At 38.1% G+C, this 71,673-nt stretch overlaps 5 protein-coding genes and 1 pseudogene across 8 annotated transcripts; 2 read left to right on the top strand and 4 right to left on the bottom strand.

Moving 5' to 3' along the window:
- The first annotated feature begins 3,670 nt into the window (after positions 1–3,670).
- On the top strand, positions 3,671–13,408 carry LOC104417913 (annotated as a pseudogene).
- A 7,343-nt stretch (positions 13,409–20,751) lies between these two features.
- LOC104415970 (CBS domain-containing protein CBSCBSPB3) lies at positions 20,752–28,273 on the bottom strand. Its single transcript, XM_010027413.3, has 14 exons — positions 27,830–28,273; positions 27,342–27,510; positions 27,098–27,230; positions 26,317–26,487; positions 25,820–25,898; positions 25,603–25,716; positions 25,423–25,489; positions 24,536–24,641; positions 24,408–24,466; positions 22,916–23,022; positions 22,677–22,807; positions 22,155–22,237; positions 21,951–22,040; positions 20,752–21,390 (listed from the first exon to the last, which is right to left on the bottom strand). Exons 1-14 carry the CDS (start codon positions 27,994–27,996, stop codon positions 21,211–21,213), a joined length of 1,656 nt encoding a protein of 551 aa, XP_010025715.2. The 5' UTR covers positions 27,997–28,273; the 3' UTR covers positions 20,752–21,210.
- A 6,157-nt stretch (positions 28,274–34,430) lies between these two features.
- Positions 34,431–38,891, top strand: LOC104415971 (filament-like plant protein 3). Of its 4 annotated transcripts, none has more exons than XM_039300479.1 (4): positions 34,431–34,728; positions 35,208–35,567; positions 36,012–36,192; positions 36,792–38,891. In XM_039300479.1, the coding sequence occupies exons 2-4, from the start codon at positions 35,457–35,459 to the stop codon at positions 38,207–38,209; spliced, it is 1,710 nt and encodes a 569-aa protein (XP_039156413.1). In that variant the 5' UTR covers positions 34,431–34,728; positions 35,208–35,456; the 3' UTR covers positions 38,210–38,891. The 4 variants fall into 4 exon arrangements, with proteins under 4 accessions (XP_039156413.1, XP_039156416.1, XP_039156415.1 ...); XM_039300482.1 differs by lacking the exon at positions 34,431–34,728 and adding an exon at positions 34,789–34,913; XM_039300481.1 differs by lacking the exon at positions 34,431–34,728 and adding an exon at positions 34,945–35,079.
- Positions 38,892–40,531: 1,640 nt separating this feature from the next.
- On the bottom strand, positions 40,532–41,477 carry LOC120287595 (alternative NAD(P)H-ubiquinone oxidoreductase C1, chloroplastic/mitochondrial-like). The gene is made up of 3 exons (XM_039300483.1): positions 41,229–41,477; positions 41,023–41,126; positions 40,532–40,946 (listed from the first exon to the last, which is right to left on the bottom strand). The coding sequence occupies exons 1-3, from the start codon at positions 41,300–41,302 to the stop codon at positions 40,810–40,812; spliced, it is 315 nt and encodes a 104-aa protein (XP_039156417.1). The 5' UTR covers positions 41,303–41,477; the 3' UTR covers positions 40,532–40,809.
- A 16,018-nt stretch (positions 41,478–57,495) lies between these two features.
- On the bottom strand, positions 57,496–60,640 carry LOC120287533 (disease resistance protein RPV1-like). The gene is made up of 3 exons (XM_039300350.1): positions 59,948–60,640; positions 59,188–59,460; positions 57,496–59,064 (listed from the first exon to the last, which is right to left on the bottom strand). Exons 1-3 carry the CDS (start codon positions 60,638–60,640, stop codon positions 57,496–57,498), a joined length of 2,535 nt encoding a protein of 844 aa, XP_039156284.1.
- Positions 60,641–65,246: 4,606 nt separating this feature from the next.
- Positions 65,247–68,944, bottom strand: LOC120286577 (toll/interleukin-1 receptor-like protein). The gene is made up of 3 exons (XM_039298863.1): positions 68,786–68,944; positions 68,045–68,541; positions 65,247–65,608 (listed from the first exon to the last, which is right to left on the bottom strand). The coding sequence occupies exons 2-3, from the start codon at positions 68,494–68,496 to the stop codon at positions 65,452–65,454; spliced, it is 609 nt and encodes a 202-aa protein (XP_039154797.1). The 5' UTR covers positions 68,497–68,541; positions 68,786–68,944; the 3' UTR covers positions 65,247–65,451.
- Positions 68,945–71,673: the final 2,729 nt, after the last annotated feature.

Here is a 71,673-nt window from a genome sequence, read left to right as displayed (position 1 = left end):
TAATTATAATGTCACATACATCAAGTTATAAGTGTGCCCATTGAATCAATTTATACTTCCATGCCTACCTAAGAGAAAAGAGCTCAATTTGTAAAATTCAACACGACTTGACAAATTAAACTTGGGTCGCCTTTTTCCTACATGCACTTGTTATCATCTATCCCTGATCAAGAGAAACTTTCTCGCATCAGTCTTCTGATTCGTGACTTATAAACATGGATATTATGCAGGTTTGAATTTAGCTAAATCTATATCTTCGTGATCTGTAACCTATGAATCACAGCTTGAGCCATGGATGGAAGAAAATATGACTCTTTCCTAAGAACAATTCATACTAATCCTCCCACTTTAAGCCTTTGACGATCCGATTAATTTATCTTTATTTAGTGGAGATACACTTTTCTTTGCATATTAATGGAAGAAAATGTGACTCTATCCTAAGATAAATCATAATACTCCACCTATGTTTAGTGTTTGATGATTCGACTCTTTTATCTATCTTTAGATGCAGGTCAAAAAGTTAGAGCTGAGTAGGTATAGAGACATGCTACGCATTGACACGGAAAGTTAGCCTTTTGATGAAGGTAAAGTATGATTCCACTAAGATAAAGTGTGTTATGCATTGATTATAGTTCTCCTTAGGTGGTCATGCGGCATAAAATTAGGGGAATTGTCTACACATATATAGGAACAGATCTTCCCAATAGAAAAGCTCTATCTCCCGCTCCATCTCTTTTAATTGAAATGCACTTTTGAACCTCAATTTTTTAATCAAAAGAAACGATTAAACTCTGGTTCATCACTAAAAAGTAACTCGGAAGGTATTCTCTTGTGGAATGGACCTGTATATGAATGTGTCGTGCATTGTCGATTGCAATTTAAAATTTCACCGGGAAAGTAAGCTTCAAGATTGGAAGGGCGAGAAGATAAATTGTTATAAGCAATGATGAAGAAAAGACTAGTTTTATTTTCTAAATAAATAAATTTAAAAGTAGATAAAAAAATCATAAATGGGAAGAAACTAAGTTAAGGGAAAAAACTAAGGCTTGTTTTTTTAAGTAAGGAATCTATTATACTCTGAAAACTATAGGGATGGGGTGACACGGTGGTCCTTCCACCAAAGGACACAGCCTCTAATTATAGCCAAAGTCCACTTCCAAAAATCCTTATTGATAGCGGTCTCACTCTACTAGCTGCTAACCAAAAAACCTGAGAATGTTGGGAAATAGTGGGGTGAGCAACCACAAAGTTAATAAGTAATATATATATTTCTTTTAAATAGATCGAGCAACCACTATGCATATATATAAGTATAGAGCACTATCAAAAATCCATAATCCAACTTATTAAATATACATATCAAATCAAGTACAAGTCATTCATTTCAACAAAACTTTGTACAGGTCAAAAATACACATTTAAATCCACCATCACAATTCAAATATCAATAGTCAAGTCCATTGATTAATCTCTATTAAAAACTATATCAATATTCTATCTATTAATCCGTATCATATCAAAACGCACAACGATGGTCCATCTATCAATTAATCTTTTGTTTAATACATAACAATGGTCATGACACAACGCCTTGTGACAAGGCCACAAAGATTCTCCACCTGGCAAGGTCTCCACCACAATGCCAGAGGCTCGACCTAGAAGAACATGCTAAACCCGATGTGCATACCTACCAACCCCTTCATGGGGTCACAACAATATTGAGCACCAAACTCACACCCTCCAATATCTAGAAATTCAATCCATAATCATTCTCATAATTCACAATGCATTTCATAAACCGACCATGTAACCTTTTGTAACTCAGTTCATCCAATAAAAATACTTTTTCATAAAGCATTTCTCATATCATTTCATAAACCAAATTCACAAATTGATATTTATACATACATATATATATATATATATATATATATATATAATTTTTGTAACATTTTTCATAAAATGTTTATCAAATTATCTTAGAACTCATTCCATAAACCAATCCGCGAAGCGATATATCATTTCACAATACCTTTCGTAAAACAATTCTCAAATATTAAAATGTAATAATTGCCTAATTTAGACTTTTATGCAACAAACATGCTTCAATTACTTGTATGACACTTAAATTTTTATCTCTTTCAAGACATTAGTTTATAAATCCATAAAAGAGATAGCACCACTCACCTGGATATACCCCAAATCAAATCACAAGGCTCATTCGAATCAACGAACTCGCATTCCTAATATATAAGCAAAAATAGCATCAAAACTAAGTAAATGCTATCTCAACTATGGCTTGGCTAAACTAAACTTAAACGCTAACAAAATAACTCATATGCACTAATAAAGTGCATACCCAAAGCAATTATTTAAAATGTTCTCAACAAGGAGCTTGAGCACAAAATTTGGTCACGCCATAACTCTTTTCACGGAACTCCATTTCAAATGTACTTATAGTCAATAGAAAGTAATTTCAATTTCCTACAAGAACCCCAAGTTAGCCAATCCAAAATCAAGCCAAAAACTGACAAAATACGGCATCAAAGTTGCTGGACGCGCACTGTTCATCACGGCTCTGCAACATCCTAAACTATCAATTTCATCACGGCTCTGCAACATCCTAAACTATCATTTATATATATATTGAAATGGGTATTATATATAGGGATGGTGTGGCTGTGATATGGTACAAATGCAAATGTTGCCTGATTGCTTCACTCGCCACCCCCAAAAAGGAGGCAAACAAAGAGAAAAATGTGAGAAGGGCAATCTACCTCTCTTTGAAAAGAAAACTAACAAATGCGCACACGGGCGCACGCATGCACATACACATATATATTGAAATGGGTATTATATATGTAGGGGTGGTGTGGCTGTGGCATAGTACAAATATTACCTAATTGCTTCATTCACCACCACACAAAGGAGGCAAACGAAGAAAAAAATGGGAGAGAAAGGCAATCTGCCTCTCTTTAAAACGGAGTCTATATATAAAATGGGTATTATATACAAATGAGTGGTGTGGCTATGATATGGTACAAATGTTGCCTAATTACTTCACTCACCACCACAGAAAAGAGGCAAACAAAGAGAAAAATGAGAGAATGTTGCGTAATTGCTTCACTCATAATGGGCATTATATACAAATGAGTGGTGTAGCTATGATATAGTACAAATTTTGCCTAATTGCTTCACTCACCACCACAGAAAGGAGGCAACCAAAGAGAAAAATGAGAGAATGTTGCCTAATTGTTTCACTCACCATCATAGAAAGGAGGCAAACAAAGAGAAAAATGAGACAGAAGGGCAATCTATCTCCTTTTGAAACGAAGTCTTATATATATATATGGGTGGTATATATATATATATATATACACATATCGAAATGGGTATTATATACATAAGGGTGGTGTGGCTGTAATATAGTGGAAATGTTGCCTAATTGCTTCACTCACCACCACAGAAAGGAGGCAAACAAAGAGAAAAATGGGAGAGGATGGCAATCTACCTCTCATTGAAACGAAGTCTAATTTATATATATGTATACGTACGTATGTATGTATCTATATATAGAGAGAGAGAGAGGGGGGTGTGGCTGTGATATAATATAAATGTTGCCTTAATTGCTTCACTTGCCACCATAGAAAGGAGGCAAACAAAGAGAAAAATGGAAGAGAAGAGCAATCCATCTCTCTTTGAAAGGAAGTCAGCCAAGAACCGCTTCGTCTTCAGAGTATACACGTTCTCCATTTTCATCAGCATCTTCTTCATCTTCTACTTTAGATTCCATCACTGGCCCGAGTCCACAACAGCCGAGAATTTGGCTTGGCTTGGAGCTTTCTTGTCTGAGCTTTGGTTCGCGTTTTACTGGTTCCTTACCATCGTCATGAGATGGAACCCTTCGTATCACCATACCTTCAAGGACAGGCTTTCTCAGAGGTGGGCTCTCTCTCTCTCTCTCTCTCTCTCTCACTAAAATGTCCGTTGGCTTGATGGAAGAAGCTTACACTTTTCAAGCTTAAAAAGTCTCGAACAGCTTGTTGTGATATTTTGTGCTAATCACGAATAACTTGATAATTTTTTCTAAGGATACAGTCTTCGAAAATGTTGAAATTTTTGGTATGGTTAAGTTTTGGCCTTGATCTCATAATACCATCATGGCACGCAAAAACTGATCCTAGACACTATTTATCCTTGAAAAGGGGAGAAGAATAGAAAGTCTTCTTTTGAAGTCATTGCATAAGATTTGAATTTGATCGCTCTTGTAAGATTGTTTGCATGAACTCTTTTAGGTACGGCAAGGTTTTTCCGGGAGTAGACATGTTTGTGTGTACGGCAGATCCCATGATAGAGCCACCGACCATGGTAGTCAACACTATCTTATCACTCATGGCATACAATTATCCATCGGAGAAGATGAGTATTTATCTCTCTGATGACGGTGGTTCGGACCTTACATTCTACACATTACTCGAGGCATCTCGATTCTCCAAGATATGGCTTCCCTTCTGCCGGAAGTTTAAAGTCGAACCGATCACCAAAGGCCTATTTTAGAAAGGCTGTTGAGCCTCCGAATGATTCTCTCCAGTCCAAGGAGTGGCACTCCATGAAAGTAAGCACATCTCTCTCTCTCTCTCATTATTGTACCCATTTTTCAGAATAATATTTATGACTATCATCTATATGTGATTTTAGCTAGGATAGCAATTAAAAAGCCGATTCACTTGACATGTACAAGTAGACTTAAGGTTCGACAAGAAATAAGTGCCACCTACTTGATGACAAATTAATTCCTATGTCAGCATTGAAGGGTATATCTTGGATGGGATTGTAGTGTTGTGGACTCAAATACTAAGATTCCATGAAAATGCCATCACTTTTGTCTTGTCAAAAATCAGGATTTTTTATTCAAATAAGAAGTAGAGAAAAAAAGAGACTTCAATCTGGCCAGCGATCATGTTGTAACTGATCAAAACAGCAAACAAGAAAATAGAAAACCAGAAGTTATATTTTTCAGATGAGGAAGAGAAGCGCAGAAAAACAGAACACAAACTTGCATACGTCTGTTCTAAAGGAAACTGTCAAGTACAGAACAACTTAAACAAAGCAAAAACTGCTCACGTATGTGCAACACATAACTGCACACAAACATGCTATTAACTTCCTAAAAAATAGCAAAAACACTAAATAAATAACTAAATTGAACTTGGCTATTTTTTAATAAAAAAACAAAGTAAAACAGAGCATAAAACATAACAGAAAACAGAGTAAAAAAAAAAAATAGAAAACAACAACCGAGACATTATAATCCAACAAACTCCTCCTTGGATCGCTTCTGCTACATACTCCAATTTTCTTTCTTAATACTTCAAATCTTCCAGCTTGAAGTGGTTTTGTGAACATATCTGCAAGCTGATCTTCAGATCTGCAATAGACCAATTTAACTTCGCCACTTTGTTGCACCTCACGTAGAAAGAAAATTTTGACTTTAAAATGCTTGGTTTTGCCATGAAAAACTGGATTATGAGATATTGCTAACGCAGCCTGATTATCCACATTAACTTCAATGTAATCACTGGAATTCAACCACAAATCCTTCATTATCTTCTTCAGCCACAAAGCTTGATTTGCAGCTGCAGTAGCTGCTATAAACTCAGCCCCTGCTGTGGACTGAGCTACAATATCTTGCTTTTTGGAACACCAGGGAAACAAGCAAAACCAAAACTGAAACAATATCCAGACGTACTCTTCATGTCATCTACTGAATCAGCCCAATCACTATCAGAAAATCCTTGCAAATTAAACTTCTGACATTTCTTAAACTTCACACCAAAGAACAATGTTCCTTTAAGATACATCAATACCCTTTTTGCTGCAATCAAATGTAACTGACTAGGACTACTCATAAACCTGGATAAAACACTCACAGCAAATAGAATATCTGGTCTCAGTTGCTGTAAGATACATGAGACACCCAATCGTACTTCTATACATAGAACCATCTACTGCATCTGTTCCATCATTCTTCTGCATCTTTTCTCTAGCAGCCATAGGAGTGCTTACACTTCGACAATCTTCCATCTGAAACTTCTTTAGAATTTCTTTCACGTATTTTTTCTGACAGATGAAGATCTCATATGAAGCCTGTTTAACTTCCAAACCCAAAAAATAAGACATATTTCCCAAGTCTGGCATCTCAAAAACTGCAAATAAATCTTGCTTCACCTTCTCTATCAATTTCATATCATTCCCTGTCACTAATAGATCATCTACATAAAGTGATAGAATTACAACACTGTGATTCACCTTCTTGACATAAAGAGTGAACTCACTTAAGCTTTTCACAAAGCCAAAATCTTGCAAATATTGATCTATCTTCCCATACCAAGCTCTTGGAGCCTGCTTCAGTCCATATAGAGCTTTCTTCAACCTGTATACACTCTCTTCTTGCCCTTTGATACTAAAGCCTTCAAAGTTGTTCAACAAAATTTCCTCATCAAGCTCTCCATTCAGAAATGCAGACTTGACATCTAACCGAAATATATGCCACCCCTTCTCTCGCAATAGCTAACAGTAGCCTTATTGTATCAAGTCGTGCAACGGAGCAAATGTTTCAGAATAGTCTACTCCCCATATTTGTGCATAGCCTTTCACCACCAGTCCTAGCTTTGTGTTTATTAACAGAACCATCAGGATTAAGTTTTGTTCTAAACACCCACTTAACCCCAATTACATTCTTATTAGATGGTCTGTCAACAAGCTCATGTGTGGTTTTTCTGGATCATTGCAATCTCCTCCCTGCATTGCTGCAATCCACCTTGATCCTCCTTAGCTTCCACAAAGTTAGATGGTTCGAGCATTGCCACATTGCTTCTTTCATAGATTTCAGCAAGTGACCTTGTGCCTCTCACCGGTAAATCATCCACACTGTCTTCCAATCCATCTATAACTTCATCAACCTCTACATCTCGTTGCAGGTTGTTTTTTGAACCTTCTGTTCTGCACTCTTTCCTTCCATCCAATTCCACTCATCTTCCTCTAGAAAAACAACATCTCTGTTTACAGTCACCTTCCCCGTCATAGGGTGAAAAATTCTGTAAGCCTTTGATTGGAGACTGTACCCAATGAAGATTCCAAGCTCGCCTTCTTATCCAGCTTGTCCCTCTTGACCTCGGAACATGAGTGTAACATAAACACCCAAAACCTTCAAATTTTTCACAGAAGGTTTAACACCATACTGACTTCAAAAGGTGTTGACCTCTCTAAAGCCTTTGTGGGCAATGTGTTCAACAAGAACACTGCAAAGATAGCCGCTTCAGCCCGAACTTCTTAGGCAACATCTTCTCCGCATCATACATTTGGCCATCTCCATAATACTTCTGTTTTCCTCTCACTAACCCCATTCTGTTGAGGTGAATATGGAGCAGTGTTGAACCTGCTGCACACCCGCTTGCTCACAATTCAATTTAAACTTGTGAGCGGATACTCGAACCATTATCGGACCCGAGCATTTTAATTTTCTTCCCACTCTGATTCTCAACTAAGGCTTTAAACTTCACAAACACATCAGCAACTTCAGACTTGGCTTGCAGAAAATAAATCCAACTCATCCTAGTCATATCATCAGTGAAGGTAATGAAATACCTGCTACCATTGAGAGAAGACTCGGGCATAGGTCCGCATAGATCTGTGTGGACCAATTGCAGCTTCTCACATGCTCTCCAGCCTCCTCCTTTGAAAGGAAATCTGGCTTGCTTGCCAAGAAGACAAGTTCTACACTGTGGAAATTCCTCCTCCAAACTTGGCAAGTCATCTGCCAAGCTATTTCTCTGCATAAACGACATGCTCTTCTTGTGAACATGCCCAAGTCTTTTATGCTATATCTCTGCATTTTCTTCTTTGCACTTTAAAGCCATTTGTTGCATCTCTTGTGGCTTGAACATGAAACTCTTGTCCTCCATTGGAATTCTTAGCACTTCTTTGCTATCTGCATTATTAATAAGACATTCATTCCCTTCGAACTTCACTTTATAGCCCTTCTCAACTAATTGACCAACACTTAACAGATTATGGTCAATATTTGGCACAAAGAGAACATCACCGATCGCCTTCACCTCCGATTTCCTTCAATAGCCACCGTACCCTTCCCTTGCACTTCGATATACCGTCCGTTGCCAATTCTGACTCGGACCCGACCGACTGTCCTAGACTCCTAAACAGCTTCGAATTGCCAGTCATATGATTGGTACAGCCACTATCCACCAACCATGCATCATTCCCAACAGAAGATTCAGGAAAAGAAGCTACAAACAAGTGCTCTTCCTCAGTTTCATTCACTTTGCTACTGGGCTTTTCCCCGCTTGCTGGTAATTTTTTTCTTTGCATATGGCTTCCATGTGACCCAACTTGTGACATCTTCTCGCATCTAGCATAAGGCTTTCTCCAACATCTAAAAACTCGATGACTAGTTCCACCACAAAAGCATTGACAAGGTTTTTGTTCATCTTCCATTTGCTAGACCCGCCTGAATTTCCTTCTTTTTGCTACAAACTTGGAGTCACCAGCGTTTTCTCTTGACTAAATCCATTTCTTCCCTTTGCCTCCATCATTTGACTTCACTCTAGCTTGCAGCGCACCCTCTACAAACTCTTCTCTTCTCATCAGTCTTCTGTGCTCCTGCGCCTGCAGAGCATTTAACAATTCTGCAAGCTTTATATCAGGTAAGTCTCTTGTATTTTCCAGAGACGCTATGGTGGCTTCGAACTTCTCTGGAAGAGACACCAAAATTTTCTGAACAAGCCTTTCATCCTTCAAGTCAGTCCCTAAAACTCTGATTTTTTCAGCTATCCCAACCAACCTATCGTAGTACTCCTTCACCGACTCGAATCCTTCATCTGTTGTCTCTCAAACTCCCTCAAGAGATTCAGCACCTTCATGCCTCTTATCTTCTCATCTCCCCTCGTATTCATCCTTCAAGAAATCCCATATTGCCTTTGCAGAATCACATCTCATGATCCTTGTGAAGATAGTGGGTGAAACAACAGCGTACATGCATGACTTTGCCTTGGCCTTCCTTGTGATTCTCTCTTTATGGTACTTTATCTTATTCAAGGTTGGATTGTCTGGAAGTGGAGCAACCTCATAATCATCCTCCATAGCCTCCCATAAATCATGACCCTCCAAGAATGCCGTCATCTTGACAGCCCAAGCCTGATAATTTTCCCCGAAAACAGCAGAAAACAGAGTAAAAAAAAAAAACAGAAAACAGCAACTGAGACATTATAATCCAACAGATCATCTTAAATCAAGAGAACAAAAGTGCACTCTTCCTCTCGACACTTTTAATTTTTTCTCATCTAAGTCCTTCTACTTTCATAAATTTTCTATAAAATCGCTGAACCATTGAATCTAACAAGAATCAGCTAATATGGCTGGAGGATGACGTGGATAAAATATTTGGACGCTAATATTGACCTATGTTGAAAAATTTAGCTCGAATGACATCAAAGTATGATGTGAATAACACAGTCAATATAGACACCCACAATGGAAAAATTTTGTCAGCATCAAAGCATAACATTGTCCAACGGCCATGTCACAGCTGGATTTGGTAAGACTTAGTGTCTGATGGGCTTGTTTAAAAGAATTGTGGAAATAGAAGGACTTGGTTGGACAAATCATTTGCACAGGAACAAAAAGTAGAATTTCAAATGTTGAAGGTAGGAAAGAGACCATTGGAAACAACGAAAGATTCAATTACAATGACCGGAATTTCAAATTAATGTATTCTATAACTTGGTAATGTATTGCTTGACATTGCGAATTTCAACCCAAGGTGACTCATTCCATCTTCCACATAATTGTATGAAACAAATGATACGATAGCAAAACTTGAAACAATTGTGCCCTTTGGTTATGCTTATGACAGAGCTCATACAAGGACATGAGGAGACGAATCAAAAAGGTGGCGGAGTAAGGACGGATTCCAGATGACATTCGTGAGCAGCACAGAGGATTTCTCGAATGGGACACTGTCTCGAGCCGGAGAGATCATCAAACAATTCTTCAGGTACTATATATCTACAATAAAAAGACCAACGTTCTAATCTTTCAGCTACATCAATGACATGTTTCTCCTGATCCTTAGATAATAATTGATGGGAGGGATACCATGGCCGTGGACAGTGAAGGACAGCCTCTACCAACTCTGGTGTACTTGGTCAGAGAAAAGAGACCACAATACAGCCACCATTTCAAAGCAGGAGCTATGAATGCTCTGGTAAGCGTCAGCACTCTTCATCAAGTTGTACAGGTTTCTCCATTTATGTACGTGAGGATCTTGCTCTTGCATCGATTGAGGGCTTAAAAGATAATCATGACGCTAATGTTTATGTTATTCTTTTTTTTTTTGTAAGGGTAAGAGATATATTAGCTATTGCAAAACGCTATACAACTGTACAGCAAGGGAGGCCCCGGCACCAGCTTGCACTCAGAGAGAAAGTCGCAATGAGTGGAGGGGTGCCAGGGGGGGAAGAAAAAAGCTGCGAAAAGGATACAGAGCAATGGGATCACAAGCAGCGGAGAGGCAACAAGGAGGCCAACAAACAAGAAAAGAAAAGGAGAAGAGCACACAAATAACTGTGGCCAGAAGGAGAGAACTACAAAAGGTGGGACAACACAAAAGGCCCAGGAGCCTCAGCTAGGCGGAATGTCAGGAAGGAGGACGCCACAGCACCCCTTTAGCCACAGTGGATGCACAGCAAAGCCTTTAGAAGACCGGCAGCAGTAAAACCAAGTCGACAACCTCAATTAAATAAGGAAGGGTGAAGGCCCCAGCTCAGTTGAAGTCTCCTATTAGCAGGAGTATCCGGGATCTTGTAGAAAGTAGAAGCCTTGTCTTTGATGGCATTACGGAGGTGCTCTTTTAACGCCGAGAAAGATAACCTTTGATTGCGAAATAGAATGTTATTCCTCTCTTTCCATGTTTCTGTTATTCTTTCTGGATCAAATAGATTAGAATCTCATCCGCGATCAGCAACTCGCCCATCATCCTTACTGTGGACTGCGACATGTACTCAAATGACTCAGACTCGGTGAGAGACGCGCTGTGCTTCTTTATGGACGAAGAGAGTGGTGATGAGATCGGTTTCGTACAGTTCCCACAGTGCTTTGACAACCTTACGAAGAATGATTTATACAGCAGTTCCTCGAACGTGACGATGCAGGTAAGCCATTTCAAACTATCCATGAACTTCAGTCGATATGCAATTCAGTTTCTATACGTTAAATGTGCCTAATGCGCTCGCTTAACTGTTTTATTCTATTAATTCTGCAATTCCGTTGGATTATGCAAGATTGATACAGCATATTTGCTGAACTGCACTAAAATGGGTAACCACGACTCAATTGAACTCATGAAGTGAACTTGAAATCACGAGTCCAAGTCAGCACATACCCATTGGCGACTCAGCACAAATTCTAACTCGTGGGGACTAACATGAAGCTCCTTAAAAGGAGGCCAATATTCTCTATTGGACAAATTAAATTGAAGGGACAGGACAAGTACGTTGTGCTAGTGAAGATATCATAATGACTTTTAGTACTTTCAACGATGATTGCAGGGGGAGATCCATGGAATGGACAATTATGGTGGACCTCCGTACATGGGCACCGGCTGCTTTCATCGGAGAGAAACACTGTGCGGTAGAAAGTATCGACGGGAAGTAAAAGTGAGTCCCTGAGGTGGGATCACCACCACAGGATACGAGACAGCGCGAGTGCATTAGAAGAATCATGTAAAACACTAGCCAACTGTGGTTATGAAGAGAGCACTGAGTGGGGAAAGGAGGTCTCTCTCTCTCTCTCTCTCTCTCTCTCTCTCTCTCTTTCTCTCTCTCTCCCCCTCCCCTGACATGCACATATACATCATGAGAGCGCATACTCACGAATACACATGCACAAGCTTGAATCTCTTACATCATTCCGTTTTTTGACGCAACCAAAAGCTTTGCTTATGTCATATTATTTAAAGACTGGACTGGGAAATTCAGCCGTCGGAACTGAAATAAGCCACACGGGCATGCTTTCGAGCACTAGAAATATCCCGACATACCCATGCAAAAGCATCCATGAAACAAGTCTTCTCTGAATTGCAGATGGGTCTAATGTACGGATGCGCAGCGGAAGATGTCTTTACCGGTTTCATAGTCCAATGCAGAGGTTGGAGATCGATCTATTTCAACCCTGAACGGAAAGGCTTTCTAGGATTGGCTCCCACGACATTGTTGCAGTCCCTAGTTCAACATAAGAGATAGACTGAAGGGTTATTTCAAATCTTCCTGTCACAGTACTGTCCTCTGCTGTATGGACATGGCAAAATCCCCCTGAAGCTGCAACTCTCGTATTGTGTCTACTTGCTTTGGGCGGCAAATTGCTTGGCTTCTCTTTGCTATGTGACCATTCCATCTCTCTGTCTACTCAAGAGGCATCTCCTTGTTCCCCAAGGTAAATAATTAGATGACTTTTTTTTTTTTTTGAAAAAAACTAATTTCGATGCCTCAACTCTCCACATATATAAATATACACAATGGTTTGGTCGTGGTGCTAAAATCTCGAAACAATCAAATCATTAAACATTAGATAAATTCCAGCTATACCCCCTCTATTATAGCAGTATTACACCGATGCCACCAAGAAAGTGTCAAAATCAAGCATTGATAACTTGTGCTATCCATTTGATAAACCCTGATTTGGCTACTTGACAGTATAAAATACTTGGCTATGATACAACCATAGTGCGGGGACATCCACATAATCTTTGATTCAAAATGCCATTTGCTAGAGCTAATAGTTTCTTGCACTATCAGGTTTCGAGTCAGTGGAGCTTCCCATTCATCTATGCCATTATGGCAACTAGTGCATACAGTGCCAGAGAATTCGTGTGGTGTGGAGGCACTATTCGTGGTTGGTGGAATGACCAAAGAATGTGGGTCTATAAGAGGACAACTTCCTATTTCTTTGCCTTCTTGGACAACATTCTAAGACTGATAGGTATTTCCAAGTCTGCCTTTGTCATCACTGCAAAAATGGCAGACGACGATGTATCAAAGAGGTACGAGCAAGAGCTCATGGAGTTTGGTGCATCCTCTCCGATGTTCACAATCCTGACAACCCTTGCTTGGCTTAATGCATTAAGCTTCATTGGCGTTTTACTGAAGTTAGCAATGCATGGTGATTCTCTAGACCAGCTGGCTATGCAGATCATTCTGTGCGGTTTGCTAGTCTATGTCAACCAGCCTCTATATGAAGGGATGTTCTTTCAAAAGATAAGGCAAGAATGCCGACCTTGGTGACATATAAATCAGCAGTCTTTGCTCTAGTAGCTTGTTCTTTAGCCTGTGTATGATCTACCATTCCACAGTATTGGCTAGAAGTTGCTGTCTAGAAGTTGCTGTAACTTCATCAATATTTGAACCATGCACTAGACATCATACAAAGTAGACACCATCAGGACCTGATTAGAGAAACTTTCTGCTGCCGTCGCTGTCGCCTATTTTCTGTAGTCTTTATCGTTTCTATAATTGCTGATCTCAATGTTATTATTGTACGGTTCAATAAAAGAGAAAATGTTGGGACCTCATTCTTCTTACCCAGAGAAATCACCAAACATCTCTTAGTTTGCCAGATACTTATTCTAGAAAAAACAGACCAGTCGCGGAAGTACGGAAGCCATATACTACAAGGCAACTGTTTAACAGAGGTATCGACAGACTATATATAGCTATGACATCAAAAATCACAACTTGTTGGAACCCTGGATGCGTCACTGAAATACCGTGCTGTCTTCCCCGTACGTCCCTATTGACCCTTTCGTACATATAGGATTTGGGATTCGATCGTGAATGATAAGGCCATGCCCGCAGTGGGTTCGTTTGACAGGGACGCATGGACCTATGACCGGAGGCGAGGGGATTGGATGCATAGAAAGTTAAGGCAATAATCGAGAATGAGAATCAACTGGTGACGGTCGTGATAAGACGTCCGGGAGACCCTCCCTTTGTGGACATTTGTTGCAACCGTGTAGTCCTCGAATTCGACAATGACCGCGTTGTCAAGGAAATTCCTAGGGTTGCATGAGGGGAAGAAACTCCTGTGCTGCCCCAGTGTAACTCAAATAGCTCTTGAAAGCTATTTGATATCGACAATAATAATTAGAACAATCATTTAGCGTGCCGTCTTCTCCAGATATGTCCTCTATGTGTGCACTATGCATAAATTATTATTATTATTATTTGAGTGTGGTTTTACTCCATGAGTCAATCGAAACGTCTCATTCTCCTGCGTAAATTATATCTTGTCAAATACCTTAAATGCCTAAGTTTTATATGCACTTTCCAATAAACAAAGCATATGATAAAATTAAGCAATTTATGAGCGAACATACTCAAACCTTATAAAATTACATGGGCAATTTATTCAAGGTTCGACTTCTTAATTATAATTAGAGATTATTGCATTTTGAGAGCCAGCTTAAATTATTTTCTTTAAAAGTTTAAGATATTAGAAACTAATGGCAATGAAGATTAATACATGGTGCCAAGAAAACTATAGTTTCTGCGAATCAACATTTGCTCTAGATATAAGCATGTCCCTTCCATGCCTAGGACTTCAATTGGAATCATCACGCGTGCATACTGGGCCACCTTCAAGCATGAATCTGTATGCCATGGTGATTCCTTGTCGGGGGATGGGGACGTATCAATGCTAATATTAATATGCATGAGGTCTAATTTTCCAACAAATTTCATGCATATGATAAAATTAAATGAGTTTAAAAAAAGTGGCGAGGAAAGAGAGCTTATCAAATTACACGACGTCTTATAAAAGACACGACTTGTTTAATTCTGATTAGTGATTAATGCATTTTCAGAGCTTTCATCCGGGGCCTTTTACCAGGCAACTTTAGCTTCACTCGTCCTCTATTCGCCAGCTTCATCCCGCCGTGATGTCTCAACTTTGGCCACCAGCTCGATTTCTTCTTCTTATGGACTCTTATACGGTTACCTGTCGATGCCTTTGAATTCTTAGTGTGCTGTAGATGCCTCAGAAACCCTTTTGTAAGAGCATGAAAAGGACCAGCTTGGTGTTTACCCGACTTAGTCGCTTTATTCACATCTCTCTCGTTTCTCCTATGGAACATGTCCCGCATCTGCTTCCACATAGAAGTCGTAGGGCGTCTCTGCAATTTGTTATCCCGGTCGTCCGAATATCCTTGATGGTGGTGGTGATGGTGATGGTGATGGTGGTGGAAAATTAGGCCTAATTTGTTCTTCATTCTTCTCAGCCGACCAACTCCCTTCTCGCGATTAGTTGGATGGCTCGATATGGACCCTCTGTTGCGGTCCAGTGTATATGAATGATCCGCCTGACCATTGTGGGTTGGGACAGAATACGAAGAGCTGCTCAGCTTTTCCGATGTCCTTCCGGATCCGGTAGAGAAGTCAGTATCTGCATAGGCCTCACTGTCGCCGCTACTTGTGCTAGTTTCATCGCTGGTCCTGCTGATGTATGAGCTTCGAGAGCTGGAACTGCAATGATCCGATCCTCGCAGAGAAGAGACCATCTTATTCCTCGTTCTTAAACTACTCTTGTTTGGCATCCTTTGCGTTTGCCTACGCGGACGCACCTCCTTTTTATTGGAGAACTGGTCCATAAGTGTTGGTTTGAGAGTAACATGGAGAGGCATGTGGCTTTTGCTTCTGAACTTGTTGCTAGAACTGACAGATGCAATGGAGCCCGATAACTTGGAAGGGATGAGTAGTCTCGATTTTGCCAACTTTGCCGCTGAGTTTTCTCTAGCCATTTGCTTTTGACTAACAGGCAGTGGAGGCTTCTTTGGCACATTAGCAAAACTTGGCGGAACCATTAAACCGTGAACCATATTATCTTTCGCACTAATCGCATGAGTGTGACGATTAAGTGATTGGCTCGTGGTCTCCAGTTTCTCCACCATCGCCTTCACATTTTGTGGCGGGATCAGAGTCTTTTTTTGTTTCAGGTTGTCATACGTCCCCGATTTTATCCCACCAAATTCGTTGCGCAAGCTTGTTTGGCTCAATAAGTCCTTACAACTTTCTGCAGTCAAGTTCCAACTCTGATTCTGACCAGCGTCCTGCGGCAAAACTCCCGTCTGATGACTGGTAAAATTTGAGGCTCCATGCTTGGGTTTTTCACTTGGCAACTGGCACGCCTGGCTTAAATTCTCCTGGCTATGTGCATTCTGACTCCTCTCCTGAAGCGGCAACGCATTTGTCATATATGCGCTACGTTCCAGCATACGTCCAGTAAATTTCTGCTCGTTTGGCTCTGTCATAGGACGAATTGCACTGACTGCCTTACCTGTTCCACTTTGTGATATTACTTTCGTGATCAACTCCTCGTTTTGAGAATAAAGCTGCAGAACATAGATGCGGGCTTCAATTTGTTTGATGGTATTAGTTAGGTCTTCTGTGAAATCACTGGCTCCATCAGATTGCCTGATAATCTCACAAGCAAATTTGTTTTCGTACCTGCCTCCAGTTTTCCTATGCTCAAAAGCCAGAGAATTTGTGGAAATGGGTACAGAAGCAGCAATCCTTGCGTGGTGTTCAAGGTCAAGGACTCTGTTGTGGCTTCGTGGCTCTTGTTTACTCGTAAAAGACCCATCTCTACAGTCCTCAAAACTTCTTCTTGCTTTCCCCTCAGCACCTCGAAAGTCAATTCTTTCTTGACCATCGACTGTTCGTGCTATGCTGTTAGCTGATACCTCTGGCTCTCTACTAGATGTCTGTTGCTTCATAATGTTTCTGTGACAGACTCTGCACTGCTTCCTCTGGCTTCCCTGATTGCTCGACAAGATGCTAAGTTTCAATGACTCAGGAGCCAATTTGTTAGGAGTGCAATTAGCAGGCAAGCACTCGCCCTTCTTTTGGGGAGTGTCATGTAAAATAGGATCTCTCAGGATGTCGATGACACCAGATGATGTCCGTGGTTGATCAGGTAGAACGAGAGACTCTGATGTAGATATAAGATGCAACGGCTGAGGGGAACTGGAACTTTCACGGGTATTGGACTGAGCTGATACAATCTGTGCACAAGCACATCACGTGTTAAGACTTGACAAACAATATAGGTGCAAGATCTAACAGAAAGTCAAATCCTAAGTTGAAGCTATGTTCGAAACTTTGAAATTTTCGGGCGGTGAATTGTTAATTCTATTCACTCGCTATAAACATCTAATCTTACCAGTCCTCTTAAAGAAACTATGTAAGGAAAGAAAAAGATAGAGAAAACGAATATTTGACCAACCTGTCTGAAGGTCCTAAAAGTTCTTTCTGTAGCGTAATCCAGAAGATCTTTGAATAGCATTTGCGCTCTCTTATCCAACTGTAAAGCATACAGAGTATTACAAATATGAAGACACTGGTTGATAATTGCAAGCATCAAGCTTTCCCTGTATATTGAACTTGCACGCCAGGACAGCCGACTTGGAAATGTTGTGCTCCAGGTCGCTAATACTAAATTAACGTCACATTTATTTTTTTGCTCATGATTCAAAATGAAATTTGAAGATAGGGAAACTAGAGAAAAGGAACCAAAGGCAAAAAATATCTCCAAAAGGGAGAAACTATTCTTTCTTATTTGGAAATTGTCAATAAGAGGTCAACAAAACCGATCAAGTAAAACATATCTTTTCTTAGACAAGGCAGACCAAAGATCTCTTGAAAATTGCTTATCGGAAAAAACTTTAGTCACACAGAGGGAACAGGAAAAAATGATGTAATGAGTCAAGAAGCTTCTCAGGAGCATCCTCATTTCTTTCTTCGAAGACGGTAACAAAAATTCTGCATGATATACGGTGAGTAGCTTACATATATAGCATCTCCACGGAGTGGCCCATCTGCACTTCGTTGGAGAAGCTCATATAACTTTCTCAAGGCATATAGATCCGACTTCACATCTTCAAATTCCATATTTATAGCCAAGACTCCTATCAACCATTTTGTACGGTCAGTCTGAAAGTGTCCAATTAAAAAACAAACTTCTGAACCAGTACGTGACGAAGCAAAAGAACATGGTAATATAGAACTTGTGTGCAGAAAGAATGAGGTAACTTGATCTTCATCACAACATCGTTCTCGATGCAAATGAAACCTAAAAGATGGATTTCTAGATAAGGCATTCTCTAGTGGTAGACGTGAGGTCATAGAAAGGTTGAACCTAACCAGAACCATTTCTGCTATTCCCTGTATCTAAATCGGGACATGCATCAGAATATGTAAGTTAATGGAAACAACACGCCATTTGCCATCTAGAACACACTCATTCAAAGATACCCGATGATTGGAATGCCACTTGAATTTCTGTAAATTATTTCTCGAAACTAAAAACTGCCTGCCCGCAATAACAAGGAGATGAACAAATGTCTTCCTATGGAGAATGCGCAAGCCATTCATTTTCACCGACACTAATAACAGCAGAGCCCATCATGCCTGGATGAATCAAATAAGAAACTGCCTCTGTCAATGTACCAAAACCCAAAAGGATCTATTTCCTCCATAGCCTTCTCTGCATTAATTAACGAAGTACTCAGTTTTTTCCATCTTCAAGATAGCGCAACCATCAACTCATTGACGAACAAAACTAATATTTCAGGGAATGCAGTTCATTAATGGTCTCGGGAAGCAAGGACACGAACATGAACATCAGTAAAAACCATGCAAAGGCTCCGGAATCGCCATATCCACAACGTTCAAAACCAAAATGAAGAAAAAACCGGAAGTTCCAAGATCGCTTACCCAACGAAAAAGAACGAAAGAGAAAGACCCAGTTTGTCAAAGTTTCTCTCCCTTCCTCAGCGCGTTGCTCTCGCTTCGCTCGCTGTTCACTGATCACTCGCTTCGGCGCTTCGCTTCTTCGTTTCTTCTCCGATGGTTCTAACGGTCAAAGGGTGGCGAAATCCGTCTGATTATGGCGGTCTCAGCCGAACGATCCGCTGCATGGGGCGTTTCGGTGGTGGTGACTTTTCGCTAACAAGCCAAATTCCAAACCGGTGGTTCTGTGGTTTATAAATTATTGTGATGCTATTATAAATTTCTCAAATATATTTGCTAATAAAAACCTACATATTCCCCTATGCAATATATATATATATATATATAAACACACACATACATTTCATTTAAAAAGCGTTTCAATTGAAAAGTTGCCGATTACCTTTAGAAATTATTTTAAATCTAAATAATTGTAAAATTACTTCTGATAAAAAAAAATTGCTTAAAATACATGTAATATTAAAAGTTATTGATGAGAGAAAACATATTTTTTTAATAGAAAAATGACTAAACAAAGTAGCAAAAATGATACGCCTACAATATATTGAAAATTGCTCCCTTAGATGAAAACTACCAACCTTGACTTAAAAATACAAACTTCAAATTTTTTTAAAACTAAATCTATGACAAAAAGTAACTAAAGATAAGATAAAATTATGAAAATAACACAAATAGTTCCTAAACTTTAGCGTTATGTGCAATTTCTTTCTTAACCTTTAATTCGCTCAATATAGTCCTTAAATTATTTATAAATGTGCAATTCAATCCCTAAATTTTTAATTTGTTCAATTTAGTCCATCAACTTTCCATAAAAAAAAAAACAAATTTACCCTAAACTAAAACATTTCATAATTACACTATTGCCCAACTTTTAGAATATATTTATTTCTCTGTCTTTATAAACATTACAATAGTTCTATCAAATTTGAGCCATCAACTTTCCATAAAAAAAAAAAAAAAAAGGAAAAAAAATTTCTCTGTCTTTATAAACATTACAATAGCTCCATCCAAGTATATATTAGTTGCAAACAAAAAGAAATAAATATGATAAAAAGAAAACGAGTCTTACGATATGATTGTGTTTTCTTCAACAAATCTCATAGCTCTTATTCTTATATTAATATAATATAGGTGATAAAATCTATAGATAAATTTATATTATTATTAAATATTCTTCGGAAAGAAAATTTATACATATCCAATATAACTCTAAATAAGGTTATATTTTCAAAATTCAAAAAATCATGAATTATGAAATGGATTTATAATGAAAAAATATTCTAAATTCTAGGCAATAGTGTGATTATGAAGATTTGTGAATGATACCAACGTTAATGGACCAGATTAAACATTAAGGAATAATTCAAAAACTATATTAAATAACTAAAAAGTGTAAAATGACAATTTACATTGAATCAAGATATAGGAAATATTTGTGTCATTTTCCTACGAAATTACTAAATTGTCATGGATTAACACTTACTTCGTAGTAAAGAAAATTGGCCCAACTCTGTATGCTCTAAAGTAACTTTCACTTTAGATGTATATCGGTAATTTTTATTTTATTTTTTGGGGGGGGTGAAAGGAAGCAACTGTTATAGAACTAAGGAAACCATGGCTATACAGCAAAATGTGGCCCATAATTTCGTATTTGACTAGGGATCTGCGGTAGAATAGGTATGGCCCAATCTTGAATACATCTACTTGTAGTTACTGATGCGACAGATTAAACATATACATTTCCACAAGTTATATTCAATTATCAAAGAGTTCCACAACACCGGCCCATCAACTAAATTTATAGACCAATTTTCGAGCACTTATCAGGCCGAAAAAATCACGCATACATCTTACCAGCAGAAAACAACCACTTACATCTCATAATTCACTTTGCATTTCACAAGAAAGAGGCCAAGAAACCCTCCGAATCGACAGATAAATGTCTTCTGGAGTCTACATACCTATCTGATTAACTATTCATTGTCTTCAACATTACTTGTATTCAAACGTTAGAGAAGAAAAGGATGGAAGAAAGTTATAGCCCCTGCAATGGAGATCATAACGGCTCTGGCCTTGTCAATATGATTTTTCTCTTCAAGTTCCAGAAGTTTTCTTCTCAATTTCAGTAATTACATGAGTAACAAAATAGAGCGAAGCCAGCCCCCAAAGTCATTTTGCATCCCCCACCCCTATAAAATCCACAATCTATCCAGTGGCATACTAAATAATGAAGTAAACCATCTTGGTTTTATTGGTCAAAAACCATCTTGGCTCTGGCTTCGCCAATCCACCTTGAACCCCAAAAAAATAATAAAGTAACTCCAACAGGAACATTTCACAGTTTCGTACGCTTTAAGTATACCAAAACGCCAATGCTCGTCAAGGCAACTGCGCCTGCCAGAATTCCAGTACCCACCAATATCCCCTTGCTCTTTTTCATTGTCTCCATATCTGTTGCAGCAGGCGATCCTAGCAGCTGGCTGGTTTCCGAAAAATCCAGATGCAACCTCACAGCCTAAGACCAAGATAGAAGGTAGGGCATCAAAATTAACAAACTAATTAGAAAATGCAGAAAGGAGATTGGTAGCAGCATGAACTGATCACTATTCACTCAGCACATACACTTCAAAGTGGAGGCTGGCACAAATCCGCATTTGATAACAAAAGCAATAAATGAACAATGAAGATTTTAAGAGTTGCAAGTTAGCATTATAAAAAAAAAACAGTTTCATTTCTTCCTTTGATAATCCGTGTCAAGATCCCTGAGTCACGCATCTATAGTCCTTACATTGACTTGACATCAATCCAACAAAATCCTTTCACAGTTCAAATCAGATAAATAATGAATGGAATAATATAATCGTTCTCTAAAAAGAATGGCATATTTAAGAAAAATTATAACTAATCAGTATCTCAATGATCACAATGACAACACAGGAAATTCTTCTCCAAAGAGAAAGAAAAGATTTTCTGTAATCAATCACTTGATCTGTTAAATCCATCTCGCTTCATCATTTTCCAATTAATAAGTGCTTAAAAGCACAGCCTGCCTCAGTGAGAAAGAAAACAAGATACCTTCTGTCCAGATGATCTTGCGTGGCCGACCGCACCAACAAGATCAGCATCAGTGGCCAATAGAACTTTATCACCTTCGTCGTCTTCGTACTATCATTGACAAATGAATCATGCAAATAGAAAAATTGGAATTAGTATCCAAATCGGACTGAAGAAAGTCTTGTAAGATGCAGAGAGTATGATAACACATCAATTTGAACTCACCAACAGATGAGGTCTCTGTGAATCATGACCAACTCCAATTCTTTGCAACACGGCGGATAGAAGCTCGTCTAAGTTCTCAGTACCTAATGACAAGATAAAAGACTTCATTTGGTGCTGCTGAAACTAGAAAATGCAGGTTTTGCATTAAGCAGTTCTATCACAGCCAAACCAATACAACCCCTAATTCAACAAACCCTCCAAAAATCAAGTACACTACAATTGTAACACCTACGATACATTTTTTCCCCAACAATTAAATCAAACCCCATAACTATCAACGCATTGTTCTGTATTAAAAAGCAAGAAAATAAATCCTTCAATGTCTTTCACCATCCTAAAGATGATGCCCTCATAGAAAGTAAAATTTATGCATAGAGAACTGATTCAGATGATGCCTTAATAGATAAAATAGAAGTTGTTCCTCAGCAAACTAGGTTACGTAAATTTGGCCTCTGAAGAGGGAGGTGCTCGAGTCTTGAGTTCTATTCATACCGTAAAATATTGTTCATAGGCAGTACTCACCGCAATTTAACTTGTGCATGCGACCTTTAAGGTCCTCAAATTTGAATGCAAATGAATTCCCCAGACCAAGGGAAGGATATGCAGACTTGTTGCTCTCTAGTCCTTCTGAGGGCATTGCTGCCGACATATCACTATAACATTTCACAGAAATAAGATTTTGAACTAACTTTAGTATATGCATTAACTTGTATGTACTGAGTCCATGTAGACCTCATTCTTACATAGGAAGTGATACATACCTGTGGGTGTCATAGTCATCTGGTGGCTCCAAAGCAAGGGCTGAGTCCCAGAATTTTTGCATCATGGTGTTTGCCATATCATTAACAGATCCAGAGCCATTCTCAACCTTGCAAAACCATATAATATTGTCAAATGGATAGGAAGAGATGCAAATTCCAAGAGTTATTTACTTATACTGCCATTTTTCCTACAGGTTTAAGTAAACAATAACTATGATTCCACATATAGAGTGTATTTTCCTAAAAAAACAACCATCTCACTCAACAGGATCATTGGCACATAAAAAGTAATATTAATCTCTGCTGGAAACATTAAGCCAAAGTAATGGGAATGTCACATGTTTCGTGCTTTTAGGGCTCATTCTGACCAGCTAAATCAGAATTAAACCCAGAGACACAACATTAGCCTAATTTTTCTTGACCATCTAATACTAAGGGCAAAAAGCTCAATGCAGGACAACTTCACCTAAATCCACACTTGGCTGAAATTTTCAGTCAATTGACCTCTCATCTTGGTTTAAGCCAAAAAAGAGCTAGACAGCTGACCTGGTTTTATTTTTGATGATGACCAAGCAAACCCTATTTACATAATTTTCATATTCAGGTCCATTTACAGATTCAAAACAAGTAAATAATCAATGATTTACATAAAAAGACAAGTGATTTTGTTAGAAAGTCCAGCCCAAAAGCCTAAACTAATAGGCGAATGGAGATCAAATAAATATAAAGAGTATTTAGGAGGCATTGTCAAGCGACATGAGACAATACTAAAACACCCCATCTTACGTGCAAGCCGGATTACGAGCGGCATGTGGAATTTTGACTATGCACATTCACGTGAAACTTTTTACCACACACATTCACGAAAGGGATGGTACTAGCTCTAATACCATCTTAAAAAGTCAAACCAAAGTCTTAAGCTCATAGGTAGAGAGAGACCATATGAATATAAACAGCATTTAGGACCCATTGTCAAGCGACATGGGACAATACTTCAACAGGTCTTTGTTTAGACGAATAGCCATGGTAATTTTTATGGGTAAGGAAAGATATGGAACTTGTGATATCTTATTTCTTTCAGATTGAATGCATAAAAACATCTCGATGTTGACTAAGCAATTCAAATCAAAAGCAACACCAAAACAAGCCAGCATAATTGATCTAGTGTGAAGGTTTGACCATCACTCTAATTCACTTTCGCCTTGAAACTTCTTTGATGGCAGACTAGGTTTTTCTTTGAATCTTTCCCAATAATAAAACATGGACGACCACGGCCGCTAGCACGTAGAATAGAATCTCAATCCTAAATGTGGTGGCAAGGGTCAATATGCCTCAATGGCAAGCTAATGAAGTTTGAAAATTATGGCACTACAATAGCAAGATTTGCTATGAGTTGCACCCACAGTCAAATTAAATAATAAACATATCAAGTTGGCTATGACATTTAAAATACCCTCTAATGTGCAATTGCAGCTTCAGAAAATAGACTTACCATGGAAATTGCTGCATGAGTTATCTGAAGCACATCCACACAAGCCGCAATACACCCCTCTGCAATAAAGGTTCAACTCACTATCCATCCAAATTGCATTTGGAAAAATCATGAGAAATTTTACCCACCTTTGTCAAGGACAGGAAGGTGCAAGAACTTTCCGTCATGCATAATATGCAATGCCTCCAGAATTGTTGTCTCTATCATCACACATTCAGGATTTGCTGTCATTACCTGTAGAATTTGGTAAAGAGGAAGTACCACCAAATTCAATAGTCACCAAACAAAAGGAAAATAAGCTCACACCCAGAATATTTAAGAGAAAAAAAGGGGAGGGGGAAAGAAAGACAGACCATAATAAAATATTCACTTTTGCTGTCTGGATTATAGTCATATCACGCTATGATAGATATTATCAGATTGATTCCATGTACTAGACCAACAATATCCTATGTCACCTAAAATAATTGAAAGTAAAATGCAGCTTATTCATTAGTAATAACAAGTTGACATTTTTTAAGGTACCGATATCACTTAAAGTTTCATGCTTGTGACAGACACAGGATGCAAAGGAAATCAAAACGTGAGATTAAGTCTTCACAACCTACAGAACCATCAAAACACTCCAAACCATTGGGAAAAGATGCATCATTTTACAGAAGTAAAAGCCCACACAAGAGCATTATGATTTTTCTATAACATTCAAGGGTACTTGCCGAGTCTTTTTCTGTGGGCCACTAGATAAGGGTGTCATTGGGCAGGTTTTTAGTCCGTTGCTCAGACAAACAATCAACATCTTGCTAAGACCTTGAGAGAACTAATAAACGATTCAGACTCCACTTAATTTACAGCTGTACACTGCTACATTTAATTCAGAAACCACAATGACAAATGAAACTTGCTTTCAAAAAACCATGACAGCCGAAATTTTCTTTTAAAATAGATGCCTAACTCATCCCTACTTAACTCAGAAAACAAGATCAGCATGAGTGCGGTTTCGAAACAGAAAACTAACCTTTTCAACCAGAGTCAACTCAGGAGAAAGATTTTGAGCCACCACACGCATAAGAATATCTTTTGAACTGCATTTGAAGCAAAAAGCAGCTGTAAGCGATAGACTTAATCATATAGACAGAACGGAAGCTGTCCCAATGGAAACTAAGAGGCTGAGACAGAGACAAGGAAAGAATAGTACGTGAGTATCCCCTGTATCTTGATTCCTGACATAATGATTACTGAATTGACCCGCAACTCCCGCATCTTCTTGGCAGCAACATAGACTGGATCTGATGGTGACACAATGGCAACCCTGAAAAATAGATGAGATAGTTGCTTAGTACCAGATAACCACTTAACTAAGCCCGTTAAGATGGCATGCCTAAAAGATAAAAAAATTCATAATTCAGAGGTACTTTATGTTTTCGGTGATGATAGTTGACAAGGATGGCTTGAACATCCGCTCTCTCAGTGTTTCAATAAATGCATATGGAGCTGAGATAAATACATAAACCAAAAATAAGAGTTACAGATATGTCAGCGAATAAAAAGGACAGATCAAAATTCAGGTTTGTCCCAAGCTAGAAATTTGAAAAACATAAAATAAAATTAAGGACCCTTAACACCATTTTAATTTTGACTATTGAAGTAGTTCCTAAACATTTATGAGGTCCTTGTAGCAGGAGCATCCTAATGGGAATAGATAAATAAGGCAAAAAAGAACAGAGCACATGCATAATTTACAAAAATCTTTCTCACACTTACTAACTTTTACCCCACCCCTTTTTTCCCCTTTTTCCTATTTTGGCTATATAAAGATTTCTACTAATGAAGGCACCAACGACCTCATCAAAATACAGTTCTAGTCAGGCAAGAATGTATATTCTCATTCAGTAGGAGAAAATTGGCCAACCAGAAAAGTTGCTTCCCCATTGGCGTTCCACTCCTTCTACAGCAGCAGCAATAGCACTCCCTTGCTCAGCAGCCTTTTCCATCCTAGAGATAGCATCGTAGAGGCATTTCGTGATATCTAATAATGCAATGACTTCACCATTTTCCACAACTGGAAGGTGCCTAAATTTACCTGTTCATTGGAATGGGAAAAAGCACTTCATCAAGATAAGTAAATAGCGAAAGGGTAAACTAGGTTCCATGAACCGTTTTTTTTTTTTCCTTTTCTTTTCTTTTCTTTTCTTTTCTTTTGGGTAAAATAGACAACATAGATCTCCAACTGAGTTTTGTCAACCTCAAATTTCAGCTGGACATGCAAAGGAAAATATGAAATGATAATGACAAGACATATCAGAATGAAGAAGCTCTACAAGTTCTAATTCAATGGTGGCCTTAGAAATAAATTATGGATGCAAATGCTACAATGTGCAATAACACATAATGCAGAAACAGAGTTAAGACTTGAAACAATGTTCCCTAAAGTTTTCCAGTAACTTTATCGAAAGTCACTGTTTTCCCTATCTATCATTGTGTTACAGTCCATAACATCCCTCTCATCATTAACCTTGATCAGGCAGCGTCAATATTTAACTTTTAAATAAAAAACACCATGGATAGAAGTGCAAAAGATTCAAATTCAGTAGAAAAGTTAGTTCTCCATCTATCAGGAACATTCTTCTTCTTGGTAAGCACTAAAATCAGTAGTACCATCAGGACATATAAAAACCACACTTAAGAGTTACCTTGGACCATTTTCTGAAGAGCTTCAATGGCCAAAGTATCAGAAGTAACAAATATGGGATTCCTTGTCATTATCTTGGATACAATAGTTTGCTCTGGTCGCAACCCCTCTGCAATGACTCTTGCGGCAATATCCTGACCGACAGATGCATACAATACACTTTTTTTTTATCAAAAAAAAAAAAAAAAAAAAACTCTGCACGAGCCCTAAGAAAATATTGAGAATTTCTATTTTAATGTTAGAACCTTGTCGGTAACAATCCCAGAGAGCAAAGCATTGGCATCAGTCAACAGAACAGCGTCAACCCGGCGAGCAGCCATACGCCGACACGCATCGGAAACGGTAGTTCCCTCTGGAATCGTGAGGGCTTTGGACAACCTCAGTTTCTTCACGGTCCTCTCTCCCCCAGCAGTACTGAAGCGATTTAATGAAGAACGAGAAACAATCAGGCACGCTTTGACGTTCAAGTACCTCAGCTATTGCAGAATCGAGCCAATCATCACATAAAAAGTCTCGATAATGCTTCAGCTTACGTGACGACACTCTCCATGTCACCGTCACACCAAGGACACACTACAACGATAGCGGCACGAGCAAACCCATTGATACAGCAAGACCAACACTTGAAAAGCTCATTTCTTTTTCCCCAAAAAAGCACAAAAATCATCTCTTTTTTTTTTTTTCCTAATATTTCCGAGAGGTGGCGGATGATGGCGGGGGGGAGAATACTCACGATGGGGCAGGGGGCGAAGAGGGCTTCGAGGCGTTGCCGTTGCTAGCCGCCGCGCCATTGCCGTTCTCCGCTTGGAGCGACTTCCTGGAAGCCGCGGCCGAGGGGCCTCGCTTCTGCTGCAGGCTCGTCCGCCGCGGACCGGAAGAAGCCGCCACTTGCCCACTCATCCTCTCCCTCCCTCTCTCTCTCTCAATCAAACACCCTGCTCTCCCCACCCCAAATCGAATAAGAAAGAAAGAAAAAGGAAAGAAAAGCCTAGGGTTCTAGAAATCGAGCGCTTCCCGATCGATCAATCGAGGCGAGGAATCGAAAGAGAGAGAGGAGAGAGAGGAAACAGAGACGACGGCCGCGAGGGAAGGCGCGGACAAAGCCCCGTGCTAGGGCTTCGAATCCTCCTCCTCCTCCTTCTTCTTCTGCGTCCTCTGCCTCTTTCTCTCTCTATTTGATTGATTCAGAGGTGGGAAATGAGGGAGTTCAATTCAAATGACAGTTAAATTCATCCTCGAAATTGGGAATTTCTTTTTTGTCTTTTCTATTTTTATTTATTATCTTCTTTATTACTATTCCGCTTTTCTTCAATAATTCTATTTTTGTGAGTCATGTGCTATTTATTGTATCTATTTAATCCCCCCTCTTCTTCTTCTTCTTTTATATTTTCCTGGGGCGAAATATCCTCAGTGGATTATCTTTTCTTTTCTTTTGGGGGGGATCATGTCTTTTTTTTGTTTTTTTTTGGGTCATATTCAGGGGATAATTTTGAGAGCTCGATTTGCTGGTTTAGGGCTTAGGAGTGAGTGGTGGCAGTTCATCTTTTGGCCTAAAAAATTGACGAAAATAAAATAAAACTGAAAAAGTGGTGGCAATTTACGTGGTTGGTGCGTCCTACTCACGCTGCATGATTTTTTTTCTTCTCTCCATTAAAAGACATTTTGAATCTGAATATCAGAATTTTGAAGCTTTGGTACCTCTATTTATTCCTCCTGGACGATTATCAGAAAAATAATATTTTGGGTGTCTGTAATATTCGATTTCTCCTAATCTTTTGAAACTTTCTCATTCTACTTTTGGAGTTATTTACAATTTGCCTAAAGATTGGAGATATTGTTTATTTTTCCCTTTCACATATTTCCTGCTTTGGTTTTTCTTTCTCGTTTCCCTCTCTATTCTAGCTTTTTCGGTCAAACTAAGAATTGGAAAAAGGTATCAATTGTAGTAATATAAAGTTTCACTTTTTTGTGCTGGAGAAAAAGTAATGCCCAAAAAATCTTTCTCCTCATTAGAGATGGTTCGGAACAGCTAATCCTACCACAAAATCGAATTTGAAATTCCTAAATTCGTCTGAATCAACCCAAAATCAAACCCTAGTTGAGCTCTTGTTTGAATATTCAACTAAATGTATAAGACCTTGAACTCGCGTTACAAGAAACTTGTCATATAAAAGATACCAAAACTCTGACATAAGTCCACGGATCAAGAGCACTACAGCCCTCAAGTTTTGCTCATCTACAAGCGGAAGAGTTGTTATGGCTGGGATTGGTTTGGTAGGGAATAAGAAAGAGATAAAGAGGCCTTCATTCTTGGAACTTGTTTATGACCACTCATTATGGGCCTTTGGACTGGACATGAACTCAAACTAAACTCGAACTGCCTTCGTCCTTGCCCCTAATTAGATCAGTTACACTTCATTTCTATATTATCTTGAGTACGTTAATTTCGCAAAAAAATAAGTGATTAGCTATCATCTTCCCAAAAATGATCGCTTTTATCATTGAAAATAGTTAATCAATGGAAATATTTTCATTATCAACAATAATTAATGTTTAAATATTTTTGTGGACAATGAATATGTTTTCTATTAATTTATTTTTGTAAGCGATGTAGGTAATCATTTTTAGAAAAATATTTTCAAATCATTCATTTTCGACAAAACAAACGAAGCTATAAATAACCAAACTAGTGTTCTTCATTTCCTCTAGTCATTTGCAAGTTCTCTAACTTGAATTTTGTCATTTATAGCAAAACAGTAGGTATTTCAACAAGCATTTTGTGGATATCTTATCCAATGCATGGACCGAGTAGACATTGCTTTTTGACATCTCTCCATGTCGATCCTCCCCATACGAGTCAACTCGAATAATACCTAAATTAGGGGTTTGGATACAAAGAGCGAGAATTGTTCATATTGCAGAATGCATGATGCACTGCAATTCATCACTGACCCAGCAAATCAGTTGACTAAAGATTCCGATTTGTAAATGCAGAAAAAGAGGAAAACAGGTGGCCAGAGCCGCAAAGCACACGGTTTAACGCATGACGCAGCAACTATTCATTGAGGCCACTCGCATTTTCCCCCTCGCGTTTGACAAAGACGAGAATTCTTTTATAGCGAATGGTCAGAGTTGTTTCAATTTGTTTTCCCTCCAGAAATATTCAGCAGAGCAGAAAATCATCAATGCAAAACACCATCGCCGCTAGAAGGGTAAGTTTCCATCCAAGCATTTGATTGACTGAATGTGGAGAAATTATACAGGGAGCGCATGAAGATTGATAGCACTCTTTTTGGAAAGTGGCGGATTTGATATATGCTCATCCTTTAAGTGCTTATTGACCTCAAATCATTCAAGAGTTGAAGGTATCAACGAATGTGTCCATGATGTCTTTCTCGATACGATGGAACTCAAACCGAATGGCCAATCAAGTGGCGGTACATCAATTGTCAAGGGGCATTTTTGTAAAATGGAATGACCAAAAACTTGCTCCGTTCGATCCCCATTGTAGATAGCATGCATGAACACTTGATGAGTGCCTCTAGGGACATTTCTCATACTTATATAAGAAAACTATCATTCTCTCATTCTTAAATTACCAAAAAATGGCAAACATTTCTGCATGCTATTTCGAAGAATCTAGTCGGGCATTAAGTACCTTTTGGGTATTTGAAAGCTAAATGGAGAAACATGTCAGGGCTTGTCGAAGATAGGTCGACCACAAACCCGGGTGCTTCACTTGCGAATTCTACATAAATACGTGGGGTTTCTCTTGGGCACGTTTATGATCCCATTCCTCGGTATGAAGCTCGCGCATTTTATCGTGATTCCTATACAAACCACTGTGACATAAGGACGCCGCTAGAGATCTGTTTTCTTTTTTGTGATTCAACAGCAATTAATGTCCAAGAAAATGGGCAAAGCGTGATCTTAATAATATGAAGGAGTGATCACAAGATTCACAAACTGTCCATGAATGATGGATTCGCTTTCTTCTATAATTCGATGCGATGGCGGTGAGATGATGATCCTGCGCAATATGCAAACGGGGCCCAATGCAATGCGCCAAGCCTCGTGCTGGGCCTCGCCCCAAGAGACGATAGCCGCGATCGGACCAATGCAAAAAAGATCCAACGTGGCTTGAGCAGGGACAACTCATTTCATTTCACGGGTCGGAGGTGACCCCCGAGCGAAAGACTAGGCAATCAAAGGGTCACGTCTTCTTTGTTACTTTCCTTAAATTCAGCACATCTTACGATCCTTCCTATGGTCGGCGGGCCCGTATTAGAAGGATGGCTGATGCGATTTGTCTGTCTGGTGGTGCCTGCACGTCCCAATCATTGACGACTTGGAAAGCTTGTTGCTTGCTCTCCTAGACCACCATACCCCTTTAGAATTTAAAGGACGAAGTTTGAGCTTTTACCACCAGGAATAGGTAGGAAAAGATGAAGGAAACTTGAGACAGAATGTACACACACAGTTATCCGTTGTCCTCTCTCTCTCAATCCCTTTTGGCTTTAGAACAAAGTGCTTTTGCCTTCCTCCGGTTCAAGAGGAGGACTGCGGACCAAACACACAACAGACTCAACACTCCACTTGATGAACGTGTTAGAACTTCGATTTGCTTAGAACTCACCCATTCTAAGAGAACAGATCCAACAATGATAACGCGGAGATAGATGCGAAATCTTATGTTAGGGTGAGGATCGGGCAATCTGAAAGTATTAGATGAACAACTAGTTTGATTGATGCAGTAAGACAAGGGAATTTTACATGGAAGTTGTGTGGTCATTACTCATTTACATAAAAGAACAACTACTACATGATATGGTGGTAGTGTAATTATACTTTATGATAGAGAGAGGAACTCAGCAAGTGCCACGTGCTTTGCTAATTCATGTGAAGTCTTGTGAAAGTTAAAGCAGACAAATATCGTTCAACGACATGTCAAATCACCCCCTCGCAAACCGTCAATATATTCCACATCCCTCTCATTTTACCAAAAGAACATTCCTTTATCCCTTTAGTTTCAAGATAGGAGAAAGATGATGCCCCGAGGTCACGTTTTTAACACAGAAATTCTAGGCTAGGCTAATGTTGATTTAGCAACTACAGGCTAAATGGGGGACCACCGACTCCTCCTTCAATGGGACGATAAGTATCGTTTTCGCATCGATAGCAATGTCTTATGCTAACTAATATTTGGCTAGAGCATTACATAGTTTGTGATGTTAGTTTCCTATTTCAGAAGCCGTATTTATCTACTTGGCGGGCTCTCTTGTCATGAGAAAATTAGCCAAGTCAATACTTTTTTTTCCCTAGTTTGAGAATCTTATGGGGGATAGAGGTCATACCTTAATAGTGCCCCCATCACCAGCTACGACCATCTCAGGTAGACCCTACAAGAAAAAAAGGGTTCTCTTCCACAAACCCTAATGTTGCCCCAATACTCTCTTCTTTTTTCTTTTCTTTTTTTGTCTACTAAGGTTTTTATGCACGGATATGTACAGTAAATGCATCTCGAAACCCTCAAAGCTGAGGATATTAACAAATGAAGAAGAGCAAAGTTCGACATAAAGTGAAGAAGCCACACTCCCAAATCCAAAAGGACCAAATGATGGCTTCTTATCGTGAACGGGTTCCCCCTTTGGACGCATGGCATGCAGTTCTTGTTTCGATAGGATAAGCTACCAGAGATGACGTAATTATTACAATTTTTTACGAAATCAATTCTTAATTCTAGAGAACATATACTAAACATAAAAAAGCATGCGAGTATGAGGACACTATCTATCAAATCGTGCGACTTCAAGATCACCTGTGGTTTTACGTAGCAATCCAACGTGTTGTGTAGAAGAACTGTCGCTCTTGTTTCATGGTATGAGAATTGACAAATGCTGAGGTATTAAAGTCTACACGCTTCACGGATCCGCTTTTAAGGGAAAGAATGCTGAAGAGAGCTTATCTTCAATTCCAACCTTAAACAATAAGGAACTGATGAGATGTCACAACAATGGCATGGCTATTTCATATTTAAAGTAGTTCATAACCTAATAGGAATTTGTTTTTCCAATAAATCACACAAATAAAGATTGGCAAATTCGAGAGTTAATATAAAAAATAAAAAAAAAAGACACTTGTAAGAGAGACAAATAATAATTGGTAAAAGATAAGAAAAGATGATTACGTTGATCGGCAATTTAAACGAGAGCTGGAAAAATGTTGGTAAGTCCCACAATAGAGATTGATAAATTCATATAATAGAAAGTAAATTTACGAGTGGAAAAAAAAAAGGGGCTAAAAAGGAAAAAAAAAAAGGAAAAGTTGATAATTTATAAACTATCATAAAAGGTTAAATAATTTTGTAGAACTATCACAAGGTTCCAAAAAGTCACCCCGCAAAATAGGCTCTCTCTTCAATATAATTCAAAAAGGTGATTTTTCCCACAATCATAGCAGCTATTGAATTCAAAACTTTATTTCACAACACCATCTTTTCTTGTCCCAAGCTCAGAATTTTTAAGGAGTTAAATGCCGGAAGGAATTTATGCAATCGAGACCCTCAAAGTTCACATCTTGACAAAGATAGGGCATTACCTTTAAATTAGCATCCACCAAAAAGTCGGTCCTTGAAGATAAATATTGATGGGTCATTTGTTGTTGGTAGCTCGAAAGGAGCAATCATGGGAGTCATACTCGATGCATCAAGGTGCTCCATTGGATGGATTCGCCGAAGAAATTTCAGCCTCTTTGGTGATTCAAGTGGAAACCCTTACTCGGATCGAGGCTTTATCATACTTTAGGTCAAGAAGAGCACAAGAGCCGTGTTACGAGTCTAACAACTTAGCTCTGTTTGAAGCCTTGCAAATGTTGCTCACATGCCGTGGGATGTGGAAGTACTCATTGCAGATGCCCGAATCCAAATTGCCCAATATAGCAACACTTCCTTGGCTCATTGTGGAAGGACTACTAACCTAATAGCGGATTGAGTAGCTAAGATCCAACATATGACTACTTTATCTCTTTCTTGATTGGTTTATCCTATTAATCTCTTTGAGATTTACTTTGTTTCGATGCTTGTGTTTTAGACTATTTATCCAAAAAATCTTGTCTATAAATATTATTCACTTTTCAAAAAAAAAAAAAAAAAAAGAACCCGAGAAAAAGGAAGGTGCTGCTTTGATGATCAACCTCGATTCTCAATCTCGCCTTCAATTTCGCATCACTGCCCCGTGGTGTCAACGACAGAACTCGAGCATCTTTGGAAGGGGAGGTAAGTACCCAAGGGGAAGGGCGGGAATGACGCGTCCTCCATTTGAAAAAGTCGCAAACTTACGGACAAACCTCTTCGAAGACGATGACAAGTGATTATTATAATCATCAATCAAGAGGTCTTCTCGTTCATCAGACCCTTCTTTAATGATTTCTCCTAAAGCCACCGGATTTTGCTGTCCAAGAAAATCAAGGGCAGGACAAGAACCCCCCAGCATCTTCTCATTCCCTCTCTCTCTCTCTTCCACTTCCCCTGACATTCCTCAGATCTGAGGCCAGAGACATGTTCGCATTGGGATTCCAACCGCAGCAATCATTGTCCCAATGCTGATCTCGATCGTGCTCCCCCCGTCTGAGCTGGTACTTTTTAGTTTTATTTTAACCTGATAGCTGGAATCAATCAACCACGTTCACTTCATGCGTAAAGATTGAATTTTTATCAGCCTTTTTGCCATTTGGCGTTCCTTACATTCGTGATGAGGAAGTGGGTCTTTGCCAACCTTCTATTTTTGTTGGAATTTCGACAGATATTTTCGGAAAATTGGGTATTGCCCCTTTTCACATTTCTTTTGTGGTCCTCTCTCTCTCTCTCTCTCTCTCTCATTCTCATTCTCCTACCTTATGGTATGGCGTGAATTTCGGGGCATGTATGCGTTGCGTTAGGTGCCTACCATAAGAGCTGTTTGAGCATTGTGCTTCAAGTTATTCTGGGTTGGGACTCTATACTCGAGCACGTCAGTTACAGATTGAACCGCTTCGCTTCGTACAGAGCCTTCATACTATTTTCCAGTCCTTTTCGCGTATCGAATAAAAGTTCTGCTTTTTGAACGATTTTTCAGATATAAGGATTTGTGGATCGCGAAGCTCAAGTTGTTGGGGGAGTGCATTATAAGCAAAGCTTGGAATTCTCAGGAAAAAAACCACGCCTTTTCGGTTGAAACAGTTAAAGCTCTGATCTTTTTCCTCTTCTGGGTTTCGCTCGGATTGCTGTTTGAAGTTCTGAATTTGCCCGGAAAGTGATTTGGGTGATACGAATCGCCCGCATGGTGGTCAGAGTCTAAAATCTGCCCGCCGTGGCAGAGCCCACGATGGACCGCCGGACTTGGCTCTGGCGAAGGAAGTCGTCGGAGAAGAGTCCTGGAGAAACAGAGAGCTCGGGTTCGTTGTCCTCTCATTCGGGACGATTTTCCGATGAACAGGTTCGTAAAATGTCTATCTTGTTTAACTGAATCGATTGGTTCTTGCCTTTGCAGGTTACTGAACATGCTTTCATTATGAAAGTTCTAATTTTGGTCCTAAATGATGCCGTATTGTTGTTCATTTTCATTGAACACACAAAAAAAGAAAAAAAAAGAAAAAGAAAAAAAAGGTTATCTGCTATTGCACGCGGATTAGTCTTGAGAAGCAGTCCAAAACTGATCTACATAATCAAGAATTCCAGACATTTTACAAGAAATTTTCCATGGAGATCATGCTCGATAATTAGATGACTCGCTATACTTAGTTTGGAAATCTTTATCTCCCTAATCCTCCCCACCTGCCACACTTCCCTCTCATTTCCTGATATGCTCTGCAAGATTGATTTAGCTTTTACATAGTATGGTGATGGATGAACATTGGTGTTCCTTGGTTTGTTTCCATAGGCATATCCAACGCACGGCAGTCAATCACAAGAAGTCACATCAAAGGTTGCGGTTGCGGATGAGGAAGTTGGTGAGGGTGTGAGGACTCTATCAGATAAATTATCTGCTGCACTTCTGAATATTAGCGCCAAGGAAGAACTAGTGAAGCAGCATGCTAAAGTTGCAGAAGAAGCTGTATCAGGTAGTGCAACAAAAACTGATGTTTCTTTCGATGAAAAACCAAGCATCTATAAAAGAGAAATTAGTTAGGTTACTTCACATTTTAATGCTATCTTAAAAAAGAAGCGAGTTTTCTGCCAGTTTTTCTTGCTTCTGCCTAGGAGGGACATTTGAACTTGTCTATAGCAGAGTGTGGATGTGATTCGGAAGAGAGATTAACATTCGTCTTTTCCTCCAAAAAGATATTTGCCTAGTATTCCCATAGTACTGTAGCATCATCCGTAACCATAGCATAATGATTTAGTTTCTCGATGTCTGCATTTAATATCCAAAGCTGAAGCAAATGAATGGGGATAGTAACAAGATATCTGAGAATAGTAGGAGGGAGGAAATATCTGATATACTACACAAATTGCACCAAAATTAAGCACTAATGTCTCGGGTAACAAGATTGGAAGCTTTCAATCAGAGCAAGAGTGAAATCACATGGAGTTTCAGATTTGAGGATGACATCTACTTCAACAGTTCCTGCATTAAATCTATTTGACATTGCATTCAGATTTGCATTTTTGTGCCTATGTACTTCGTCGTAAGTCTTTTCCTTCTGATATTCAATGGTAGGATGGGAGAAGGCTGAAAATGAAGTCTCGGTGCTAAAGAAACAACTGGAGGTTGCAACACAAAGGAACTCGACACTAGAAGATCGAATCAGTCATCTTGATGGAGCACTTAAGGAATGTGTGAGGCAGCTCAGACAGGTGAGGGAAGAGCAAGAGCAGAAGATCCAAGAAACTGTGGTCAAGAAAACTCATGAGTGGGAATCAACAAAGGCTGAGCTTGAGACTAAGCTTTCCAATGTCCATGCCCAGCTTCAAGCAGCCAAGAGTGAAGCTTCTTCAGTTATATGTTCTGATCTCAGCCCTAAGCTTGATGCTGCTGAAAAAGAGAATGTGGCCCTCAAAGCCAAAGTCCTTTCTATGTCGGAGGAGCTAGAACTTAGGATTATTGAGCGTGATTTGAGTACCCAAGCAGCAGAAACAGCCAGCAAACAGCATTTAGAGAGCATAAAGAAGGTAGCTAGGCTGGAAGCCGAATGCCGCAGACTCAGAGCCATGTCTCGGAAAGCAAGTGCGGCAAACGATCTTAAGTCTTTCTCTGCATCATCAGTTTGTGTAGAGTCCTTCGCTGATAGCCAATCAGATGTAGGGGATAGGCTGCTAGCAGTTGAGAATGACGTGCAGAAAGCGAGTTGCTTGGAGCCAAGTGATTGTGAGCCGTGCCACTCTGAGTCATGGGCATCTGCTCTAATAACTGAACTCGACCATTTTAAGAAAGAGAAATCCTTTGGAAAGAGTCTCATGGTCTCTTCAGGAGAACTTGATTTAATGGATGATTTTCTAGAGATGGAAAGGCTTGCAGCTTTACCAGATGCAGAAAGTGGAAGCTGCAGCCATGGAATGGGGCCTTCTCTGGATCAAAACAGATCTGATGAAGTCACTCTCAAATCCGAGCTTGAAGCCATGATCAATAGAACGGCAGAGCTGGAGGAGGAATTAGAGAAGAAGGAAGAAGAAAAGGAGAAGCTAGAGATGGCTCTAAGTCAATGTCAAAAGCAACTTGAAACGTCATGGAGTCAACTCAATGAGGTTGAGATGAGATTGACAGAACTCAACAACAAGTTGTCTGCAGCACAAAAATCGAAGCAAGCTGCAGAGGAGGAAGCAAGGATTACCCATGAGAGGATGGAAGTAACAGAGTCAAGACTGATGGATGTTGAAGAGGAGGTGAAAAACTTGCTCCTTAATGTCAAATTACTACAAGAAGAGGTTGAAAGAGAGCGTGCTTTGTCTGCTGAAAATGAGGCAAAATGTCAGGAGCTGGAGGATGAAAATCTAAATATGAAAAGGGATGCCGAACTGCAGCACGAGATCGAGCTTCAGCGTGTGGCTGTCTCTGATGAACAGCTAAAAGTAAAGCAGGTTAGTTCTCTATGGCTTGTGGATGTTAGTCTATATCTAATGGAAAGCATGATAACGTGAGTAAATTATTGAGATGGTATTGCTCCTTTTACATAATTTATCAAGTTTGCCGACAAACCCGCTACTACATTTTGAGTGGCAATGTTACAGTTGCATGTAGAGTGGGTTCCATCTGCGTGAGAAAAGAGAGATGCCTCTCTTGGTACATTCACATCCTGTGTCTGGACATCTAATTTGGGTGCTTTTTTATGAGATATGACTTCAATCTCCCAGGTGAATAGTTATTTATTTATAGCCATCTCAAGGAAGATGAAATGATTATTTTCCAGTAACGCAGCATGGTTTTGATCTTCATATTGACATATAGCTATGTTAGAAACAGGAGGGCCGCATAAGCATCTTGTACTTTATTAGTGCAAACTGTATGATTGGGGCACTATCTAAACAAATCTCAAATTTCAATGTAGCATTGAAGACATTCAGAGGTTAATATAGAATTTCAAAGCACTTGACCTCTGATGTAATGTAATTTTCGAGCTTAAAGCACTTACAGTGCTACGATGGGGTGCTTCTAAACTAACTTAACCAGAAAATGCTCATGCTAGGCAAACCTTTTTTTTTTCTGTGCAAAGCAACACTGCGCTTGCTGACACCATCGACTATCTGATAGGATCAGCTTACCAATGTTTTATTCATGCTAAATGGGCGATCGTGACTTAGTCTGAATTTAGTTTCCTTCTTAAGTTCTCATTTAGTTTTGTTATGTAAAAAGAGCAAGAGCTAGCAATCAAGCTAGCCGGTTTGCAGAGTGCCGAAGACTATTTCATCTCTCGCTCAGCAATTAAAATCTCTAGCCTGCAAAGAGACGACTTCTTCGCGATTCCGATCCAATGTGCAATCACATGGATGAAGGATTACTAAGCCCCGAAAACGAGCTGCACCATTTAAACCACCCACCGGTGCTCATTTCTTCTGAACAAAGATGAAATAATCGTGGTCTAAGAATTTGATTATTCAACTAGCTGAGGCAGGAACATGAAATGAGTGAGGTGAGACAGGAAGAGTGTCTACTTTGATTTTTTGCCTTGTGAATAAACAACCACCATTGTAAATGCATCCATGACATCTCCGAAATCGACACTCGTGAATCTCAAGTATAGCAGTACATAGTCAGATTTTTGAATGATATAAGGTTTCAATTCCTTTATAGCATGTGGATGTCCAAATTGCTTAAAGCTGCCAATTGTCTTGTTTGGTGTTAGTGAGTTGTAGCAGAGGTTGTAAGCTCATCTTGGGCCCCCCGGCAATCCCATGCCGGGCCACCTAGAAGATTACTCCTGCCCCAACTTTCTCTGCCAGACAAAATAATTAGCGACTTTCGTGATCCATTTTAGTTTGATTTTTTATTTTATTTTCTTAGGAAAAACCTTTAGCTAGATCATTTGGCAACTTGGCATTCAGTTCTTCCACTAAATCAAATCAGAGGTGGAAAATAAAATGAAAAGGAGTCGCGTAGGAGCAATACAAAAACTAAACGGAAAAACAGTTCATCCTCTGAAACTTGCCATCCGTACTGCTCTACATCCTGCAATTTATGTAGTCTTACTTTTCCTTCTTCGTTTTCACAATATTAAGTCCTTTTAAGTGAATTTTCGATTGTGAGTAGTTCATAAACCATTTCATTTTGCCCCAAGACACCATCTGTACCGGCAAAATGTGGATGGAACTGAATTTCATTTGGAAAAGAAGCACGGCCTACCAACTCTTTCTAACTTATTTTATATTATAATCTAGTAGGTCCAACATCTCTTCTAATTTTTCGATGTCGTGTAACGGTTGATCTATCAATCTGCTTTCATATTTCAATGGTATGTAGATCTCTAGTCCCTCTAAAAATGAGTAGGTCTGAATTTCCTTCTATCTTCACCAGTCGTATGATATGCCATCCAACACAACCCAGCTATTGGCTTGCTCAATCGTATCATTCAGGGAAACTTGAGCATCGATACATCAATCCCTAATGCCTGACTCGTGGCAGCAATTTCATTCAGTTGCGCAAAACCAAAGGCTACCTTTTTTTGTATTGTCAAAGAACGTTCTCCATGAAGATCATCGCATGGCGTACGCATCTTTCATAACCAAAGTACCATTCTTAATCATACTGCTACAAGTTTTGAACCAATACAAGAAATAGAAATCTTAGTCCTCGCTTCATATTAAATTGCCCCAGCCGATTCTAGTACCAGGTTGAAGCAGGAAGTGTTCGTAGATTCGATGGCCCACTCATTCCTCTCTACCCTCTTCATATGATTCGTTTCTATGTGTTTCTATGCAGCCGACAAAATATCAACAAATTATAGTCCATCCAAACAAACAAAACAGTACACGCATAGAGTGTCGTGAATATATAACATGATGTTTCATATGATTATGAGGTCTTGAAAACTATAACAGTGATAATTCATCTTCCATAGGAACTTCTAATTACATGTTATCTAGAAGTGGACAATCAGGCTGTAGACCTGCACAACTGGTGAGTTACCATTGTCAAATTCCTTTTCCTCCAAAATGGCCACAAAGCAAGGTAAAAACTGCCAATGATTTAATTAAAAAAAAAAAGAAAAAAAGAAAAAGTAGAGCTTGGATGAAAAAATGATTTGTTAGCCCGAAAGAACTCTCGTAAGGGTGCTCTGAAGTGATGCGACTGAATCTATGGCAGATTTAGCAAGCCAACTCATTCCCACTTTAATTCGATGCTCATCCGTGGGCAATCTTATCAGATATGCAAATTTTCTCGCTGCAAATGCAGAAATATATGGATTAACATTATTTTTTTTTCAAAGGACCAGTGTGACAGAAGTAAAGAAAAGAACCTGCATGTCCAACTGGACCTTCCAGAGTTAATCCATCAATGAAACTTGGTGAAATTGCAGCATCATTTCTTCCCAGTGTCATCATCTCGCCCAAGTTTTGAAACCTGAAAATTATATTAACAGAAACATGCACCAGTCACATATCCAAAGCTTCTACCAGTATGATCTACAAAAAAATAAAAGTTGCCACACACTAGTAGAGGTACCACAGAAGGATACTTAATGGTGTTTGTGATGAATAACATTGAAGTGCTTCCTTGTCACTGGGGGATGTCAACATGCAACTGAAGCTAACTTGTTACCTCCACCCAAATTTAATAGAACCATAACAATTGGGGGAAGGAAGGTGAGATAAAGCTACAAGATGCATGCTGATCACAAGCAAGGGCACTGCATTGTGAATAGAGCAGATTGAACCATAAAAAATGTCTGGCACAAAAGGCACAAGTGAAATGAAAGACCTAAAAGGCAGAAGAGGACGGTCAGACCTTCGACTTGCTAGACTTGCAAATAGCCAACAACACTTCCTAATACACGCCAGCGGTAACATGATTATTTCAGCCAAAACAATCAAATATACGGGGCTTCCGGACTCTATTGCTAGAGTTGCAAATAGCCTGATTTTATTTCCTTGGCTTCTACACCGTGCGCATGATCCCATACAAGATGCCCTTGGAGCAAGTTATTAATTGCAGGTACGCATAATCTGGCCTTTGAGACAACAGAGCATGCTAAACAAGGTAAAATACGCTTATGTAGATTTAGGAGGGGCAGAATCTTAATACTGAACAGCCGGACGAGAGTATAACGAAAAAAAGGCGCCCTTGGAGTTTAAAGTCATACTCTCAGAAATCCGTTCACGGACTGAACTTGTAACTATTCAGACATCTGCCAATTTCACAACGCTCTTTGCAAAAGCTTTTGTTTTTTCCGGCGCTGGTCATGTAACATTTTGAATTTGTTTTTGTGCAACAAACCAATTTTACCTCTCCCATATATTGAGACAGGACAAGGATCATGCATATAGGTGATCATTGGCCTTGTGGCCTGGCCCACCTAAATCTAGTTCGCCATCAGCTCAAATGGCACATATGTTTTGGGTCGGGGCAAGCAATTCCTTTTCTTGAGTTTGACCTCTTCAGAATCTGATCAACGTTACATAGAGAGGCCTCAAACAAACAATTTCTCTCCAATAGTAAACACATCATCCCAGCCTGATCAATTCTAGGTAATTACATTACTACTTCAATGTAAATCATCAATGTGTTGTTTTGAACATTAAATGTAAGACAGGTCCTTGATAGCTGATCCAACTCACTGGCCATGTGGAACCACAAATTCAATAAGTGGATTTGGTAATTGCAGAAGTACGCATTGTTGTTTCAGCAAATGTGTGATGGATGACAAGTTGGAATAATTTAGTCTTTCTTTGGCTAAACCGCAAATGCTCCGAGATGCCATCGTGCCTAACGCAAGCCTTATAAATTCGTACTTTGAAGATAATCGAAATGAATAAAACATAATAAATTCATGCATCGCAAGAATTCAATTTGTAAAAGAAAACATCATGTTAACGCTTCAAGAAATATAGTATATGGGTCAAGAAATGGCATGAGGATACTTAGGGTTTGTTTGGCAACCGGCCAAATAGAAGGGGCCAATAACAAAAGGGAAAAGATGTAGGCGAAACCCAATGGAACCTCTTAATTAATTAAGTGATGTTTCTCGAGCAATTGCTCATTAATCATTTCATAATAGAATCTTTGTTTCTTGATCCTAAGCATTCTCAATTCCGCCCTTTCATCTATATTTTGACTAATTTGAACGAACCAGGAATTCTATATCATTTTTTTTTTTAATTTCTTTCAAAGGGTGATTCTTGCCTCCTACGTACTTCTTATTTAGGAAGTATGTACACTTTCCAGAAGCCTTTATATCGTGTCGAATACTCTAACACATGTTGGACACTCTAAAATACTCTTCAATAGTCTTCGATACTTGGTCAATAGATGTTGGAAAATTCAACACTTGACCAACTTTTACAATACTTTCTAACACGTGAGTAGGGAATTTTGACATACAAATTCAGAATTTTGATACTTGATGCATGGGTCGATTTTATAAATTTCAATAGATAAAGGGTCAAATTAGAAATATGTAAGAAAATAAAAAATAATAAAAATAATAAAGGGGTAAAGGAAAAAACTTAGTCTTCTCTTCTCTTTCGATGATCACTTCCTATGACACACAATTTATCTCAAAGTTTTTATTCTCTTCTCTTTTGACACACTCTGACTTGCGAGTTTAGAATGTGGATTGCTTGTTTTTTTTTTTCCTTCAAGTTTTATGGATTATTGGAGTGGCGTTAAATTTGTCAAATTGAAATAATGAATGATATTAACAAATAATAGATCAATGTTTTTAATGTAAATTCATCTATGCTCTTTTTTATTTAATTTATTTGTGAATTTGAATCGAATTAATTTGATTTAAATAATCATAAAAATGATAATTTATCATGTATATATAAAAATGTACATTTAACATATAATGTGTTACAATGTGTTAGAATTCTTTATTTTTTTTAGAAACACGCGTCATGTTGCATGTTAAATATCAGTGTCGGTGTTGCTTAGCTTCTCATAAGGATATATACACACATTGATCATCATCAATCCATTAAGAAGGCTGCTTCTTAATAGATTTTGCATGTTCTACCATGTTGAAGCCCATGATTTTCCTTCTCTTTCAACACATGTAATGCAAAAAATTGATCTACGTTGCAATAAATCTTTCGAATTCAAAGATCCATCTAGGAAGCTTCAGGCGAAATTCATGAAATATCTGAAATGGCTGGCCATTACTGTATCTTCTCCACTGTCGCGCGAATTAGGGTTTGAGAGAGTAGTCTATCGGGACGGCTAGACCCACTGCAGCACTTCATATTCCCAACTTCTTTTCTATTCAAACTACAAGTGCTTGGTCGCCTATTCATCACAGTTAGAAAAGTATACAGTAAAATAAAAGTATAATTTAAGCAAGAGAAGAGGAGGGGAGTCAACCTTCCTCGCCATAATTTGTCTAGTGCGAGATGATTGTCCCCATAGCCTTCGGTGTCGAACTACTTCTTTCAACGACTAAACTAATTTGGTCCGACATCAAATGATACATTTTCTTTTCTTTTTCTTTTTTTTTTTTTGGTATGGGAAGTGATATAAGCACTGGATCGTACTAATTTGCACATAAAACGAGGTTACAAATTGGTGAGACATAATATTTGATCTTTTTCAATACATTATAAAATCATTCTTTATTATAACGAATTTTATAATATTAACTTATGACCACATGATACCAAAATCTTGTGACAAATAAGTGAGACAAAAAAAAAAAAATTATGTGTACTTAGCTTTTGGCCAACATGCGATCATGTATTCATTAAGGTATACATCAAATCATAGGTGATTAAAATAGGGATTTTGTTTTATTGTATTTTGCTTTTAAGGTTTAGCGTTTAACTTGTATTCCTAACGGATTATCTAAAACCATTAGACTACCGTTTTTAATCATGTTTAAATTTTTAATTTTTAAAATGGTATAATACTCCTTCAACATTTGAAATGTGAAAGTTGATAATCCCAACTACCCCATTGCACCCTCTTCACGCGGGTTCACTGCCTCCTCCTCTAAGTATAACTCCAACAACAGCCACATCAAGTTAGGAAGGAAACTCTCCAATCATGGGGATTGATTTGCTAAATACGCACCGTGTATTTAATCTATTCACAGGCAAATTATGATAAAAGTGTAAAAAAAAAAAGTCATAAACCTTTTACATTGGTGCTAATTTAGTCCTAAACCCTTATTGGTATCAATTTAGTCATAAAACTTTTAATTTGATATCAATTTATTCATTTCGACTAATTTTGGTTGGATTTTGCTAATGTGGACACCGGTTGGCTAATGTGGCATGACTAGAGCTAATATGGACAGCTTTAATAATATTTTAATATTTTTTCAAACTTTTTATTTTTACTTTTTCATTTTTCCTTTTTTTTCTTTTTTCCTTCTCCTCCCCCTTACTCTAGCTAGTCGCCAAATGTTAATGACCATCCAAAGGCGACGGTCTGTGAGGTCAAGGTTGACCTATCAACCTTTGGCAAGTCTCGCCGGCCATTGGCAAGACTAGAGTCCTTGCTAGAGGCTGCGAGGTCGGGCTTGCAAAGGCTCGACCTCGCCGGATCTAGCAAGGTCGAGCCTCGCCCATGCGACCAAGGGTGAACCTCGCCAACCCAACGCAAGGCTACCCTTGTGTCTTGGCTGCCTTGAGCTAGCCTCACCAATGACCAACGAGGTTACCTCAACCTCGCTGGCCCATGCCTTTGACTGGTTGCCGAGGTTTGGCCATTGTTGGAGTAAGGGGGAGGAGAAGGAAAAAGAAAAAAAAAAAAAAGAAACAGAAAAAGATTAAAATTTAAAAATTAACAAAAAGAATAAAATACCATTAAAAATTGTTCATGTTAGTGCCGATTGTGCCACGTTAGTTGACCGATGTTCACATTAACAAAATTTGGTCAAAATTAGCTAGAAGGATTAAATTGGCACCAAGTCAAAAAGTTTATAACTAAATTGACACAAAGTGAAAAGATTTAGGACTATATCGACATCAATAAAAAGTTTAGGACTGAATTGGTATAAAGACAAAATGTTTAGGACTTTTTTTTTTTTTACTTTTCCCCACAAATTACTTTTAACATCATTATTTGGTGATGTGTACTCATTACCAACCCCAAAAAGAAATATTCCATAGCCATATCATATATGATAATTGCAATATTTGTGAACTTGAATATAGAATCTATATGAGAAAAATGAAAAACTAAAATTGAATACTCGATCAAAGCAGAATAAGTATTCATTAATTTTACAATAAAAGTAGGAGTACACAAATTGCTCCAGGAAAAAAAAAAAAAAAAGGATCACCAAGGGTGAGTAAATGTGAGACATATAATTCTAAGAAGAGTACCAATTATACCATAATTCATTGATGGTTGTTGAACAAATTGGGGTATAAAAGCACAGAACAATATTCTTTGGTTTTACTCTATCAACAATATTTCTGAGCTAGACAAAGAGACAAAAAAATATTGTTAAATTTGTAAATCAATTTTCTGAAGTTTACTATTTTTGAGAGACACCTATCGTTCATTACTGTAATAATATCCACCACTACCTGATATGTCAAATCTTTTATTCAAAAGAAATGATGTAATCATTACAAATGATAAATTGAAGAACCAAAAATGGAAAACTGATACAGTTCTTCCATAAAAAGGGTACTCAGACCCTCATAATCTTTCATAGTGGGGCGAGGGGATCGGGGATACGGAGCAATAAGAGTCAACCCTTGATTTTTACTTTGTAACTAGTGCATTTGAAATCCTAAACTCATCACAAAAGTGTAACTAAATTCTATTACTCTTAAATAATACAAGAAAATCCTAAAACTTATTAAAGTAGTGCAATCAAAAGTTAAGGTGATTAGATTATTACTTCAATCTAAATGATTGATACGTGCTGTTTTGAACACTAAATGCGAAACAGAGTCCTTGATGTGCGAAATACCAATAATTAGAATAGCTATTTGGATTTTATTGCATTTTGGTTTTAAAATTTAGCGTTTAACTTGTACTCATTATTGACACCTAATTTTAGTAAATCTAGGAAAATAAAGAAAATAAAAATTGCATTGGAACAAATAAAAGGAAAAAAAATGAAAATATGAAGGAAATTGATTTGATTGATTATGCATGAAAATTTAAAATTCTGATGAGTATTTGGATTTTGTTAAATGCAGAAGCAATTTAAAAATAAAGTAAAGGGCAAGAATTTTTACAAAATGGAAGAAATCTTAGTATAATCAAGCTGATTGTGAAATCATGCTCCGATTTACAACTTTAATTTAATGCGATAGAAGATGAAAACTCGAAAGTTGCCATGGAGAGCGGCCGTCTAGAAATCACTATAAAATAAGTCGATCCGTACGGATGCGAGGAGGAGGCAAATTCGAAAAATTTCAGAGGCGAATTGAGAGGAAAATTCGTGAAAAGAGAGAAGAAAAGCTTGAGGAGAGAATTCGTGAGGAAAAAGAGTAAAAAAAAAAAAAAAAGAAAGAAAGAGTGAGAGAGAAGAGACGTGAGTGCAGAAGGGCGAGAGAGAGGACGTGCGAATAGACAGAAAAGAGTAGAAAAAAAAGGGTTAATACCTTGAAAAACCCTAAACTGGTACACTTGTGACAAATTTACCCCAAACTATTTTTTTGACCATAAAAAATCCCAAACTGGTAAACTTGTGACAAATTTACCCCGACTGACTATAAAAAACCCTAAACTGGTACATTTATGACAAATTTACCCCAAACTAATTTATCTGACTGTAAAAAACACTAAATTGGTAATTTTTTTGTTAAATATACCCTATGCTAAATTGGATTAATATCACAAAAAAATCATAAAAATTGTAAACTGTGATAAACGGAGTGTAAAATCCTAAATTGGTATACCGGTTAACTGTCGCATGTCATTTAACTTAATAATTTGAGAATAAAATTTAACGAAAACCAGCATAGGGTAAATTTGTCACAAGTGTACCAATTTGGAGTAAATTTGTCAAAGGTATACCAGTTTGGGGTTTTTGGTGGTCAAAAAAATAGTATGGAGTAAATTTGTCACAAGTGTACCAGTTTGGAGTTTTTTTAGGGTATTAACCAAAAAAAAAAAAAGAAGGAAAAGGAAAACAGGTCTTCTTCTTCGAGGGGGGAAGCTCCTTGCTGCCGCCGTTCGCCCAGACCGCCTCCTCGTCGCAGCAGCCACTCCCGGCGACTTGCAATTCCGACCCAGCAGCTAGCAACGCCCCTGCCTCCGAGCGCCTTTGCCTCCGGGCACCGTCGCCGTGGTTGCACCTTCGCTCGACATCGCGAGCATTGTCACTGCTCATCCCTGCGTTCGCCGCTCTCCCTACCCTGATCGTCGTTGCGGCTGCCCCCTTTCCTTCCGGCGAACCCACATCGCTGACATTGTTGCACCGCAACAGCATTTCCGTCTCTTGCTCGCAGTAGTTGCCGACGCTCCCTTTGCTTCCGCCTGCGCATCTATTCGGGCCAGCACCTCTGCGCCATCTTGCTGGTCGCCGCCCTCGCCCGAGCGACCACCAGCGGCTCGCTCGAGTGCCGCCACCGCAGCCACACCTCCTTCACCAGCAGCCCGAGCTGTTTGCCGCACCTCTGCGCCCCGCAGCAGCCCGCGACGCCATTGTTCGCTGCCATTGCTTCCCGCCGCCTCACTCGGCCCGCACTGGGGCGACGTCCCGTCGCTCCGCCGCGCCTCGGCCAGCGTCACCACCGCCCGCGACACCGCCGCCCATCGCTCGCCGGTCCGCCCGCGCTACTCCCATCGCGCTCCTCCTAGAGCCCCACTTTAGGTAGTTTAGTTTATTTTTATTTTATGTTATTTTATTATTTTTTAAAGTTTCATTATTATTATAAGGTGGTTTCCATTTTTGAATTTTGTAGGCATTATCCATAGGGATTTTGTCCGAAATTATTGTAATTATTAATTTAATCCGAGAGACATCGGATTATTTTTTTAATTATATTAATTTTTGGGCTTTCGTTAAAATTTCAATTTTTAAATCATTATAATTATTAATTTAATCATAAGATTTCGAGATAAGATTTTTAATTATTTTGAACTCTTTGTCGTAATAATTAGGGTTATGATAATCGTTAATTTGACTGTGAGACAACATGTTATTTTTTTGATTATTTTAATCATTTATTTCGTTGATAGCTTAGATTTAATATTTATTTAATAATTACTTATGTTTTAAAAATTCAAAAAAATTCAAAAAAAAAAAAATTCAAAATTCTACATGAGCATATAGGTTTAGTAAATCAGCCATGTAGGTTTAGTAAATTAGAATTTTCTTAGGATTACATTTTTAGGGTTGCATTTTTAGAAATAAGTTAGGGTTGGAACTAAATTAATTTTTTAGATATTGTTCGCACATTTTAATTATCTCATTTTTCAAAAAATAGTTTTCTAAGATAAGATATGGTTTAAGTCAAATTAATCCCTAGAATAAATTAGAAAATTATGCCTTTTAGATAGTTTAATTAGGGTTTTTATTAATTCTGAATTTCAATAGAAAAATACAAAAATACTAGGTGCATGTTAACTAGTTTGCATAATAGAATCATTTAATCAGAATTTGTTCATTAGTGAAATTAGGTCATGAGGTGCATGGTAATTAGTTGTCATAATAGGCCTATTTAATTAGACTTTGCATATTAATAAGATTAAGTCATTATGTTAAAAAATGCATTTTCATAAAAGAATTCTTATTTTAAAAAAATCCAAAAAAAAATTGTTTGCTTTGTGTGATGCAATTTATTGAATGTTTGAGCATCCGTGTGGTCACTTTTTGCATAATAGTAATTTAGGTTAAAATAAATCAGCTGTCTGCAATTTTTTTTTTTTTTGAAAATTAAAAAGAAATGGTACCGAAAGGGCATTAGAGAGATCTAGTGTAACCAAGTCCCGGTATCCTTAGTCTCTGGTTCGTAGGAGTAAAATAATTCTCCTATTATTTTACTTAGTGTTTAATCGACCTACCGTAAACCGATTAGTGGCAACTCCTAGATATTAATTATTTTCATGTTAAATAATTGAACCTTAAGTCACAATTTGGTATGGGTTTGGGAGAGCCTAAGCTAAGTTTAAAAAACTTAGTAGTCCATTAACCTAGTTTTAGGTGGTACACCCAAAATTTAGGTTGTGACACTCATCATGGAACACCTAAAACCATTAAACTATCAGTTTAAATGATGTTAAGACTTTGTTTGCTCCACGGAAAATGAACTTTCAAAAAAATGTTTTCCGAGTTTTTCGACATTCGTTTCACGAAAAATGAATCGGCTGAGGAAAATATTTTTTATCAATGGACAAAAAGTCTTCTAAAATAAGAGAAAATGTTTTCCACTTTTCAAGTTGGGGAAAACATTTTCCTTACTCATTTCTCTTATCTCACACTTATGTGAACCTTCCAATGCTTTTTTTTTTTCATTTAAAAAATTCAAAAGTTTAATTATTTTTTAATAATAATTATTATTTTTTTTAAATTTTGTCTTGGCTTGTCACTAGCCACAACAATGGCTAGCTACTAGCCATAGGCGAGCCTCGAGCTCGGCCTTAGGCAAGTTTGAGGCTCACCGACCTTTGGCGATCTCGCTGCTCACTAGATTCGTGAGCTAGAGGCTCGCACTCGTCAAGCAAGGTCTAAGCTCACTAACCTCTAATGATCTCATTGCTTGCTTGGATCAGCCAAGCCTTAAGCTCATCGACCTACGTCTTGGCCAATCATCGGATTGCCTGCCATCATCATTGAGGCACACAGTCAGCTGGAAGGAGGTTGAAGGAAAAGAAAAAGAGAAAAAGAAATAATAAAATACGATTTTTTAAAAATAAAAATAAAAATTAATTCAATTTAAAAATATTTAAAATTAAATTAAAATTAAAAAGCAATCGATTTTTTGGTATTTTTTTTTTTTTCAGAAAATCAAATCATATACCAAACGGTGAAAAACATTTTCTAGTGTATATTTAAGTGTCAGCCGAACACCATAAATATTATCATTTTCCTAGAAAATAAAAAGCTTTTGGGTAAAAAATTTTCAAAAATGTCACATTTTCCACAAAATGAATGGAGCATAAATGTTTTGATTTATTCAAATGGTATAATACACCTCTAACATTTGAAATCTCTAAGTTGGCGATTCGAATCATCCCACTACACAGTCTTCGCATAGGATCAGTGCCTCCTCCTCTTAAAGCGCAACTCCAGTTACAACCGTACCAAGTTACAAAGGGGAACTCTCCAATTGTGGGGATTGTAATGCATCTAATTCACTCGCACGCAAATTTATCGTTGCTCGGTGCTTTGTACTATTTACAAACACCCACCAAAATAAGTATTCAAAGGTACATCATATATGATGATTACAACATTTTTGAACTTGAACTTAAATTCAATACGAGAAAAATATTTTTGGAAAGAATCATAAATCCAAAGATAATAAATCTGTCTTAAGTAAACCCAATGTGCTTCTCCTAAATTAAATTTACTTCTTTTCAATTATTTTCGTGAGAGCTTTTATAGTGTCGTTCCTTTTTCTTTTTTTGATTATTTTAATTTTGGAAGGGGTATAAAATTATTACAGTTAGATTACATTTTGTTTTAAAATTTACATTTAAGAAAAACTATGCATTATAACAACTAACAATTTCCGATCGGTGATACACAAAGGGGCGCTCATATCGGAATAGACAAAAGAGAACGCACGAGTACGAATACAACCCCCACTAAAAGCCAGATTAAACAATGCCTTATAGGTGCGGGACCCACAAGAAAATTTGCTCACATCAGCAGTGAAGTTACATAAATGTCCCTTGGGGATAAGGAGCCAGATACAAAAGAAACCGACATGCATCTCTGGTATTTCGCCAGCATTTGTCCGAAAGCAGTGACGGAGCTAGGATTTTGAATGACGGAGGCGATATTTTCACAATGATGCATCTAATCTTTTTTAGTTAATGTTTGTTGCTAATAGATATTACCAGCGAAGTCAACTCAACAAATTAGTAAAAATATACAGAAAAATTGAAAAAGTACACAAATTGATAAAAATTATCAAGAAACAAAAAAGATTACCAAGGCACAAGGGTAACTGTGAAACATATAATTCTAAAGAAGAGCACCAATTAAACCTTAATTTATGGATGGTCGTTGAACGATTAGGGGTATAAAAGTGAAGAACAAAAAACTTTGGTTTTACTCCATCGACAATATTGTTTTAGCTAAATAAAGAGACGAAAACATATTGTTAAATTCTTAAATCAATTTTCTAGAGTTTACTATTATTGAAAGACACCTAACATTTCAAGGAAGCAGTTTTCCAATTGGGAGCTCTCAAGGCTCCAGGCCCAGATGGCTTTAATGGAGTTTTCTATCAACAATCATGGGAAACTATAAAGATTGACTTGTTGCAGTTTGTACAGGAGTTTTTTAAGACAAGTGTTCTTGACCACAGGCCTAACCAGACACATATTGTGTTGATCCCAAAAGTCAAAAGCCCTGAAACAATCAGCCAATACAGACCCATCAGTCTGTGTAACTTCAGCTATAAAGTTATTTCAAAGTTATTAGCAAACAGACTCAAGAAGTGGTTGCCACTTATCATTGAACCAGAGCAGGGAGCTTTTGTCTCAGGGAGGCAAATCCAGGACAACATATTCATAGTCCAGGAAGTTCTGCATCAGCTGCGCATAACCAAAAAGAAGACAAAACATCAGGCCATTGTGAAGCTTGATATGCAGAAAGCATACAATCGAATAGAATGGGATTTTGTGAGAGATCTAATGCTGCATATGGGGTTTGATGCAAAATGGGTCTCCCTAATTATGCAATGTATAACAACAGTCTCTTTTAGTTTAAAGATCAATGGAGAACCTACCTCTTTCTTCCATCCTTCGAGGGGCCTCAGACAAGGTGATCCACTCTCACCCTATAACTTCATCCTGATATCCAATGTCTTAACCTGGATGATGAAGAAAGCATTAGAAGAAGGCACACTCAAAGGCATACAGGTAAACAAACATTGCCCTAAGCTATCACATTTGATGTTTGCAGATGATGTGATATGTTTTCTAGATGGAACCATTACAGAATGCCAGAACCTTCACCTCATACTAAACCAATACTGCTATGCAACGGGACAAGCAATTAATTTGAACAAATCGGGGTTTATTTCAGTGGGCATTGTCCAGACATATTAAAACACAACTTGGCTATGGAATTGAGAGTCCCTATTCTACAGAAAACAGGAAAATACCTGGGTATCCCTACTGAGTGGGGCCAATCCAAAAAAGAGATGTTTTCGTGGATCCTAGCTAGAGTAAACTCAAAGTTAGTAGGATGGAAAGAAAAAATGCTTACAAAGGCGGGTAAGGAAGTGCTAATAAAAAGTGTCGTGCAATCCCTACCTACCTATGCCATGTCCATATTCAAGCTGCCCATATCGATCTGCCGAGCTATAGAACAACGTATTGCGTCGTTTTGGTGGCAGAATGGTGATGCTAAAAGAGGTCTGCATTGGAAAAGCTGGAAAATGTTAAATACTCGAAAAGATGCAGGGGGTATGGGGTTTAAGGACCTGATTACCTTCAATCGAGCCATGTTAGGCAAACAAGCCTGGCGACTAGCTTCCTCCCCTCTAGCCCTATGGAGCAGAGTGCTGAAAGGGATTTATTTTCCCAATGGAGATATTTGGAATGCTTCAAAGGGATGTCGACCATCATGGGGCTGGCAAAGTCTAATGCTTGGCCGAGACACTATAAAGAACAATATGAAATGGTCAGTAGGGGATGGGACATCTATTCGCATAAGAGAAGACAGGTGGCTATCACAAGGAGTAATTGGTGGGGAAGCAAACCAAACTGAGCCTAAATTAGTGTCTGAATTGATCAATCCAGAATCCAGTGAATGGAACCAACAACTTATCTACCAACTTTATGAAGAAAAGGTTGCAAACGAGATCATAGCCATTCCCCTAACACAACAACCAAAGGCAGACACGCTTATATGGACAGGTAACAACTCAGGACAATATTCGGTCAAGAGCGGCTATAACGAAGCAAGGAAACCACCAGAAACACAAATCAGAACCGACCCTCCTGCTCTTTCCAACCACCACGTACCTTATGGACACAAATTTGGAGTATTGATGTGCCTCCAAAGATTCACTCTTTCCTCTAGGAGCCTCGCCAGAACGCCCTCCCGACGAAGGAAAACCTGTTTATAAGGAAAATAGTTAGTGACCCCCGATGCCCGATCTATTGTTCGAGTATTGAAACTACAGAGCATTTGCTGTTCTTTTGTAAGTGGACAAAGAAAGTCGGATTACCATGATAGTACCCACCACCACTCGATATCTCAAAGCTTTTATTTTAAAGAAAAAAATAACAACTTTATTAATGATAAATTAAAGAACCAAAAATGGCAAAATAGTGATGCACTCCTTCCATCCAAAGGGTGCTCAGACCCTCTTAATCTTTTACAGTAGGGTGGGGGGATTGAGGGTGCGGATCAATAATACTCAACCCTAAATCTTATTTTAAAATTGTTACATTTGAAATTTTTAAACTTATGATTAAAGTGTAATTGAGTTCTAAACTCTTAGATAATACAATCAAGTTTTTAAATTTGTCAAATTGGTGCAATTAAAATATAGGGTGGTAAAAGTATCACTTCAACACAAATCATCAATGCGTGTTGTTTTGAACGCTAAATTCGAAACAAGTCCTTGATGTGTGATACAACTCATTGGCTGTGTAGAATCACATAGACAACATTTTAATAAGCAAATATAACAATTGCAGGAGGCCCCAGTACTGTTTCATCAAATGTGGGAGGAAAGACTAAAACTATTTCCAATCTTTCATCCATTGGCCATACCAAAATCGCTGGGAGATGCCATCGTGCCTAACGCAACCGATTATCAAAGATATTGGTCATGAATATTTGTTAAGACTTATTCATACATAATAAATTTCATAATTTAGAGATGAATAAAATAATAAAGCATAATAATTCCATGCATCGCAAGAATTCAATTTGAGAAAGGAAAGATCATCTTAGCCTCATCAAGAAGAAAGATAATATATGGCTCAATAAGTGACATTACATGAGAACACTCGGATCATTTATCCAAGCCAATTCTTTCTTCGCATCCAAGCCAGCTCTACAGGTGAGCAAACACAAGCCGAAATGAGAACGTATGCTTTGATTAATCAAAACGCACCCGAGAATTTCGACAAGGCTATACTTCCCCAGCTTTTGTATGACCGGACATGACGTGCTTTAAGCGGAAGTGCCTGCAATTTCGGGATGAGGCATCCGGCTTCACGCTTATTTGTTCTCCAATAACTAGGCTATGTTTGGTTTAATTTTTGGAGGTACCCTTTCAGGAAATATAAATATCTTTAGACTAAAACGTCTTCATGAAAAACAAACTATTTGTTACACTGTAATTGAAAAGTGCATTGGGAAGTACTTTTAAGAGAGCCTATTTCGTGAAAACACTATTGAAAAGTCCGTTGGTATGATCAATTTAAACTTTTTAATTCTTATTTTGTTCAAATTGAAAAAAAATAATGACCACAACTTTTACAATTTAAATGTTGAGAACAATGTAAAAGAAATATATTAACAAATTCACAAATAAAAAAAAAATCACATTTCTTTTTGGGTTAATAATTTCACATTAAAGAGGTCTCTTTCTCAACCATGAAGAGAGTAATTTTATTATAATAAAGGACAAGTGCATTAGATTTTCTAAAATTTATCACGAAAATAAAATTGGGTTTTAAAACTTCCAAAAAGTATAATCAAGTCCTATAATTTGTCAAATTGATCAAATCAAGTCCTTTTGTTGATTACACTTTTTAAAAGTTTTAGGACTCAATTGTAAGTTTATGACAATTTTTAATATTCGATTGCACTCTTTTAAAAATTTTAGGACACGCTTGTACTTTCGTGATAAGTTTTCTCGATTGAACTTTTTGTTAGTTTTAAGATTTAATTGCACTTTTATGATAAGTTTTAGAACTTTCAATGTAATTATCCCTTATAATAAACATGATCACATATGCAATGAGGAAAGAAATACATTGTCATTAAAAATAACAAGCGTCTTAAATATTTGCTAAATATATGACTATCATGTAAATGTGTTATATCATAATATAAATTATCATTTGAAGCGTTAGTCCTCATTTAAATTATCAAACACAACTATATGTAAATTGGGATCCAAATATGCTCTTGCAAAATCTTTATAATTCATGGTGTTTCTACATCTTTAGGATCAATTATACATTTTCCTTTGATAAACTTGCCATTTCCTAGTAAAATGAACATGAACAAATATGAGAGGCACAAAAGAATGAGACGAACTATGACCCAATTTCATAAACATGAATGAACTAAAAAAAAAAAAATGTAGCAAGAGAGAACCAGAAGCCGCTAAGCAGTTACAGTAAGAGACTAGAACATGGTAACAGTAGTTTAAAGTAAGGACAATTTGGCTCATGGGAAGAAGAAGCTACTCCATCTTGATTCTAATGTCTGATTCACATCAGTGCAGCATAAAAGCACTAGAAAACATGAGATAACCCCCACAGGTTAATATCACTAAGATAACCTGTCATTTAAGTGAAATTTACTTGAAGCTGCAATCTTTTATAAAAGCATCCAAATGCTAATTCCAGGAAAGTGATTACCAGCTCTTTCTACTTACCCCATGATCCACTAATTTCAGCTTTCAGATGTCTACAGACAAAAATATGGAAGCATCAAGCTTTTCAATCTTCAAACAACCCCTCAATTCCCTGCAACTTGCCTAAGAAAGATAAGAACCAGACAAGGCCATAAACCACACATCCCCTCAGCCAAGAGCTGTTCAATCAGGAGACACAAGTAGTTATAAATTATCAAACAAAAGAAACGTATGATTATCACATGATAAACATACATATATTGTGTTCAAGTAAAGAAATTCAATAAATAGGAGGCTCAAGAAAATGAAGAGCTTCAATGTAGACGACGCCCACTCCAAAGCGCGCATTGAAGCGTAATTCTCTCCTCTCAAACAATCATAAAACTAGCTACGTGCCTTAAACAGGGGTTTGTTGACCTAACAAGCACATTGAAACTTCATATAAAAACTATACAAATCAAAATTTGAAATTTCAGCGGAATATGGTATCCCCAATATTTACCAGACCCAATTCGTGGACGAACAAATTGATCTGAATCCGAACAGAACCAAACTTTAGTAAGGCTTCCTAAGAGACCTAAAGCCATCTACAGGACCGAGAAAGTCTGGTGAACATACAAAAAGGAAAAGAAAAACAAATGAGAGAGAGGGAGCAAGAGAAAGAGGGCAGTCACATTCAATCGGTCACGTCGGCGATGGAGAAGGAAAAGGCCAGTGCGGCCGTCATCGGTGGTGGTTGATGGAGCAGAGGAGGATAATCGCTGAAGAAATGGGGAAGAGAAAAGAGCTGGAGCACGAACGTGAGAAGAGAGGTGAACTTAGTTGAGAAAAGAGAGGGAGCACAAGAAGAGGTGAGGGAAAGAAACAAATCTATTAGATTTTGTTTAAAAAGGGGTGAAAAAGAAATTATGGTCAATAAATAAGGGTGAAATGGGAAATTGACATTTTCATTAAATTGGGCTATGAGCACGACGAAAATGCTACTTTTGAAGCCTCCTCAACCTGCATTGAGCAAACATAGCTTGGAGAGTTTTAGAGATACAATTACATTTTGACAAAATGAGGCGAAGGCCTTTAGTTCCTCAAAGGGCTTTGGCAAGGCATTGCCAAACGTATTGTCTTCTCCAGCTTTTGGTGACATTGAATCTCTTATGACGTTCAAGTTCACAAATGGCAGCTTCTAGTGACAACGAATCTCTCCACAACTTAGTAAATGTCGACACATTGGGCAACATTTCCATGGACGGGCAATTTTTTATCTCGACCTTCTTCAGAAAATTCAACTCTTTCAAGCCTTCAACTGCTCTGAACTTTGGACAAGAAGAAATATAGAGATGCTGTAGATTTTTCAATTTCGACAGGTTAGGCAATTGTTCAATTGCAATACATGTACCAATGCTTAGAGACTTCAGTGATTCCACTTCCCCCAAACCTGGAATATCCGCCAATTTGTCTAGGAAGAATAGCGTCAACTCTTGTAACCTCTTCAAGCACGATAGATCAGGTGTGCTCTCTAAGAAGTCACACCAATGTATCCCCAATTCCCTTAAGCTTTCCAAGTATTTAAGTACGGGGAAATGTGGCACCGGACAGTAGCTGATACGGAGAATCGACAAGCTTTTGAAGCCAAAAAAATCTGGCAATTGCGGGACCCAATAAAGTTTCAAGGTTGATAAGCCACGTGGAAGCCGATGTATGGACTGGGCTTCCGTCCAAAGCGAGATAACCTTGTTCGCTATCACAGACTCATTACTAAAATATTTGCTTCCCACTTCGAGATGATCTAAGTGAACTAGGCTTGAGAGGTCAGGAAGAACAGGGATATCACCAGCCTCAATCACTAGACATTTCAAACTCGAGGGAAGCTTTGGCAACGGGCGAAGCCGGCTACTTGCAATTCTAAGCATTTCGAGATTAGAGAAACCACTTGAATTTGTTGGCACTGTAGAGACTGGGCTCCGATCCAAGTCCAATATACTTAGACGGGTCAGGCTCCACATTTCCCATGGGATTTCATCCATGAGATGCGGACAAGACGAGGCATCAAGCTCTTCAAGCGACTCCACCCTTCCAAGAGCACCGGGTATCGTGTGTATCTTTGTGAATGCCACATTTAAGACTTTTAGTCTTTTCAGATTTCCAATAGAATCAGGTAGAATAGAGATGCCCGAATGATTTATGTCTAACTCAACCAATGAGTCTAGTTCCCCAATAGAGTCCGGAAGCTCAGCTAGATGATAGCATGAAGTCAACCGCAAATGCGTTAGATTCGTTAACCTTCCGAAAGAGTGAGGAAGTTGGTGGATACGAAAATTATCATAAATTTCAAACTTAATCAAAGATTTTAGATTGCCTAGTGTCTCGGGAAGCTTGAACGGTTTGGATAAGCATGACGAGGCAGCCTGGGGCATGATTATCTCTGACAAGCATTCTAGAGAACCGATTTCTTTAGGCAACCCATGGAGGGAATAGCAATCTCGAATATTCAAAGTACTTAGCTGTTTGAGCTTACCGATTGAGCTATCAATCATAGACAAATTTGAACACGAAGCGAGAATCAATTTCTCCAACTTGCCAAACTCAGAAAAATCAGGTGTCTTGGTTAACCCCATGCACCACGTTAAATTTAGAACTCTTAATTTTTTCGCCACCTGCAATGGATAGAAAAGGCCAATTACATGCCCACAAAAAGTATGAGAATACAATACCATACAACTAGCTAGCAAATGTCAATTGGTAGAATTTGAAGCAACATGAGTGAGATGTGTGGGTACCTCAATTTGCCTCCATCCACCCCAATCGTGGGTGATGTCGCTTCTTGAAAGGTCAAGCATGACCAAATTCACCGGCTGAAAATTCATTGCTGAAAGATCTAGTGGACAATGATGCCAAGACAACCATCTTAGATTATGAAGGAGATCTTTGAAATCACCTATGAAATTCATTCTTCCCCCTCCAAGGAACCTCAGCTGTGGCAAACCGGCTAATTCTTCAGGTGTTAGGTCATGACTAATGCCCACACTGAGTGCTCGTATAGCTTGTTTTTCCTGTGAGCAGTTGAGAAAAAAGATAGAGTGTGCAACATAGGAAGTGAAAAACCAAAGCAAGCAGTCAACACCATCAACAATTCTTCTTTGACCTCAAACAATAAATCACACACGAGTTGTAAAAAAATTATTACTTTTCTTTATCTCAACTCTAAAATAAGACAAACCAATTGTGTTTCAAATGTCCGTTCGTTGTTGATTACTGTCTTTTCGCAGACTAATCACCTTTTCAGGGAAATAAAAAACTCATTTTCATTCTCACCGAAACAAGAAACGAAGAATTTCGATTAACCAGACGGCATGTTAACTTCTTATTTCACACAGGTAAGGAATGAAAAGATATACTTTTTTTGTTTAAGTTTTGCTTCCTATTTCTCTATAAGTAAAAACCAAAGCAGGCCATCAACCGATATTCTCAATGTTCTCAACATAAGGAACATGACCAATTACTGGATTGATTATATCTTCTACTCTTAATAACTTTTACCTCGTTGCTCCCCAGTATGTCTAGGGTATTCTCATCAATATGCACCCAACGTCGCTTTCCAGCATCTTCAAAATTCTCTTCCTTAATGATATACCTTCCCAGATCTCGAATTTCATCATGCATCCAGAAACAATTGTACTCATCAATCTTTATCAATGACATGAGGAGAAGAACATCAATCGCCCAGCATGGAGAATAGTCGATACTATGCCACATGTAGTCCGCATGAGTCTTATGCTTCCCAATGCAAAAACATGCTATGTCTAGGAATATGGCTCTTTCTATGTTGTCCAATTTGTTGATACTTATCATCAACGTTTCTCGGACATCATGAGGTGGGATTTGCTTTAACTCCTCCAATTTCTCATCCCACTTGGATCTGACTGTGTTGGCGAAAAGGGAACCCACAGTTTCTAGAGTCAAAGGAAGCTTTCCTACGCTTGAAACAACCTCTTTTGAGAATGTATAGCAATCTTTTGAAGGAATATCACTTCTAAAAGCATGCTTGCTGAAAAGCCGTATCGCTTGATCCAAAGGCATCTCCTTTATTGAGTAATCCATGTAATTGTTAGGTCGTGTTTGGTTGTCTTTATTTCGTATTGTCCTAAGGTCCCTGAGTGTGACAATAATCCTACTTCCACAACCAAACCAATCACAGCTCCCTGCGAGGTTCTCAAGCTGCTTCTCCTCCATAGTGGAAGTGGCAACCAAGGTTTGTTTTGCACTCCTCTAGGATACAGCTCCGCCAGCGAACATAAAAATATATCCCGATGTTGATTTACGGGAATCAATGCAGCCAGCAAAGTCTGAGTCCGAGTAAGCAACCACCTCCAAGTTGTCTGTCCGTCTGTACATAAGCATGTGTCCCTTTGTTCCTTGAAGATACCTCATCACCTTCTTTGCAGCTCTCCAGTGGTCCATACCTGGATTACTTTGGTATCTTCCCAATATTCCCACAGCAAAGGCTATGTCGAGGTCGAGTGCAAACTCCGAGCATACATCAAGCTTCCAACAGCAGAAGCATATGGGATGTTCTTCATTTGTTCCCTTTCAAAATCATTTTTCGGGCATTGGTTTAAATTAAACCTATCACCCTTCACTATGGGTGCTATACTTGGTGAACAATCTTTCATCCGAAACCTCTCTAAAACCTTATTGATATAGGTTTCTTGAGATAGTCCTAATATACCTCGAGGTCTATCTCTATGGATCTTAATGCCAATGACATAAGATACTTCACCCATATCTTTCATATCAAAACTCTTAGAGAGAAATTGTTTCACTTCATATAACAACCCATTGTCATTGGTTGCAAGTAAAATATCATCTACATATAGCACAAGGAAACAAATTTTGCTCCCACTGACCTTCTGGTATATACATTGATCCATGATATTCTCTTTAAAACCGAATGAAAAGATGATCTCATGGAATCTTAAATACCATTGGCGGGATGCTTGTTTCAAGCCATATAGAGACATTTTAAGCTTGCATACCAAATGCTCACCAGCATTAGAGAAGAATCCTTCTGGTTGTTTCATGTAAACCACTTCTTCTAATTTTCCATTGAGAAATGCCGTTTTCACATCCATTTGATGTAACTCCATATCAAAATGAGCAACCAATGCCAAAACAGTACGAAGAGAATCTTTCTTGGATACGAGAAAACGTCTCCGTGTAATCGATTCCCTCCTTTGAGTAAATCCCTTGGCAACGAGTCTAGCTTTATATCTCTCTATATTGCCTGATGAATCCTTCTTAGTTTTGAAGACCCATTTACAACCAATGGCCTTTGCACCATCAGGCAATTCAACTAAATCCCAGACTTCGTTTGATGCCATAGAATTCATCTCTTCCTTCATGGCATTGTACCATAAATTAGATTTATCACAACTCATGGCTTGTGAAAACGACTCAGGATCACTTTCAGCTCCAACATTATAGTCAGATTCTTGCAGATACACAATGTAGTCATTAGGAATCGCTAATTTCTTCATTCTAGTAGACCTTCTTAATGCCGCATCAACATTCTCCTGAGGAGTATGCTGTTCTACTGGAAGTTCAACAGTATCTGGTAATTGCTGAACAGTTTGGTCTACTGGATCAATATCAGCTGGTTGTGGATTTTCAATGATTGGTTGCTCAGCGACCGGTTGACTTGAAGGGGCGCTGTAAGAAACAACCAATCCAGTATCTGAGGTGGAAGGTTGAGTATCTGAATAATCTTCTTCGGGAACAAGGTCCCCGAATTGATCGCTCTTACTGATGAGGTTATTCTCAAGAAATTTAGCATTTCTCAATTCCACAAACCTAATGGTGTGAGATGGACAATAAAAACCTTTATCCTTTGGACTTTTTGGCATATCCAACAAAATACCCACTTATAGTCCTTAGATATAACTTCTTTTCCCGTGGATTATAAACTCTTACCTCGATGGGCATCCCCAAACACGTACATGTCGCAAACTCGGTTTCCAACCTTTGAATAATTCAAAAGTGTTCTTGAACAGTCTTGGTTGGAACTCGGTTTTTAATATGTACATAGCTGTTTTAAGAGCCTCATTCCACAAAACTTAGGAAGTTTGGAGTTGCTAAGCATACTCCGCACCATGTCCAATAATGTTCGGTTTCTTCTTTCGACACCATTTTGGTCTCAGTGAACCGAGCATAGTGTATTGGGCAATAATCCCATGCTCTTCAAGAAACTTCGCAAATGGACCAGGTGCTTGTCCATCTTCGTGTATCTACCATAGTATTCTCCACCTCTATCCGATCTCATGATCTTAATTTTCTTGTCGCATTGTTTCTCTACTTCGGTTTTAAATACCTTGAAGGCATCTAGTGCTTCGTGCTTATTACGAAGCAAGTAGAGATACATGAATCGTGAATAATCGTCTATGAAAGAAATGAAGTATCTCTGACCATTTGAGTCCATATCTAGACTACAAATATCTGTATGTATGATTTCTAATATTTCTACTCCTCTTAGCACCTTTCTTTGACTTGTTGGTCTGTTTTCCTTTTATACAGTCCACACAAGTGTCATAATCAGTAAAATCTAGAGTATTAAGTACTCCATCATTTACTAGTCTCTTAATTCTATCCATGGAGATATGTCCCAACCTCCGGTGCCACAACATAGAGGAATTCTCATTCACAACACATCGTTTTATCCCAGCATTATTATGAACGTGCATCGCATTATTAACGGTATTGTCTTGTAAATTAATTCGAAAAAGACCGTCAGACAAAATACCACTCCCAACAATTTCAGATTTATACGATAAATTGAATATTAAATCTGAAAATTCAAAGGAGTATCCCAAAGGTACAAGTCTTGAAACTGAAATTAAATTCCTAGAAAAACTAGGAATATAAAAGGTCTTTTCCAAAATTAAAACAAAACCACTACGAGAACTAATCTGCATGTCCCAATAGCTTCCACACGCGAGCGCATCTTGTTTCCCCGAATAGATGCCTTGTTCACTTCCCACTGGATTCCGCTGGTTCAAAACCCACAAGGAATTCGAAATGTGGATTGTAGAACCAGAATCAATCCACCAAGTGTTGTGACTCACATCAACCATATTAGTTTCATAACATACACATGTGAGTTGGTTACCTTTCTTTTGGAGCCACGCCTTAAATTTGGCGCAATCCTTCTTCATGTGCCCCTTCTTTTTACATAAGAAGCACTTGGATTCCTTCTTAATGCCAGCTTGGGGAGGTAGAGACATCTTACCCTTCCCCTTTTGCTTGCCTTGCCCTTTATACTTATCCCGTGTTGCCATATGAGCACTTTCTCCTTTCTCCATAAGTAGCCTCTCTTCCTCTTGAACACACATGGTCATGAGTTCATTAATTGACCACTTAGTGTTATGTGTGTTGTAAGAGATCTTGAAGGGAGCATACTCTTGTGGGAGAGTATTTAGGATATAGTATACAAGAAAGGATTCGATATCCCAACCTCAAGATTCTTCAGCCGATGCAATGTCCCTCATCTTCATGATGTGCTCATGCACACCTCTTACATTGGTAAGCTTCAATGATGAGAACTTCATAATTAGGGTCATGGCATGCGCCTTCTCTGAAGACTCAAATTGAGCATCAATAGCCTTCAGTAATTCCTTGGCATTATTATGCTTTGAATGACCGAACCACGAATGCTAGCAGAGTTTTGTCTTTATGTACATCACACTTGAGACGGTTGGACGCTCCCATTGAGCATAATGAGTATGCTCAACATGAGTACTACTCTCGGTAGGTTCAAGTGGTTCGTCTGACCTAAGAGCATAATCAAGATCCATGCACCCCAATTGGAGAAGAACTAATTCTCTCCATTCTTTGAAGTTATTTCCCGTAAGCTCAGGAACAATTATACCAGAATTAATCGTAGGTGGTAAAACTGCATTATAATCAAAGGAAACTTATGTATCAATATATTTGAGGCAAATAAACTTAGATCATATTTTACCAATGTAAAACATGTTTTAAAATATGAATCATATAACATCAAAAACTACCCGTGGGTTAAGTTTCTAATTTAAATTGATTCATAATTACTTCATGATGAAACTATCAAATTATATTCCCTTCCTTAATCCCTGTGGGTAAATTAAGAAAGATAAAATAATATTTCATCCTAATTAATCACATTAATATATTGAAAATTCTGTGGGATAAAATTCATAATATTAATGTGAATAATTACAATTATTGTCTTTAACCATATGTGATCCAAAGGCTCTTAATGTATATAATTTAATATAATCAAAGATGCTGTGGCTAATCCTTAATTAATTAAATATATACGGATCACTAGACATTTAATTTTCTTCATAGAATTGCACCTTAGGGTAGAACAGTAAAATCACGTGCAAAGGGAGTAAAACTGGAATTTTGCACGCAAGGCCAGAATTGGAATTTTACTTTTAAGGGGTAAAACAGGAATTTCACGCCAAAAGGGCAAAATCGGAATTTTGCGCGGGCAAGGGCAGAATCGCAATTTTTATAAAGGCGGAGGGGCAAAATTGAGAATTTTGCGGGCAAGGGCAGAATCGCAATTTTCCTAAAGCGGAGGGGCAAAATTGAGAAACCACAGGCACGCGTGCAACGCACGCGTTGCACGCGCCCGCTTGCCACTCGGGCGCGTGCTTCCACGCGCCCGCTGCAGCCTCTCGGGCGCGTGCGTTGCACGCGCTCTTGTCCACATTATCGACAACAACCAGAACTTTCTTTTTAATATAGGGAATCAATTGGGAATTTATTGAGAATTGAATATTTGAATCAAAGTCCTCTTGTTATGCGATCGATCCCGTCATTTGTGTCATAAATTTCTTGAGCAGAGTTTGACCCTAGTGTTTCGGATAGTAGTTTCTTTTGCAAGTCCAAGAGACGATGACTTTGGACATCTTCAAGAAAACTACTATAATTGAATTTAAACCGAAATCGGTTGAAGATAACCCTAGCAAGGGTTGATTTACCAATACCACCCGTCCCATGGATTATAACGAAACGTACATGGTCATCGAGTCAACATCCAACAATTCCTCTATACGTTCTAGATCATCTGTTTCAACTAGATGGTCGGGAAGATGTCTATTCTTCCCCTTTAACTTGAGTAGAACCTCTCGAACAATCAATTTTATAAGTTCACCATACCTGCCAACATAGGCTAAATATATTTAAAATGATTTACAAACAATGACAGTTTTTTAAATGACAAACGTAACAATTTCAAGTTACAATGAAAAGTATCTAAATTATAAAGGGCTTAAAGTAGTTGTTGTGGCTACCATCCAGATTCCCATTGGTTCGATTTAAACACTAACTACGGCCTAGACTCTCATTGACTGAGTTTAAACACTAACACTCAGTTTAGATGCAGTGATTGAGAGGAAATGGGAAGGATTGAAAGGAATGGTTGGTTTTTATGATTGTTTGTATGCTAACAAAAAAAAAAAGGTTGAAATGAAGGAAATTAGGTCATTTCATATATGGTCGAAGAAGAAAAAAGAGTAGAAAGGAATATAATTATATCTTTATGAATATATTGTCCTTCTACTTATTCATAGATTATATAAATGAAGACTAAGTTTAGTAACTTTGGCATGTTAAAGATTCAATATGAGCAACAATGAACTCATGTTATAGAATGCTCAGTAACACGTTTTCACTTTCCACCGCGTATCCAAGTCACCTCTCTCTCTACTCTCGATCATATCTGGGAGACTCCATCGAGATACTGTCAATAATTTTAGCTAGATATTATGATGAAAAACGTCTACATCTAGGGAAGAATGGTGAAGAGCCAAGGTTGGGTGCTGCGTAGCTCGACCGCTACGAGAGGGGGAGAGAGGGAGGGAGGGAGGGAGACCTCTCTCTCTCTACTCTCGATCATATCTGGGAGACTCCATCAAGATACTGTCAATAATTTTAGCTAGATATTATGATGAAAAACGTCTACATCTAGGGAAGAATGGTGAAGAGCCAAGGTTGGGTGCTGCGTAGCTCGACCGCTACGAGAGAGAGAGGGAGGGAGGGAGAGAGGGAGGGAGAGAGAGAGAGAGAGAGAGAGAGAGAGAGAGAGAGAGAGAGAATTGAGGAAAAAATTATGTTAAGTGCACATGTGAGCAATCAAAGAGCCAATTAATGCATGATAACTACCCAAGTGGCAGCGTAGACGTTGTCACAAAACTTCTCCTATTTTCAAATGGGCGCTGCTAGGGTAATAGTCTCGTTCTTTTTCGAAATAACGAAAACCTATTAGACCACAAATTCCTTTCACAAGTCCAAGGCAACCGGTTAGACTTGTGGAGGAATCTAAATGTTATATTCTATAATACGTAAGAAACAATTGCGTGATGCCCATGATCTCTCAACAACAAGAATACAATCTTTGTTTTGAACGTGAAATCCGCATTGATGGCGCATGAAATGCTTACTATGTACCATGATTGTCTTTAATTAGGTGATATAATTTGTATATAATTTAAATTATATTAACTAGCATATATGTTAATTTGAGTTGGGGTTGTTGGTCTAGATTTATCAAAAGTCAAAGGTAACTTTTTTGCTTTTCCCATTAAATCTGAAATATTATGTAAATTCTAATCAATTGCAAAAAATAAAAATAAATTATAGGTCGATATTAATGTAAATTTTTTTCTGTTATGACAAATTGATTACCATCCAATCTGTGATTTCTCAATTTTTTTCTTTTACTTTTGTTTAGACCTTACATAATTGACACAAACTTGTAAATTAATTTACCTAATAAGATGTGCTTACTGCATCGAAGAAATAATACTATTATTTGTAGAGGATGCTTGTTATATTTCTTTTATGGATAGAAGCATGAGAACGGGGGCTAGTGCAATCCCACTCATGAAAAATTCTTAGGCCAAACTTTGTGGTAGCACTACATCGAGTGGCACCTTTTTAGGCCAAATTAATTTAGTGAATTCAATCCCCACTATATCTAGTGGAACCTGCTTAGGCCAAACTTTCTGAATATATGACAAAACCGGCTGTTAAAGTTTTTCTGTTTTGCATTTTGAAATATGTGTTGGAGGAAGGACGGTCGAATAACAGCACGGTCATGCTCTCTTTTCCCTTTTCAAACTGGTTATGAAGAAGTGAGGGATGGGTACAAGATTATGACTTCCAGCAACCATCTACGGATTAGTTGTTACACTGAAATTTAATAGAGTTTTAATAACTTCTACTCTGCTTAATTTAAAAGTACAAATATTTTATACTGCTTTGATTTTATGGATAACATATATAATAAAGGAGGAATATTACCAGAATTCACAAAATACTCCTAAAACCAAAACATTGGGGGATGGGGACGCCAGCGGGGTTCAAGTCCCGCACTCTGCAAGAGGCAGAGGAAATCTCAGAGAGATAGGACATAGGAAGACAAATAAAAAAAAAAATAAAATTGTTTTGCGGTGTTTGAATCTTTTCAACTTACACATAAATTACAGAGAAATTAATAACTCGAATGAGGAAAAAGTCCAATTAACTTAAAAAATAAGTACTTGACAGATTTTATTAAAATTAATAACTCAGGAAAATTTGTGGAAAACTTACCCTTTTCCTTCCAGCTTCCAACCTACTTTAGTTGGAACCTCAGCAAGAGCATCTTCCCAGCTCTTCACTTCATCTGAGCCGTACTTCTTCCCAAGCTCAGAGAGGGCATCTCTGTACAATTCGGTTTTAAGTTTGACATCATCCGGCTTCACATCAAAGAAAACGGGGAGGATCTCCTTCTTTCCATCTGACTTTGAAGTGCAATTTACCATATGTGCAACCTCACGGAGACACCAAGGAGCAGAAGCGAATCGCTTAGAGAAGATGGGGATATAGATTTGAGAATCATCAAGGGCTTGCAAGAGCTCTCCCTCAACCTTCTGACCAATTGGGAGCTCTTTGTCATCTTTGAAGACACGGATTCCTTTCTCGACCATGTCATGATAGAGGCAACTAGTAAAGTTGTCCCGAGTGTCTAGTCCCCTGAAACTCAGGAATACCTCGAACTTCATTCTTGATGTGTTGGTGACCGATGCCACTGCACGTAGGAAATGAGACTTGAGACAGAATCAAGCTGAACAAAAATGGTCAATGAGCTTGCTTGAGGTGAGATATCAATAAAGGGCAGTTTAAAAAAAAAAAAAAAAAGGAACAGGTGGTGGGTATGGTTAGCCACGAATCACTGCCGTCAATTGCGATGGCAAACTGCCGAAGAAATCAAAAACGAAGAAATCGAAGTCACAGCACATCGAAATTGAAACATTCGACGAAGAAATCGGAAACAAACCAGAGAGTGCATACCTAGTGGGCTAATTGACGGCCGACCGACAAAGGAGAGGCCGCAACGAAATCGAGAGAGGGGACCAACGAGCCGGCGACTCAGGCAAATCTCGAGAGAGAGATCGATGGCTTAGCCGTAGAGGCCAGAGGGAGGGGCCAGATCTGAGAGGGAGTTTGAGAAAGAACAGAGTGTCGCCTTAAGATAATTTAAGTTTTTATGAGGCCGAAGAAGCATACTGCTCTAGAAGTATTATTATGTATGTGAGTTTGTCCTCTTCATGGGTGTAAATTGAAGATTTTACCGATGCTCACATGTAAAAAAAAAAAACAGATGAAACGCATGCTTTTAGGGTACCTTTGTTCAATTGAAAGAGCTTTTCACAAATTAGTCTCTCGGATTTTCACATATACGATTTGCTGTAAAATATTAGTTTTAAAATTTTTCAATTTCATTTTTCATTTCTTTTTAATTTTGTCTTTTTTTCTCCATTTTTCTAAAAAAATTTCTTTGGTCTTTCTTAACTTTTTAAATTTTAAATTTTCATGACGTGATGCCACATTAGTACCATATCAAAGCCATGTATGCAAAAAGAAACTACAGAATGCTAGGTCAAATTTTGAAATCCATATTATCAAATCTGGTTGTGAGCTTACTAGAAGGATTAAATTGCACTTGAAGAAAAAAAAACGTTTAGGATTTGATTGCATAAATTCAAAATTTAGGATTTAACTGCATACTCGGTCAAATATTCAGGATATTTGGTGTAATTTTATTTGTAAGAGTCTAAAACGAGAACTAGTGTAGTGGATACCCATTATTCTTATAAGATAATAACAAATAGGGGATATTGAAATAAAAATTTCAGTTTGATTCCCATCATACATCGGTCTCTTCCACTGAGAAGAACTGTGCTATTGACAGGTTCATCTCTTTTCTTGATTTGGCCTATCCTTCCACAGCTGTAGAATAAACTTGCAGATCAGCAGCAAAAATAGCATATGAGTTGTGAGGACAAATTTTCACACCGACAAGCGCAAGGAATGTGAGAACGTGTGGAACAAGGTCACTATTTTCAGGCCATGTCCATGTATTGAACACATGAAGCTTCCCCTCAACTCCCGGTGAAATCCCCATGTAAACGCAAGGAAATTGAAAACGAATGGCCCGACTTCCTTAGATGTTGGCAAAAGCAGAAGCATAGACACTTTCATGACTTCATATCTTTCGTTTTTTCCACAACTGCTATTATTATTATTTTTTAAGACAATTCAACTCACTTGCGAGTAAATGCATGAAGTATGAATAGAAGATAAGAGAAGAAAGAGACATGAAGAGGAGAGGAGACTTTTGCAATGGGGACGAAACTTTTCGAGGCTTCTTAGTTGCTTCGATGTCAAGTTGAGAAAGACAGGAAATTGTGGGGACAAGTAAATACAATGAATTTGCATTCTCATTGTATGTAAATGTTTCAAATCTCTGGCAATGTTTTTGAATTTTCTGTAAACTTCATAATTGGTTCCACAAGTTCTCAAGCTCCAAAAGAGCACTTGAGTCAATTATGTAGGATCACTCCTCAAAAAATTATTCAACATGGTTGTGTTATGAATTTCCTAGCAACTATTATAACGATGATAAAATAATCAAAGCCTAATGATATCTACATTTGAAGGGTTATGTTGAGAAAACATCAAATGTTTTGACGGACCTCTAAATTACAGAAGGTGAACAAAGTACAAGACACTATTTCGGTGTCAAAGAGTTTTGAATGTGGACGATAAATTAGGTAGGACCTTGGTACAAGCAGTGAATGGACAATAGGACGAGATATTAACAAGAAACTTGGATGAAATTACAGGCAAAAAGTGGATAATAAAAAAGACATGGTGGATTTCTACCACACTTGGTGAAAAGACTCATCTTCAACATTTTATTTGAATTCAAATTGGTGTTTTATAACTAGTTCAATTGTTTGATATATGTGGAAAATAGGTAAGTTCGAAAAAATAGATTATCTTTAATTTCAAGATATGTCCGGTGAGAAAATCTAAATTGCATTGAAATTGAGATTACATTGAAAGGAAAGGCACCTACACGTCCACATTATGCACCATACCATCTTCATTGACCCATGCTTCATGCGTGACTCATCATCACCTTGAAGTAGCCACAGGTCCACAATCATAAATCCCAACTTTCCTTAAAGAACTTCATCTAGCATGGCCATCAAGGAATTTTTAGTGATACATATCCAAAGTAAAATTCTCATTTCTTTTTTTAATAATAAGATTCTTTTTTTTTTTTCTTCTCTTTTCCTTTTCTTTTTTAATTCTTTTTTTTTACTCTTTTCTTTTTTAATTTTATTTTTCTTTTAAAAAATATTTTAATTTTATTCTAATATTACACTTCCGATTACATTTTGTATTATTTTATTTTTTTTTTAAAAAAAATCTTTATCTTGCCTTCTGTACCGTAACAGCTTTTTTCCACAATTTCCCTTTTCTAACAAATTGGCTTCCCTTTTTAATCCATTTTCTGTAAATCGTCCGTCGGAGAGAGATTTATTAGCCCATCGGTTATTATCCGGTTGCACACATTTCCCTTTCTAACAAATTGGGCCCCCGTACCATTTCTGTAACTCGTCCGTCGGGAATAGACAAACGACCAGAATAGACAAACGAATGCAGAATTACAAATACAACCCCACAAAAGCCAGATAAGCAAAATACCTATATGTGCGGGACCCACTACATCTCGCGGCAGGAACGAAGTTTCACAAAATGTCCTTAATTCAAAGGAAGTCTACTCTCAATATATTAGCAAAAAAATACAGAAAAATAAGAAATTACCTACAATAGAATACTCAATCAAAATGGAATAAGTACAGATAATACTTTAATTTTAAAATTAT

This window comes from Eucalyptus grandis, chromosome 8 (assembly GCF_016545825.1).
Source record: "Eucalyptus grandis isolate ANBG69807.140 chromosome 8, ASM1654582v1, whole genome shotgun sequence".
Taxonomy (NCBI): Eukaryota; Viridiplantae; Streptophyta; class Magnoliopsida; order Myrtales; family Myrtaceae; genus Eucalyptus; species Eucalyptus grandis.
Note: the sequence above shows the minus strand (reverse complement) of the source record. Positions and strands in the feature narration are given on the sequence as shown.

Coding starts and splice junctions, on each gene's coding strand:
- LOC104415971 (XM_039300479.1), top strand. CDS start 35,457: ATGGACCGCCGGACTTGGCTCTGGCGAAGGAAGTCGTCGGAGAAGAGT. Junction 35,568..36,011: donor GACGATTTTCCGATGAACAG/GTTCGTAAAATG, acceptor TTGTTTCCATAG/GCATATCCAACGCACGGCAG. Junction 36,193..36,791: donor TGCAGAAGAAGCTGTATCAG/GTAGTGCAACAA, acceptor ATTCAATGGTAG/GATGGGAGAAGGCTGAAAAT.
- LOC120286577 (XM_039298863.1), bottom strand. CDS start 68,496: ATGAAGTTCGAGGTATTCCTGAGTTTCAGGGGACTAGACACTCGGGAC. Junction 65,609..68,044: donor TGGAAGCTGGAAGGAAAAGG/GTAAGTTTTCCA, acceptor CTATGTTGGCAG/GTATGGTGAACTTATAAAAT.
- LOC104415970 (XM_010027413.3), bottom strand. CDS start 27,996: ATGAGTGGGCAAGTGGCGGCTTCTTCCGGTCCGCGGCGGACGAGCCTG. Junction 22,808..22,915: donor GATGACTATGACACCCACAG/GTATGTATCACT, acceptor GAAATGTTATAG/TGATATGTCGGCAGCAATGC. Junction 21,391..21,950: donor CAAGATCATCTGGACAGAAG/GTATCTTGTTTT, acceptor TCTTGGTCTTAG/GCTGTGAGGTTGCATCTGGA.
- LOC120287533 (XM_039300350.1), bottom strand. CDS start 60,640: ATGGAGGAGAAGCAGCTTGAGAACCTCGCAGGGAGCTGTGATTGGTTT. Junction 59,461..59,947: donor ACATACTGGGGAGCAACGAG/GTAAAAGTTATT, acceptor AACTGCTCACAG/GAAAAACAAGCTATACGAGC. Junction 59,065..59,187: donor GTGGATGGAGGCAAATTGAG/GTACCCACACAT, acceptor TATCCATTGCAG/GTGGCGAAAAAATTAAGAGT.
- LOC120287595 (XM_039300483.1), bottom strand. CDS start 41,302: ATGTTGACATCCCCCAGTGACAAGGAAGCACTTCAATGTTATTCATCA. Junction 41,127..41,228: donor CCATTAAGTATCCTTCTGTG/GTACCTCTACTA, acceptor TATAATTTTCAG/GTTTCAAAACTTGGGCGAGA. Junction 40,947..41,022: donor AGGTCCAGTTGGACATGCAG/GTTCTTTTCTTT, acceptor CTGCATTTGCAG/CGAGAAAATTTGCATATCTG.